Here is a 72089-nt window from a genome sequence, read left to right on the forward strand (position 1 = left end):
GATCTAACTTAGCTGTAACATCAGTGCGATTAAAAACATCCATTATGAACTATAAAACTTTCTTTCAAAAAGAAGAAAAATAATTTGGTTCAAGAGACATCAATTATATATGCTACATTTATTCTCTCGGTGAGATGTTAGTATATGTTATTTTCATTTAAGGTATACTAACTACAATGAAAATATGAAGAGAATTAATGACTTTTCTTAATATAATTAAATCCTTTTGCTTTCCAAAAACTTATGTGATGAGGAAATGACATTTCTTCCTTTTGTTAGTTTATAAGTGGCACATTATTTTATAAAATGTACATTCTAATAATTTTTTAAACAAAAATAAAGCTTCAACGTATCATGCTTAATTTAATAATATGTCCCTATGCTTTTTTAACACCCACCCTCCCCCACCCCCCAACAAAAAAAATAAAAAAATAAAATCGATATTCAAAAACTTTAAATATGATTGCTTCCTTTTGTTACAATTGTTTGATACTACCTCCGTCCCAATTTAAGTGTCTTATTTTTCTTTTTTATTTGTCCCAGAAAAGATGTCTCTTTCTATGTTTAGTAAGTTTTGTCAAATTTTAGACCACAAAATTTAAAGGACTACACACATCTTTAATTTAAGACCATAAAATTCAAAAGTCTCCCTTTATCTCTTAAACTTCATGTCCAGTTAAACTAAAACACTTAAATTGGGAGGAGGGAGCATTAGTATTGCTTGAAAAACTAAAAATTATGTAATATTTAGGTGCATAATCATAAAATATGTCATTTTCTTTAATTATAATGTCAGTTATAGTTGGAACGATTCCAAGGATTTACAGATTATTGAGGCTAATGTGTATATTAAGGGAGGTGACATATTTCAAGTAGTTAATTATCGATGTAATAAACACTTGAGAATACACGCAAAAGTATTTTTAAAATTTAAATAGAAAATGTCTAATAGAAACATATTATCATGTGTTCAGATGCTTAATTAAAATAAATCATAATGTATGTGTTCATTTAAAATTTACCGACAAATTTTAAAAAATATTAAACCAATAAAGTAATATATAGTGGGAGAAAAAAGAGGCATATAAAAAAAGCTATGTAACTAAAAGGTTCAATTTGGAAGAGAAGTCTTTTGGTTAGTAAGCATTTAGTTAGAATTTAACTAAGTGACTACAAAATCTTTAGATTCTCCCTTATTAGTAGTAATAATATAAGTACATATAGTATATATATTAAGTTATACATATATATAAGTATATGTAAGTTATACATATATATGTGTACGAAAAACACTATTCTGTATTGCTGACTTGCTGTTAGGCTGTTAGTCAGTAAATATTTAAACTTTAATTATAAAGTTGTATAACATATGTAAATATACCTACAATATACAAATAAATACTATAATATATATATATATATATATATATATATATATATATATATATATATATATATAATACAAAAAATAAAAATAAAAAAATTAAGCAATCCAAACCGGACCGGTTCCGGTTTGGACTTTAAAACCGGTTAACCGGAACCGGTTAGGCGGTTCCGGTTTTGGAACCGGAACCGGCCGGTTTCCTAACCGGTTCCCGGTCCGGTTCCGGCTGGAACCGGTTGACACCCTTAGTTTCCATATTGGGAATTGTGATTCAGATATGAAGCTTTATCAATTACTCTCTCCGTTCAATTTTATTTATCCAATATTTTAAAAATATATTTTTACGTTTACTTATCACTTTTAGCATATCAAGATAAAATAATTTATTTTTTCTTATTTTACCCATAGTATTAATTACTCACTTCAAATCATTTTTTGAACTCCAATAAAAATATGCATAAATTAATATAGGTATATTGGTAAATTATGCACTTCATTTATTATTTCTTAAACAACTTGAAAAGTCCAAAATGGACAAGTAAAAGTGAATAGAGGGAGTACTCCAACTTTTTAGTAAGTAGACGTTTGGACATGCGATTTGAAACCATGAGATGAAATCTGCGTTTGACATGCATTTCATCTCCCGGTTTCAAATCATGGTTTGGCATCCCAAATCATCCAAAAAGGCATGATTTGGGATTTCAAATCATGATTTCAAAATTTTTAAATATAAAACTTGACCCATAAATTTATATTTTGTAAAAAAAACCCATAAGTTGATAGATATTTTGAACAATTACTCTCACCAACTGTTTACCAACCTTTATTTATGTCAACCACGTGGGAGGATTATATTAAAGAGTAGTTACATTACTATTCATGTTAAATTTTCTTTTTTATTGAATTAAAGTTTAAAGACGGTCGTGCTCGCTTTGGGCCCGTCCGTACCCTTCGGGGCCGGTCGGGCTCATGCGACGCCGGCGTCTATGAGGAATGCCCACCATGTGGGAATACACTGGGTATGTTATTGTATTAAATTAAAGTTTGATCAATTGATGTTGTATTTTTTAGAAAGGCCTTCTAGTAGCGTATTAATTTTGTTATGAACTATGACTTGCTTATTTGGTAAGATTGTATAAGAATTGAAAATATTTTGATAGTTTTCACAACTTGTGAGGTTTTTATGTCTATAAAAATAATACAACTTAAGAAATTCAAATTGCATGTCTAAACGTGATTTCAAATCAAGGTTTCAAACCCATGTCCAAATGGCACCTAAGTATCTATTGTATCTAACTTAAGTTAACATATCTTATTTGGCGAAAAGGAAATATTAGTTATCCTAATCCGGAAAATAATATAGTACGAATTATCCCATTCGTCTCAAATTATTTGTTGTGATTACTAAAATTAGTTATCTCAAATTATTTATCGTTTTAAAAGTTCAAGATATAATTAATTATCTTTTTCTCATTTTATCCTTAGTAAAATTTTGTCATTAATGAATATTACACATAAATAGAGTAAACATTGAATGAAGAAAAAATATAACTTAGATATAAATAAGGATAAAGTTAGTCAAATATCCCTCCTAATTAATATCTCTTAAGAGGGAGTGTAAAACAAAAAAATGACAAATAATTCGAGACAGAGGGAGTGTAAAACAAAATAGCGACATATAATTTGAGACAGAGGGAGTAATATATATTTGGTCTTTCCAATAAATAAATAAAATGCTTATTTGGTGAAAAATAAGATTTTTTGATAATACACGGTAATATATAAATACTAAAAAGCAGATTAAACTTATTTCTAAGCATTTTTTTTTTTCAAACACTGAAGATATTTTAAGTTAAAAGATTCTTAAATTCAACCGATTCAAATCAAAACAAGATAAAAGTCATAAACTGGGACTGAAGAATTAGACAGGCCTTCACTTTTATAATTTTTCTTTAAATATTATTGATCTAAATTGGTCACAATTATATTTCTTTTCTATATGGTAGCATTTAATTAGCAACACACACACAAAAAAAAAAACTTGATTACTTAAAATTTTATACGAGTACTTTTCATTATTTATTTAATACAAACACTAGTTTCCGTCTAGTTCATTTTACTTGTCATTCTTACAAAAAATATATGACCCAAAATAGTTGTCAATTTAAAAAATCAAGATATAATTAGTTATTAGTTTTTCACCTTTATCCGTACTCAATAAATGTGGTGAAAAAGAGAGTAATATTAAATTGATATAAAAAATAAAATAAAAATAATTTAGTCAAATTATCCTTTTAGTTAATGTTTTCTTAAGGGGGGCATGAAAATAAATACATGACGAGAAGGAGTAGATTATATACAAATACTTTTAGAGATAATATTTTTTACTTATATACCAAACACAAGAAAATAAATAAGAAACACACTTATATCCTTAAAAAAAAAAAAAAAACATTTTCCTCCATACCAAAACACACCCATCATCTTCTCTTTCTTTTTTCTTAAAAGGAAAAGAAAAAGCATTTCCATAATAATACAGAGTAAAATGTTAATTCCATTAGTCACTCCATTATATTCGGGAAGTTTCACCTAAGCATTCTTCACATTCCCCCAAAAAACACATTCTCTTAGTTTTTGCAGAAAATGGCGGTGAATGGAGTGTGTACATCGACGGATGACTTCCTAAAACGGTGTTCGCAATCAGGTGATGCAGCTTACAGTACTCTCCGATCACTACTTGAACGACTGGAGGATCCGGCTACCCGTAAAGAAGCTCGGATCTTCCTTGCTCTTCTTCAAAAACAATTTGCTACTAAAGAAGCATCCGATCAATGCCTTCAAACGTATCATTTCCAGATTCAGGATATTGTCCTTGAACAATATGAAGGTAAATTCCCTTTTATAATCATCAATTTGCTTGTATAAGTCGATGTCTGGATATGTAGATTTGTTCACTTCTCATCACATATGTGTATTTTGGCAAAAAACGAGGTTCATGAGCTATTATTTACTCTGTTCGGTTTTATTACTATTTGTACAGTTGGAGATTTGTCTCTGACTGCAATTTTACTTGTATAATCTTTTTCATAATATAGCTGTACGTGTATGTCGATGAGTGGATGTGTAGATTTGATCATTTTTTTTTTCTCTTCTCATCATATTTTAGTTTCGTAGTCATTTTTTAATTAAAAAAACAAACTGTATATTCTTCATCAGAATTGTCGCTTGTGTATTTGGTAAACAAAAAAAAAAAATGAGGTTTATGAGCTTTTAGTTTCTCTGTCCAAATTTGTTTGGTGCTATTACTATTTGTACAGCTACAGAATTTCTATTTGACTGCAATTTTTTAAGCAATTTGGAAATTTGATTGTTACGTTTGCTTGTGTAATTTGTTACGCCCTCAGTACATTTTTTACTTGTCCTATATACTAAAAATGGTGACCATATTTACTTGTCCAGTTTGGAAATCCAAGAGATAATTTACCGTTTCATACCTATTTTACCCTTATTATTAATTATTGGGTTTGGCAAGTTCAAAGAATTCTTAATGGTTGCACAACTTTTAAAGTATGTTTTATTGATTTCAATCATTAGGTTATTTAGCAATAACTAGAGGTGATATAGTAAAATTTTTATTCTATTTTTGACTCCTTAATAGGTGTGCCAAGTCAATATATGACAAGTAAAAATGGACGGTGTGAGTATATTATAGATGTACGTGTACGTCAATGCGTGGATGTGTAGATTTGATCAGCTTTTTTGTTCTATTCTCATCATATTTAGTTTCATCGTCTTTTTTTCCTTTTATTTTTATTTAAAAACTGTAGATTCTTCATTGGAATTGTTGTTTGTGTATTTGATGAACAATGAGGTTCATAAGCTTTTACTTCAAATGTCCAAATTTGGTTGGTACTATTACTATTTTTGTACAGTTGCAGAATTTTTCTCATGACTGCAATTTTTTTAAACAATTCAGAAACTTCTTATAGAAAACTGATACTTACAGTGTTTTTATGTAGATTTTGAACATGTATTAAGAACTCAATAGTCGAATAACACAAATCGTACTCCAAATCCTGTTGTTCTTTTAGGGACGGAGGGAGTATTATAGTTTAATTTCACATTATTTGATAGTTGTGCTTCTATGAATGATTTGTAGTTCCTTTAAAGAAGGTAGAAACATTTGGTTATGGTAGTTTTAGGTTCAGCATTTTTTAAAAATATTTATTGGAATAAGAGTTGTTCGAATGGATGGTGAGATTCATAGAGCTGAACCCAACTAGCTTGGGAATGAAGCGAATAGTAGTTGTTGCTGTTTTAAGGAATAAGAGTTAACATGTGAGAGCCCAAAGGGAATGAGAAAGTGTGAGGGATTCACAGTTCCTTGGTTTCATTCATCAGGTACACTAGGAAATGTGAAGGGACATGTTTAGGTGGATCTTGATTTGTCAGTGATACCTCTGTGTACTATCGCTAAAAAGAGGATTGGCTTACTTGTAAACCTTGTTGAAGGAAGCTGTTCCTTCTACAGAGTACACGAATATTAGGAGGATCATCTTCTATAGGTGTTCCATTAGACTTTGGAAACTTAAATTCGGCAAGTTAAGCTTTGTGTCAGAATGTGTGCACTGAGCGTAAAGTAGTTCTGCAGAAGGGGCACCTCAAGTATGGAATAGAACTCTGGATCCTTCATTTCCAACTTCCAAATTCTCTGCATGTTCACTCTTTCTTTCTGGTCCACAGCCTCTAATTCATTTTATTCACCTGGTCCTTCACCATTGACTATCATTCACGCCCATTGGAGTTTTTATTTATCATTCTTTCTCTCTGTACATATCATATTCACTCAAAGCATTGCTCTCTTTGATCATTTTGATACAAAAATTGGGACACTTCTACTCCCTCTATAGCAAGTTGAACATTTTTGTGCAGATGGAGATACTATGACTTCTAATCTAATAGATTCTGTAAAGCCTGTCATAGCCAGAACTTGAGAACATAATAAAAGTTTTAACATCAAACCAGCGACCTTTACCTAATTCTCTGCCATCAGAGCTCAAACAACGTCTTCATTTCTCCCTGAAAATCTCGTTTAAGCTTCAGAAATTGGTTCCGACATTCACACGAAGAATTCTTCACACACCTGCTATTAATCTAGCGGGCGTGTCCTCCTCAACGGTCAAAAGGCAAGCTTATCGTGTACTCAGGTTCAATGATGTAGTTTAAGGCATTGCCAGTTTCCACATTGATGACGTAGAAGTCCAACTTATGTTCTGAACTCCTTTTTACTATTAGTTGTTTTAATGCCATTCAGATATATTGCCCCAGAAAAATGAAAAAGGAATTAATTTTGTTGAGAACAACAACTCCCCACCCCACCCCACTCCTTCCTGGAAGCGAACCACAGCCGGCGGGTATACTTTTCCGGCGTGAACAGTACTTTTTTTTCTCTCTCTCCTTCTCTCCTCTTCTCTTCTCTTTTCTTCTCTTTTCTTTGTTTTTTTTTGCCTCTTGTCTTCTCGTTTCTGCATTTGGAAACCTCCGCCAGTGGGTTTCCGGCGGTGAACAGTACTCCGTCGGTGAACAGTGCTCCGGCGTTAACAGTACTCCGGCGTGGAACATGTTTTTTTTGTTTTGTGTTTTGAAATTGTTTTCACCTGGAGTTGATACCTCTGGTGGCTCATATTAATTCATGTGTCTTTTAACCTTGTTAAATCTTGCCTGCTACACATTCTTGACTCTTGACTTTAAATTCTTGCCTTTATTCCTTTAGCTTATAGTGCTATCTTTCTTGTCATAGTAACCTAACTTGCATATAGTCTCTTGATAATTATGCTTTAGTATTGATTTTGTTTATTTTAGATAAATCTTTGATTTGCTTTTATTCCCCTTAGTGGCTATAGTGAGTGATGGTAGACTAGGGTCATGTTCTCGGTCGGGGACGGGGGCTAAAGTTAGAGGGGGTAAGTGGGGTCAGGAAGCGTCTAGGTTGAGAGTAGGGTCCTGGAACATTGGGACTTTGACGAGGAAGTCCATAGAGCTAGTTAAGATTCTTAAGGAGAGGAAGATTAATATAGCTTGCATCCAGGAGACCAAATGGGTAGGATCTAAAGCTAAGGATGTGGACGGGTATAAGTTTTGGTTCTCGGGTAAGTCAATGTATAGGAATGGGGTAGGTATTTTAGTAGATAGTGAGGTAAGGGACCAGGCTGTAGAGGTTAGGAGGGTAAATGACCGGATGATGGCGGTTAAGTTAGTTGTGGAAGGCTTTACCTTGAACATTATTAGTGCTTACGCGCCACAAGCGGGCTTGGACGAGGAGGAGAAGAGGCGCTTCTGGGAGGATTTGGATGAAGTGGTGGGAGGTATACCGCCCACCGAGAAGTTATTCATAGGGGGAGATTTCAATGGACACATCGGCTCAACCTCGGGGGGTTATGATGATGAGCATGGAGGTTTCGGCCTCGGAGTCAGGAATGGAGGAGGAGTCTCACTTTTAGATTTCGCTAAAGCCTTTGGATTGGTAGTAGCCAACTCGCGTTTCCCGAAGAGGGAGCAGCACTTGGTAACCTTTCGTAGTTCGACGGCTGCGACGCAGATAGACTTTTTGCTCCTTAGAAAAGAGGATAAAGGTCTTTGTAAAGACTGTAAGGTCATTCCGGGTGAGAACCTTGCGACCCAACATAAGCTTTTGGTGATGGATTTAGGGATTACGAGGAAGAAGAGGAAGAGGGTCGCGGATGACCTGCCAAGGATCAGGTGGGGGAGTCTGACTTTGTCGAGTGCCCAGGAGATGGGGGAGAAGTTGATGGCTATAGGGGCTTGGGAGAGTAGGGGGGACGCGAGCAGTATGTGGGATAGGACGGCGAGCTGCATTAGGGAAACAGCTAGAGATGTCCTGGGAGTCTCGAGAGGTCGCCGTGGTAGGCGACGTGGGGACTGGTGGTGGAATGGAGAAGTCCAGGGAAAGGTGGAAGCAAAGAAAGTGGCGTACGCGAGGTTGGTAGACAGCAAAGATGAGGAGGAGAAGCGGACGAATAGGGAATCGTATAAGATTGCGAGAAAGGAAGCAAAGTTGGCAGTTTCGGCGGCAAAAACGGCAGCTTTCGAACGTCTATATGCAGAACTAGAGGACAAAGGCGGGGATAAGAAGTTGTTCAGGCTAGCCAAGGTGAGGGAGAGAAAGGGAGAAAAAGACCAAAATCATCCATAATGTTTGGGTTTGGATCAAAATCATACATATTCTTTCACATGGTGCACTAATAGTACATTATGTTTGCATAAGTGGTGCACTTTTAGTCACAATCCCAAATAAATTTAACGGAAAAGAACAAAAATGCCCCTGAACTTTTAGAAAAGGTATAAAAATACCCTTTATTCATCTATTTTGCTAAAACTACCCCTCAATTCAACTTTTTGAGAATTTATTCCCCTTGACTAACGGACAACACTAATGTTTTTTTAAAAAAAAATAAATAAATTGCACATGACATTTTATTACTGAAAAATTGATTTATTCTTTTAAAAAGAAATCTGAAAAATCGTTATTTGTAGAATAAGGAAATTTTTTTTTTCAACATCCATTTCTTTAAAAAAACAAATGTAGTAAGCCTTTTATATATATATATATATATATATATATATATATATATATATATATATATATATATATATATAAAAAAAAAACAGAATTGGATTTTCATTAAAACATATGGAATTTTTTTAAGTTTGGAAAAAAAAATTTAACGGGTGGAAACCCCATTTTTTTTTTTAGAAAATTCAATTTTTAAATCTGAAAAACTGATTGTTTTTTTAAGTAAAATGTGCAAAACTAATACTCCATAATTTTCTTCTAGATTTAAAAAAAGATAGTTTTCTGGTTTTTTTTTAAACACAGTTTTTCCATAAAAAAAATAATTTTTTCAGATTTTTATAAAAATCCAATTTTTCACATTTTGAAAAGAAAAAAAATTAGTGTTGTCCGTTAGTCAAGGTTTTACTCGTTAAAAAAAAGTTTTTCAAATTTAAAAAAATTCCAAGGTTTCAGATTTCTTTTTAAAAGAATAAATCAATTTTTCAGTAATAAAATGTCATGTGCAATTTATTTATTTTTTTTTTAAAAAAAATTAGTGTTGTCCGTTAGTCAAGGGGAATAAATTCTCAAAAAGTTGAATTGAGGGGTAGTTTTAGCAAAATAGATGAATAAAGGGTATTTTTATACCTTTTCTAAAAGTTCAGGGGCATTTTTGTTCTTTTCCGTTAAATTTATTTGGGATTGTGACTAAAAGTGCACCACTTATGCAAACATAATGGACTATTAGTGCACCATGTGAAAGAATATGTATGATTTTGATCCAAACTCAAACATTATGGATGATTTTGGTCCTTTTCTCGAGAGAAAGGCACGGGACTTGGATCGAGTAAACTGCGTCAAGGACGAGGATGGCAAGTATTGGTAGAGGAAGCTCTCATTAGACGGAGATGGCAGTCATACTTCCATAAACTCTTGAACGAGGAAGGTGAGAGAGACATTGTGTTGGGAGATTTGGAGTACTCTGAGAGGCGCCGCGACTTCGGGTATTGTAGGAGTATAAAGGTGGAGGAGGTTAAGGGTGTTGTTCGCAGGATGCGCAGGGGAAGAGCTACCGGTCCTAACGAGATCCCTGGGGAGTTTTGGAAGAGTGCGGGCAGGGCAGGTTTGGAGTGGTTGACTGGATTGTTTAATGTTATTTTTAAGACGGCGAAGATGCCTGAGGAATGGAGGTGGAGTATGATGGCCCCTTTGTATAAGAACAAAGGTGATATTCAAAGTTGCAACAACTATAGAGGGATCAAGCTGATAAGCCACACTATGAAGGTGTGGGAAAGGGTGGTGGAGATGAGGGTGAGAAGAGGCGTGCCCATTTCAGAGAACCAGTTCGGATTCATGTCAGGGCGCTCGACTACAGAAGCCATCCATCTTGTGAGGAGATTGGTGGAGCAGTATAGGGAGAGGAAGAAGGACCTGCACATGGTTTTCATCGACCTAGAAAAGGCTTACGACAAAGTGCCAAGAGAGGTTTTATGGAGATGCTTGGAGGCCAAAGGTGTGCCTGTAGCGTACACTAGGGCGATCAAGGACATGTATGAGGGAGCCAAGACCAGGGTAAGGACAGTGGGAGGAGACTCGGAGTACTTTACAATGGAGATGGGGTTGCACCAAGGATCAGCTCTTAGCCCATTTTTATTTGCTCTAGTGATGGATTGTCTGACGCGGCGAATTCAAGGTGAGGTGCCATGGTGTATGTTATTTGCGGATGACATAGTCTTGATCGACGAGACACGCAGCGGAGTGAACGCTAAGCTAGAGGTTTGGAGACAAACTCTGGAGTCTAAAGGGTTCAAGTTGAGTAGGATCAAGACAGAGTACATGGAATGCAAGTTCAGTGGCGTGACACATGAGTCTGGCATGGAAGTGAGGCTTGGTACCCAGGTCATCCCAAAGAAAAGAAGTTTCAAATATCTCGGGTCTATTATACAAGAAAATGGGGATATTGATGATGATGTCTCACATCGTATTGGCGCAGGGTGGATGAAATGGAGGCTTGTTTCAAGATTGCTGTGTGATAAGAAGGTGCCACTAAAACTTAAAGGCAGGTTCTACAAAGTGGTTGTGAGACCGACCTTGTTGTACGGGGTAGAGTGTTGGGCAGTCAAGAGCTCTCATGTCCAAAAGATGAAAGTTGCGGAAATGAGAATGCTGCGATGGATGTGTGGGCACACCAGGCGAGATAGGATTAGGAATGAAGATATCCGGGATAAGGTTGGAGTAGCATCAGTGGAGGACAAGATGAGGGAAGCGAGGCTGAGATGGTTTGGGCATGTGAGGAGGAGAGGCACAGACGCTCCAGTGCGGAGGTGTGTGAGGTTAGCTATGGATGGTTTCAGAAGAGGTCGGGGTAGGCCGAAAAAGTATTGGGGAGAGGTGCTGAGACAGGACATGGTGCAGGTTCAGCTTACCGAGGACATGACCCTAGATAGGAGGTTTTGGAGTTTTGGAGGACTCAGATTAGGGTAGAAGGCTAGTAGGTAGTCGTTGTTTCGATTTATAGTTTATTGCCCTTTGTTTCTTGCTACTATATGTGGTTTCTTGTACTTCGATTATCTTATTTATCTGTGGTAGCTACTGTTCCCTTCTTTTCAGACTGCTTTATTTTGACTTATTCGCTTTTTTTAGTTTTATTTGCATTCTGCTTTGAACTGCTTGTGCTTATCTAACCTTTCTCGTTGTGATTTCTCTTGAGTCGAGGGTCTTTCGGAAACAACCTCCCTGTCTTCCGAGATAGGGGTATGGTCTGCGTACACTTTACCCTCCCCAGACCTCACATTGTGGGATTTCACTGGGTATGTTGTTGTTGTTGTAGACTTCTTCTCTTAGTACGCCTGTCTGTTTATTTTTTGTAGGTTTCCAGAAGCGAAAGAAACTGACAATGATTGTCATCCCCAGTATCTTTATCCCAGAGGATTGGTCCTTCACCTTTTATGAGGGACTAAATAGACACCCTGATTCCATCTTCCAGGACAAGACAGTTGCAGAGCTGGGATGTGGAAATGGATGGATATCCATTGCCATTGCCGAGAAATGGTCACCATCAAAGGTTGTGCTTATCAATAACCGTATTTTAGACTTTCTCTTGCAATTTTGAGCTACAGGAAATGATGCTTTGGTTGAGGGAATTGCTTACAGATTCCTTTTTCTTTAATATCGTTTTACAGGTATATGGGCTTGATATAAATCCAAGAGCAGTAAAGATCTCGTGGATAAATTTATACTTGAATGCTCTGGATGACAATGGCGAACCCATATATGATGATGAAAAGAAAACACTACTAGATAGGATAGAGTTTCACGAGTCTGATCTGCTCTCTTACTGCAAAGATAATCATATAGAACTTGAACGAATTGTTGGGTGCATACCGCAGGTATTGCTACAACTTGCATGCCATGTTATGGTTATCTACACAATTGCCTTTTCCCTCTTTAGTCTTAACAGAGCTAGAGATCCTGAGTATGTCGTGGCAGTTGATGGAAGTTTATGGTCACATATTCTGATTTTTATGCATTTTGCTTGTGGATGCAGATTCTTAATCCAAACCCAGATGCAATGTCCAAGTTGATTACTGAAAATGCTAGTGAAGAATTTCTGCATTCATTAAGCAATTATTGTGCGCTTCAGGTTGGGTGATAAACTGATTAACAAGTCATTGATTGGTAGAAAATGCCCTTGCTTCTTTCCACACTGAAACTATGTTTTTTTCTTAATCGTGTCTAGGGCTTTGTTGAAGATCAGTTTGGCTTAGGGCTTATTGCAAGGGCAGTAGAAGAAGGTATTTCTGTCATAAAGCCATCAGGCATTATGATCTTCAACATGGGAGGCCGTCCAGGGCAAGGTGTCTGCAAACGATTATTCGAGCGCCGTGGTGTTCGTGTTAACAAGCTTTGGCAAACTAAAATTCTTCAGGTGGGTGAATTATCTTTAACTGAGATAACAGTTACAACAGACTATGCCTCTAAACAGTAGGTTAATGCAGGCAGCTGACACAGATATATCAGCTCTAGTTGAAATCGAAAAAAGTAGCATGCATCGCTTTGAATTTTTCATGGGACTTGTTGGAGATCAGCCTATCTGTGCTCGAACAGCATGGGCTTATGGCAAGGCTGGTGGCCGTATCTCTCATGCTTTGTCTGTGTACAGCTGTCAAATTCGTCAGCCAAATAAGGTAATTGTAAAGGGCTTACATATGTTCAGATCTGGTAATTGAAATTGAGGATATACAGTTCAAACTTCAAAGCACTGCAAAAGCGTGTAAAACTGATTCAGCTGAACTGACAGGTCAAAAAGATATTTGAGTTCATCAAAAATGGATTCCAGGATATCAGTAATTCTCTGGATTTATCATTTGAAGATGATGCTGTAGCAGATGAGAAGATTCCTTTCTTAGCTTATCTTGCTAACGTGCTTAAGGAGAACTCTGTTTTCTCATATGAATCACCAGCAGGAAGTAGATGGTTCCGCAATCTGATTGCTGGCTTTATGAAAACATACCACCATTTTCCTCTTATGGCTGACGTAAGATTGTTTTAACTTTGTTATTTTTCTTTATGCAAGATTTTTTTGCTGATATATTGGAGACTAAGAAGGGTTGCTGCCAGAGATGGCCTTGTAGAGAGTGCCATGGTGGATATGGAGCTTGTTGTGCGAATGTCTATTTTTTTAGGGGAAAAAGGGGTTTTGCTTGTTGTGTGAATGTTAGCATATAGTTTCTACTTAAACAGTCGTAGGCTTATTGCTTACATCCATAATTGTCATATTTCTCTCTGAAGTAATCTAGAGAAGCCACTTCTTTTAGTTTTCCTGCTCAATGCTTTAACAAACACGAGTTAGCCTTGCAAAGTTGCAATAATCGGTGTGAAATGCAAGTTAGGATGCACTGAACACTGTACCTTCATGGTAAGGCATCAACGGGAACTGTAAGTTCTATAGAAAATGTAATACAACTAATTTTTCGTAGTCAGCTGCTGCAAGCCACATAACTAGGATTATCTGACAAGTCATGCAACAGATACATCTTTAAAAAAGTAGTTAAGATTTCAGCTTTCTAGACTGAGCTGGGGGACTTTAGCGGAAGCATCTTTCGAGGATTTATTTCTGCAAGCATATTGCATTTATTATGTATTCTAATATGGGCGTCTCGATTTTATGTCAGAATGTCGTTGTCTTCCCTTCAAGGGCTGTGGCGATAGAGAATCTGTTGCGGTTATTCTTGCCACATCTAGCAATTGTGGATGAGCAACTGTCACGACACCTGCCTAGGCAATGGCTGACATCATTGAAAATTGAGGTATTTGCTGTCCATCTCGGTTTTGAATGTAATCCTTACCATTCCTCCCAGAAAAAAAATCATGTATTTGTTTCACTAGCCTGATGGAAAAATGTAGTTCTCTATAAATACCAAGTTTACTAATGTTTCAACTTTTAATAGTACACGAAGTGAGCACTTGAAGGGATATGTCCGTTCATCTTTCATGAGCATTCTTATAGGGTTTATTGATCATTTTTAACCATTTTGAAATCTCGTCTTCATGCAGAAAAGTCAAACTGAAAGTAACTCAGAGGATATCACTGTTATTGAAGCTCCACGCCAATCTGATTCGTTGGTTGAACTGATAAAGAAGTTGAAGCCCCAAGTTGTAGTTACTGGGATGGCGCAATTTGAATCAGTTACTAGTTCTTCTTTTGAGTACCTACTTGACACCACTAGGGAAATTGGATGTCGTCTATTTTTAGACATATCTGACCAGTTTGAGCTATCCAGCCTCCCCAAATCTAATGGGCTCCTGAAATACCTTGCTGTAAATCCTCTTCCCTCACATGCTGCTATTGTCTGTGGCTTAGTAAAGAATCAGGTAGGTTTATTTTTTCCCATAACTATATGCTAGTGCATTTCTAAAAGATTTTTAGGTCCTGTTTTGTCATTTGTTTCTATGTTATCTGGCTGGTATATTTAGCTGGCTTTATATTTGTAGCTCTTTTGTTTTTCAGGTATATTCGGATCTGGAAGTTGCTTTTGTCATATCAGAAGACGAAACTATCTATAAAGCATTATCCAAAACCATGGAACTACTACAAGGAAATACTGCTCTTATAAGCCAATATTATTATGGCTGTCTTTTCCACGAGCTTCTAGCTTTTCAGCTTGCAGATCGACATCCACCTGCTCAGGTTAGTAGTTCGGCTCTTTTGTGATTGCCTAATGGAAAAAGTTCTTTAGCCTTGCTGTTCAGATGTGTGAATTTGCTAGTCAATGCTATAGCCATTGGATGTAAGTTGTAAATATAGCACTTTAAGTTTTTCGTCTCTGGTATAAAATCTAATCTGGTTATCTTGCTATTGCTTTTGCTTGCTGCTACTGCCTATTTTTGTCTTGCTATGAGCCCAGGGTCTCCCGGTAACAGTCTCTCTACCTTCCAAGGTAGAGGTAAGGTCTGCGTACACACTAGCCTCCCTAGACCCCACTTGTGGGATTACACTGGGTATGTTGTTATAAAATCTGATCTGGAGTATAAGAAAATGTAAATAAATCAGGACAGTGAAGAAAAGAGAAAAAGAAGAGAAGGCCTGCCTTTTAACTTTGAGTATCTCGATGTTACACTCGTTTTCTGGATTCTATCTGTATATGTGGCTGTCCTAAATAATCATCTTACTTGTCTATAAAGATTTCCAATGTGGGCTGAAAGGAAAAAGTCTGGCAATTTGGCTTTCTTTTTTGGCGCCTTTATTCATATTAAATTCTCTAGAGAGAGAGTTCTGGCGAAGATGGAATTTTCTTGATTTTGAAATGGGCTGCATTATGCTGACTTAAAGCGCTCCAAATTCCATCAAAGCAAGCACCAAATTGGGTTTTAAGAAATATAGAACCTATTTTGAATCACCATTTGGCAGGGGTTCTAGGACATGGGTCTCTCTCTTGGGGGGCCATCGAATCGTAATACTATTATTAAATAGTAATAAAAGGAATGTACCACACAAGATATTTTAAATCTTGGAATGTGTGCACTCTCCTACTTTTTCATTGCACATGTCTCTTTAAACTCTGCCTAAATTAGCTGTTTGAGCACTATGTACTAAAAGTTCCTTCTACACATTCTCCCAGAGAGGAGCCGAGAAGTTGAAAGTATCCAAGATGATTGGCTTTCCTAGCTCGGTATCCTCAGTACTCAATCATGCAGAGTTATCTGTTACTGATACAGATAATGCTCTGATTCACATGGATGTAGATCAAAGTTTTTTACCTATACCAACTCCTGTCAAGGCAGCCATCTTTGAGAGCTTTGTGAGACAGAACATTGCAGAGTCAGAAATTGATGTCACAAGCAACATTAGACAACTAATGGAGAGTAGTTATGGTTTCCCAACGAACAACAAGACAGAATTCATATATGCTGACTGCCCTCTTGCTCTTTTTAGCAAATTGGTACTTTGTTGCGTCAATGAAGGTGGGACTCTATGCTTCCCAGCTGGCTCAAACGGTAGTTATGTGTCTGCTGCAAAATTTGTGAAAGCAAATATAGCATACATACCTACAAATCCAGAGGAAGGGTTTAAATTGACGCAAAAAGCGGTTGAAAGTTTTTTGAAGACTGTCAACAGACCTTGGATTTTTATTGCCGGACCAACTGTCAACCCTACTGGGCAGATTTACAGCAATGAGGAGATAAAGAGTATATTATCTGTGTGTGCCAAGTTTGGGGCAAGGGTCATAATTGATACTTCATTTTCTGGTGTGGAGTTCAACTCCAAGGGCTGGGATGGCTGGAATTTGGAGGACACTCTAGCAAAACTGAGATCTGAGAACCAGTCTTTCTGTGTTTCTTTGCTTGGAGGATTGTTTCTGAACATGCTTACTGCTGGAGTCACATTTGGATTTCTGCTTCTAGACCAGCCTGCTCTAATTGAGGCGTTCCACAGTTTTCCAGGTTTGAGCAAACCTCACAGCACTATCAAATACCAAGTAAAGAAGCTGTTGGATCAAAGAGAACGAACAGCAGAACTTTCCAATGCAATCTCAGAGCAGGAAAATATTCTGGCTAGTCGATATAAGCTCTTGAAAAAGGTATTTGTTTTTGTTGGAAAGGTCAATTCACATTAATTATATGTTTATTATTACTTCATCTTCTGGTCATTTCTGTATCAGCATTCGAACTTTCGTCATGAGTCATCATCTTGACTAAAAGGGAATGCATTAGAGTCACTGCTTAGACCATTTTCTCTACTTTATATATTAGGTATTTCAGTGAAACTCGTCGAAGAATATAATATTCAATTAGCAGTAATCAAAGCACATCTTAGTTATAAAAAGGAGCAAATTGCAGCTATGTTCTGTCAGCTACTATAGCATGGACTTCAAATTGAAGGACCATCGAAGGAACATAGGAATGCTTTAGCACAAATTGCTCATATGCTGTTGTGGCCAAACCATGCGACTGAATTCTAAAATACATGGCATCTGTTTTCTCACCATTTGAAGAAAATTAAAGTCGTGTCCAGCCTCCTAATATATAATTTGTTATAAATAGCTTCCAAGTTGGTAATTCTTGACTGTAATTCTCTGATACAAATTGTCCTGATTTATGTGTAACAGACCCTTGAAAGTTGTGGTTGGGACGTGCTTGAGGCGCATTCTGGTGTTTCAGTGGTGGCAAAGCCATCTGCCTATCTCGGGAAGGCAGTTAAAATCGGCCAAGATTCATCTTCATGGGAAGGTAAACTTGATGACACAAATATCAGAGAAGCCATGCTTAAGACCACTGGTTTGTGCATCAATAGCTCTTCGTGGACTGGAATTCCTGGTTACTGTCGCTTCACCATTGCCTTAGAAGATGGTGATTTCGAGCGTGCGTTAGCTTGCATTGTCAAATTTAGAGATATGGTCAGTAAATGAAAGACAATCCAGCCAAGGCTGGTCTAAGTGTCTCTCTCTCTTTTAAATTTTTTGCTTTTCACAACTTGGTTGTTGTGAAATAAGCCCCAATCCGGTGCGTAAGAACACCTGAATATCTGTTTTTGCGGCAACTTGGTTTTTGTTTAACGCATCTGTATACGAAAATCTTTGATGCTCGATTTGATTCCTTCCATGATATTTGCGGAGGACTATCGGCTATACTTCGTTTATTGGAATTACATTCGCTTAACAACTAAGAAAACTTTATTTTTCTTTTTACCCCTCTACCAATTACCAACCTTATTATTGGGGTGAGGTTGTCTTATAAGTTTTGGTTTATGGTGGATTAAACTTGATATATACTCCCTCTTATCTCAATTTACTAGATATGCTCGTGCTGCGCACGGGCCCAACACTTCGGATTATAATGTATTTATTTATATGTAGTTGTGTTTAAATAATAATAATAATAATAATAATATATATATATTATGTTCAAAATACAATTAATATAACATTGTAGTTTGTGCTCCGTATTTAAAACTTTATTTTATTCGTGTTTGCTATGAAAATTTATTAATGCTTTTTAAAAGAGAAGACTTGTTTAAAAGAAAATTATTTTCCTCCCTTTGAGATAAAATAATAGCAATATTTAAGCATCAGTTGATATTTTCAATTTTAATTCAATTAATTTAAAAGTGTAAAATATTTATTATTTTTTATCAAATTTTGATTTGGATAAATTTAATTCACATTATTAAATTAATTTTACCTGTTTGAAACGAAACAAAATAGAAATTAATTTTCTATTTAAACGAAGAAATGCTATTTTTAAATTTTTAGTAAATATTTTCGGTTTAACTCATTTTACTTGTCATGTTGTCTTTTGCATGGTTTTTTTTAAAGAAACGTGAATTAGAATTATAATTTGACTAATTTATCTTATTCATTATTTGATCTTCATTTGATATTAATCTCTTTTCACATTTATTAGAGTAAGAATAAAAATAAAAAAGTAATTAAATTGTATCTTATTTTTTAAATATATATATTTTAAGTATATTTATTTTAGTAAACATAATAAATAAATGACATGGCGGAATAGTAAATACAACAATTAAATATTTTGAAGAAAAGTAATAATATGAGGTTCATGTTTTTTGCTGTGCAATAATTTCATTTGCTCTCACTAATGGGTTAATATGCATGTGGCAATGAATCCACTATTATTGACTTGATGGGGATACTTTGGGAATTACATGAATATTGTTTGATTTTTTAGTATGTGGGGTGCACGTTTTTTTTTTTTTTTTTTTTTACGTTGTCTTTTTTTTTCTTTTTAATATGGGTCCATTTTTTTTTCATGAGTATTTTAAGTATGTTGTTGTACAATAATTTCATTTGATCCCACTAATGGGTTGATACGCATGTGGCAATGAGTCCATCATTATTGATTTAATTGTTTGATTTTCTAAGCATTTATTTTTTAACACTATTTGTTTTATTAATATGGGATTCACTTTTTTTTTTAATATTGCTTGATTCTGTTAATATGGGGTCCACTTTTTTTTTCCCGTGAGTTTGGATGTGGTGAGTTTCACCTTTTTTTCTTCCTTTTTTTTATTGCTCGGTGTTATTTAGTATGGGGCTCACCTTTTTTTTTAAGGGACAACGGACGATGAAGCATGGGTCTAATTATATAGTTTCTTTTTTTATTTTATTTTTATTTTTTATATTGCTTGGTGTTGTTTAGTATGGGGCTCACCCTTTTGGACATTATTAGTTTGCACTATTTTTATGCATATAATATAATATATATATATATATATATATATATATGTAATATGTTCAAAACACGATTGATATAACATTGTAATTTGTGCTCCGTATCTAAAACTTTATTATATTAGTGTTTGCTAAGAATACAAAGTCTGCACTTTTTTTTTACACTGTTTATTTTTTTAATATGTGATTCACTTTTTTTTTTTATATATATATTGCTTGATTTTGTCAATATGGGAAACTATGCTCAAAACACGATTAATATAACATTGTAGTTTATGTTCTGTATTTAAAACTTTATTATATTAGTGTTTGTTACGAATACACATGGTGTTTAATATGGGGCCCACATTTTTTTTAATATTGTTTATTTTTTTAATATGAGATTCACTTTTTTTTTTTAATATTGCTTAATTTTGTTAATATGGGGTCCACTTTTTTTTTCCCGTGAGTTTGGATGTGGTGGGTTCCAATTTTTATTTTTTATTTTTTAATACTGATTGGTGTTTAATATGGGGCCCAATTTTTTTTTTTTAATATTAGTTGTTGTTTAATATATATGGGGCCCATTTTTTTTTTTTTACAATTTTGTTTTTTTTTATTTTTTATTATGGGCTGTTTAATATGGGGCCCAAAATATTTTTTTTTCATGTGGGGCCCCACAACGGAAGACGAAATAGTGGTAAAACCCGTGCTTCTTAATAGTAGTAATGTAATCTTTTATTTTTGTTCTGTCCCAAAAATATTGTCATTTTGTTTATATTTAGAGACAATTTAACTTTATGAGATAATCTATATTTAACTTGTTTTGAACCACAAAGTTCAAAAATCTTACTTGTTTCTTAAACTCCGTGCATAGCTAAGAGCCTGTTTGGATGGGCTTATGTCTATAAGCTGCAAACAGCTTATAAGTTAAAAAAAATAAGTTGGGGGTAGTTTAACTTATTTTTTTTGGCTTATAAGTTGTTTTCAGCTTATAAGCTGCTTTAGATAAGCTAAGTCAAATGGGTCCAATTATTTTTTTGAGCTTATTTTAAGCACAAAATGACTTTAAACTGGTCAGTCAAACACTCAAAAAAGCAGAAAACAGCTTATAAGCAACTTATAAGTCAATCCAAACGGGCTGTAAATGGTGCCAGACAAAAAGGGATGATACAGTTTAAATTATAGTTTCCAACTTCAATCCCCGAGTTAGATGTCATTTTGGATTTATCTGACAATTATTGACGAGGAGCTCACTTTGGTGAGAATACAGATCAAACAAAATACAATGCTGAATTTAACACAACATGTACTTAAGAAAGAAATAAAATCAATTAAAATCACTGAGCTTTCGTGGGAAAATTATGATTCAAAATTCCGTACATCAACCAATAAGAAATTTTGTATCTCAAACTGCCACAAAATTATTTGCGCGTCGTCCAACTCATGATACATATACAGAAATTACAAATACCACTTTTGCCTCTTCAACAACAATCTGTATTAATAATGGTAGGAAAAAATGACTACAACCAATATCCAATGATGTATAGATACATTATACAAATTAACAACAAATAAAAAATTCACTAAAAGCATAAAAAGTATCCATTCCTTGTAAGACCAAAAAGTGGAACAAATTCTAATTTGATAAAACCACGCATGGGTGACAGTGAAAAGTAAAAGTTACGAGATTTATGGATGGTCAAGATTACAAGTCTAACGTGTCTAACGCTTGTTCTCATGTTATTTCCACTATTCTTTCAGAGAAGTAGTTGGTTTACTACTCTAAAGCATGATAACCTGAGAGAAAGAAATCAAGAATCCATTTCTTTTGAATCTTGAATTTCTCATAATGGCGCTTCAGCTGCAGCTGCTGCCAAGTATGATGAAAAATGGAGTATTTCAGTACCCTTGTGCAATTAGACCTTTTGGGAATAGAAAAAAAGTTTCTTTTCAAGCACAAGCCACTCCTACAAGAACCCAGGTAACACTCTCTTTACTCAATCTCATTCTTGAAATATTTTTGGTGCATCGTCAAAGAACGTGTAGTATATCAAAATACACCATGAATGAGTTTGTTCAAGCTGATGGATACTGAATAAATATGAAAATTGAATCTCGTTGCAGAGGATAATGGAGGGAATGGCAGTAAGTGGGGAAGTTGGTGGCGCTGGTGGTTCATACTCATATAGTGCATTAAAAAGATTGGACCAGCTGTGGTCTAAAATTTGCTCTGCTTCAGCAGGTAGATAAATATACTTCTGAAAAAAACTACATTTGTTCTACTATTAAATAGGTCCTCAACAACTGTATTTATTCGATATTCTACTTGTTACTGTTGAATTCTTGCACCATAAATGGATATCATTAATATTTAATTTCCTGTTTGTAGTTGTAGAAGAACCCCAGAAAGTAGTTTCCTCTGCCCCTGGATCATTCAAAGATTCTGATCAAGATGGAAATTGGGAGGAAATGTTCGATGTCATTGTTTGTGGAGGTACCTTGGGAATCTTCATTGCCACAGCATTAAGTTCCAAAGGTCTTCGAGTTGGAGTTGTGGAAAGGAATGTTTTAAAAGGGGTATTGCATTATACTCCCCTGCCTTAGTGGGATTCAAATATGCTATTTAGAATTAGTAATTCTGCTTAGGAGTCCGATAATGTTTTGACTTTTTGGGAAATTGATGAACAGAGGGAGCAAGAATGGAACATATCAAGGAAAGAGCTACTGGAACTTGTTGAAGTTGGCATTTTAACTGAAGACGACATTGAAGAGGCTACCGCTGCCAGTTTCAACCCTGTATGTTCTCTATCCTAGAATTTGTTTGATCTGTCAATGAAGAATCTTTTATCATTGTCCTGAACCTGAGAGCAATGATAGCCTTAATTTGTCTTCACAGATAAAAAGATTGTTGTTTAGGTATTTGAACTGCTCTTGCTTTGTGAATAACACTATGTACCTTGATATTGTCTTAAAGTATAATTTAAGTCTCATGCATAGAGTAACCTGAATTCTGGTAATAATGATTTATCCTTTACCAGTGCGGACCTGCCATTTCTTGTTTGGAAGGCCTATAAGGAACAAATTTTCTTTCATTTTGCAAATGGTCTTGGGCGTGAGGATAGATATAGCAAAAAGGGGCAAAGTTGAACATCTTACCGATACTGTTGCTCAAGTGTTTAATTTTGCATAATGTTGAAATGACATATTGGATCTGTTTCCTACTAAGGGTCCCCTACTATTTTCTAGGCATCGTTACTTATTCTCTTTTGGCTTCTGTGTCACTTTGCAGAATAGATGTGGATTTGAAGGGAAGGGGGACATTTGGGTCCAGGGCATTCTCAATCTTGGAGTTTCGTAAGTCTATTTTGCATACCTTGTCTGCATCCAAAGTTCATAACTGTAAAGTTTTATTGTGTTTGCTACTATAAGAACATCAAGCCCCTCTTCTTTTTTTCTGTTTGCATGTAAGTTAATACACGAGACTCATCCGTCACACTATGAGAACTCCAGCATCTGGTGGAGATTTATGTAACAAAATGGATGGTGAGGATTTATGTAACCGACCACAACTAGCTCGCGATTGAAGAATAGTTAGCATTGTTAGTGTTGTTTCCCATACTCTCAATGATATGGGAAACTTAGTAATTAGAAGTTGGAAAAATCAGTATCTTCTACTTTCAATGATGTGAAGTGCTTCTATGCCGCATCTGAACATCATACAAGTTTTAATTATTATTGTTTGGATGGTTTTTTGCTTGCACATAATTTCTTTTTAAGTTTTTTAAAGAACATGGTTCAAGAACTTATTGGTTGCTTATAATTTCTTTATTTTATGTAAAACCTAGCTCAACGTCTTAATGTTCTTTTATATTTATATGTTCGCAGGCCAGTAAAGCTTGTGGAGATTGTGAAAGAGCGTTTCGATTCCCTTGGAGGTGTCACGTTTGAAGGTTACAGCGTCTCTAACATATCCGTGTATCAGGATGCAGCAGTATGCTTCCTTACTCATAAATGTGGCTATTTAAGCATGCACTTTATCACTCAGGCTGCATCCTAGGTTAGGCTAAAAAGCAACCTTTTCATTATCTGTGTTTTAATTTAGCATTGGGTTTTGCCTTGATTGAATTTGTGCTTAACCTCAAATGATATTTGTTCAATTTGGCCAACCTAACAATGGCCAGAATGAAGAGGCTGAGATAAAAGACCACAATTCTAAACAGAAGTACATAATCTCTCAAATATAAAATCACAAAATTCTAGAATTCTTTCGAAGAGAAAAACTTGGAAGTTTAGTACTTTAATCTCACAAAGTTATGAAGATGAGCTGAGGGATGGTATGGTCTCAGGGTTTCGCATTACCATCAAAGAATGCTGTCAATTATCTTTTTGCTACTATTGAATTCATAGTAGATGAGTAAAGTTCATCCAGATATTGCTCGTACTTTTCTTCTTACAGGTGTTGCAACTAAAGGAGGGAAAGACTTTATTCTCACGTCTCATCATTGATGCAATGGGCAATTTTTCTCCTATTGTAAAGCAGGTGCATAATCTTTTTCTTAAAGCATTCAACTATAACTATTTCTTTCAAAATATATCATGTATTCAAGGATTACTTGGACCTAATAATCCTTACTCTGATGCTTTTGATAAAAGTCTTCTATATCTCACTAACATCCTCTTTAGATTCTTTTATTAGTTCATTTCTTAATGTCTTGAGCTGGCTCTTATGATTGACAATTGCTTTAGATTAGATGTGGAAGGAAACCAGATGGTATGTGCCTTGTCGTTGGTACTTGCTGCCGTGGTTTTAAGGAGAACTCTACAAGTGATGTCATTTTTAGCAGTGCCTCCACTAAAGAAGTTGGCCAGTCACCAGTCCAATATTTCTGGGAGGTAAAACAATTCAATGTACTTGGAAAGCATGCAATGTGATTTTTTTTGTGCTTAGCGAATAACAACGTTCCCATGATCTTCAGGCATTTCCTGCTGGCTCGGGTCCCATAGACCGAACCACTTATATGTTCACTTATGTTGATCCTCAACTGGGAGCTCCGCAGCTGGAAGAGTTACTAGAAGATTACTGGGATTTGATGCCAAAGTACCAGGTAACTTTTGGAGTATGCTATTTTGGCATACTTCTGTTTTCTCTTTTTCGTATTCTGGAAGCTGTAGCTTGTCTTTGTCCCTTGGAATTGATGTTATTTAGATGAAAGTTAACCCCTGAAAGATCTGAAGCCAGTTAAAAACATCTGCCAAGGGACTCATGTTATTGCTTTTGTTGTTCGCGTTAGCTTCCGGTGCTTTGGATATTAACAGGAACTGCTATCTTGTTGTATAAATTTGTCAGGTCTCCTTAATGATCTAATCAACCTCTAATTTCTTCCATTGTGAATTTGTAGGGCGTGTCTTTCGACGATCTGGAAATCTTGAGGATAATATATGGCATTTTCCCAACATATAGAGACAGGTAGCCATTAACTTTAAGGTCTTGCTTAGGCCATGATTTATATCCATAAGATGCTATTGTTATTTCACTTGCCACCTAACTTAATTTGCTTTTCCATCGATAATTGAATAATTGAAGCATCCTTAAATATATACAAGTACAACACCTTGCATTTTGATACATAACATTTTGGTATATTATAAGTCAAGAGTTATTATCAAAAATTTCTTTGTCACTTTTCTTCGTACTATTTCTGATAATTCTGTCCCCTTTCATTTTGATGGCAGTCCATTGCCAGCAGCTTTTGATCGTATTTTACAGGTGCTTCATCAAACCCTTTAAAGACATGATAAATTGCAGTTACATGTCAATAGAATACTTGAGTTTGAATATCTACAGTTTGGGGATGCAAGCGGCATACAGTCACCAGTTTCTTTTGGTGGTTTTGGGAGCTTGACTAGGCACCTAGGGAGATTGACTACTGGTAAAAGTTTATCTTATCTTATTTCAATCTATAACATCTTCCTAATACATGAAACCTTCTTTCAAGAATTAAAGACTGATGACGCATATGTCAACCAGCTTTCCTCTCTTAGATATTTGACTAGTTTAATTAAAATGTGTTAAATTTTTTAAATGGACGTGATATTTTATGCTCTGGCTGAAAGAAAATAGATTTCCTGACCATCCTTTCCTTATCTTTTGACCCGCAAAGGAGCTTGTGCATAGGTATTTTCCCGCTTGGGAAAAAAATATAGCTTCTAGTGACTGATTATTTTTGGTCTTTTTCTTTGTGGACAAGGTATATATGAAGCACTTGAAGGCAATTTTCTAGACTCTAAAAGCTTGTCAATGTTGAATCCTTACATGGTGAGTTTCCAGCCGATACATAAACACTTGAATAACTCTACCACTATACTTATGTATTATGTTCTGCAGCCAAACTTGAGTTCTTCCTGGTTATTTCAAAGGGCAATGTCAGCAAAGAAGCAGTCCAATATTCCACCAGATTTCATCAATGAACTTCTTTTTGTCAATTTCATGAGTATGCAGGTACGCCATTATAATTCGATAAGGTGTTCAATTGCTTTGATATTCTTATTACTCCATAGGATTTTGAGTTCTTTAAGCTTTTCTTGTTGTCATCTGCTTGCAGAAACTAGGGGATCCTGTCTTGAGACCTTTTCTTCAGGTGAACTATCTTATTGTGGTTTACGGTTTCTGTATCTAGAACTAATATCCTTTCATCTTAATCGATATAGGATGTTATACAGTTTGGGCCTCTTGTGAAAACATTAGGCCTCGTAATGTTAACGAGACCTCAGATTCTTCCATCAATATTCAAGCAGGTAAATATATGGCTGCCTTTTCTTTATTACTCATCTTTGCATCCCGCACTAAGGAACAAGGAATTGCTCATTTTCTTCTATTATATATATCATATCCTTCAAAATACGAATTACTAAGGGGCATATGCACAAATAGCTTTTTTGAGGGCACTATTTAAGTTTTGTCTCCGTTAGTCCAATGGACTAAATTTGTCTGCAAAAAGAAAGATTCATCCAGCTACTTTTAAAAGGCAAAATTTAGCCCACTGTGCTAACAAGGACAGAATTTAAAGAGTGGCCTCGAAAAAGGCCATAAGGCGCAAATAGTCCAACTTCTAATGGCTTGACTGGCGGTGCTTGCTTTTAAGTCCAATGGAACAGCCACCATCTTATGGCTAACAGAGGCAAAGCCAGGATATGAAGCTTATGGGCCCAGGATTCTAGTTCTTTTATGTTACTGGGTTCTACATTGCTAGTATATACATATTTAATTAATTTCTTAAGGCAAATACAGAATTTGGACCAAAGTTACTGGAGTTCAGCTAGTTCACACTAGCTTTGCCCATGCAACCTCACAGTCTGAAAGACATAGAGTTCTGTCATCTATAAAATCAATACGAGTCACTTCACTCTGAAATTTGGTACTATTCTAATATTTCTAGATGTGAGGAAAACTAAAACCCGGATGATTTTTCAGGTTGGAATTCCTGTGCTTCTTGACTGGTCGGGACATTTTGTCATGTTGGGATACTATACATTTCTCTCTACCTTCCTTGACCCTGCAATTAGGTAATGACCTTTTGTAATACTTTGATTTCCTATTGCATTGTAACTAGGTGTCATAGCCACCTGACAATTATCATTCTGTGTTAGGCCATTGATAGGGTCATTTCCAGCCAAGATGAGATACGAATGGAAGCGCGGACTTGAAGCTTGGCATTATGGAGCTGGTTTAGACTACAAACTGAGTCCCTCTGAAACTCATGAGACTGCTAAAAAATCAGATCCTAGTAAAGAAACTTTTAGTACCAATAGCCTTCCATAATTCCTAGCACAGTATTAGCAGAAATATAGAGTATGAAATGTATATGCTATAACCAGCTGCAGTAGCCAATGATTCGGTTCTCAAACTACATTTATTACTGTAAATACCATATTGCCTACTTGTTTAGTGAGTGTGTTTTTTTTTTTTTTTTTGAGATATTAATTCTTAAACATTTAGGAATGCCTCATTCTTTTCAGATTTAAATGATTAATGAAGTTTGACCACAAGCCCCCCGAGTGAATGGGTGAGTGAGTGAGGTATACGAATAACTACTTAGAGATTTAGGTTCAAATCCTAGTTAAGTGCCTTTGACACTAATGTTGTTGGACAGGTTCATGGGTCACTTGTGCTTGTGGTGTAGTAGTATGTTGCCCCGGAGATCAGTCGAGGTGCATTCAAGTTAATTCAGACAATACTGGCATTAAATAAATTTTATTGTTTGGGCATTTCTAGTGTCTTGTCATGGATATATATGCTTGGATGCATTTTGGTTTAAGTATAGTTGCTAAAAATCATGCAATGAATGTAAACGCTCGGTAGGGATAATTTTTTACTTTTATTTTGACGCAAATTGGTAAAAAAAAATCATTATAATATAAATACAGGATTTCGAATATAATAAATCAAAAAATATGATATTGATAAAATTTTGCATAAATTTTAAATTTTGAATTCGTCTTTAAACCGATGCATTATTATTATATTATTATTTTTTGGTAACTAAAATATTTTATTTATCAAAGTGGTAAATGTACAGCACAAAAAAAGTTATTATTATTATATTATATTATTATTTTGTGAGGTGACATGGAAAGGAGGATGTAATTCATACACGTGACACAGTATTATTGGTCAGGGGTAACCACAACTCTTCTTTTCTTACTTCTCACAACTGTCTCCTCTTGAACGTTCCAGAAAAGTCTGTCTATACTACTCCACATCAATATACCAATACCAATAAATTAAAGACTCCATGCAAGTTCCTTCTCCAGAAACTTGTAGACCCTTCACTGCCCTCTACCTCTGCTTCAACATATATATAAACTCCCAACATTGCAATCCCCTTAACCAACAACACAACAATAATATCACACAAAATATTGTTGATACTTTCACATTCCTAGTTAGCTATACTTAGGCATATACAAAACATCAAATTAAAAATGGAGAAGGCAAAAGTTTGTGTTAGTATGAGTTTTCTTGTCTTAGCATTGGTGATAGCCATTCTTCCATTAAAAACCCAAGCTTTAATACCATACACCCATCCATTCTTTGACTTAATGTTACCACAAGAAGATCCTTTTAAGATTCTTGAACAAACCCCATTTACAATCCCTAAAGGTGTTGATCAATCAATCGCCTTAGCTCGTGCAGATTGGAAAGAAACATCAAAAGAACACATCATTTCACTTGACATTCCAGGGATGAAAAGGGAAGATATCAAGATTGAAGTTGAAGAAAACAAAGTGTTGAGAATCAGTGGAGAAAGGAAAACAGAGGAAGAAAATGTTGAAGGTGAGAAATGGCACAGAGCTGAGAGGACTTATGGGAAATTTTGGAGACAATTTAGGCTTCCAAGGAATGTTGATTTGGAACACATTAAAGCTAATTTGGAAAATGGGGTGTTGAAGATTACTGTGCCAAAATTGGCTGAGGAGAAGAAACAGAATAAGGTGATTAGTATTTCTGAAGAAGAGAATGTTGTTGGTGGTGAGGATATTAAAGCTACTAAAGCTGCAATGTGAAGGAAGAGTACAATGTTCTTTTTGTCCAGATGAAGAATATGATCATGTAACAGTCTAATTTGTATTGTGTGATAAAAAAATAAAATGTCTTGCAATTTGTTTCTTTCTCAATGTAACGAGCTACTTGGTCATGATTTGAAATATCTCGTGATTTGAAATTAAAATTTTGTTTAGATATATAAATTTGTATTTTCTAAGTTCTATTTTTATTTAGACATAAAATAATATTTTTTAATTTTTATACAATTTATTAAATGAACAAGTCGTAGTTCATAATAAAATTAATACGTTATTAGAAGATTTTAAAAAATATATATAATATCAATTTATCAAAATTTTAGTTTAATAAAATGGAAAGGGCCAAATATATCCCTGCCCTCTTGGAAAATGGTCAAATACACCTTTCGTTATATTTTGAATTCAAATATACTCTTATCGTTATATTAGATGATGAAAGCTCGTGCTAGTATGGGTTTAACACAAAAAATAATATATTTTTATATTTAAAAATTATTTAACTTGAAATTTTTCCTTTTACCTTTAATGAAATGATTTAAATTCATATAAATATCTATAATTTGTTTTAAATCACAAGTTTTAAAGAGTTTTTCTATTTTTATAAAATTTTATGTCTAGTTAAATTTTGTCATGATAGAACGTATACCTTTTAGTAATATAATTATAGAATTTTTATTATAAAAAATATTATAATTTAATTAATTAAAAATATCAATAAATATTTATTTTACTTAATCTGTTTTTTTTCATATATGATTTTTCTGATTTAGTTCTTCAATTGAAAGATTTGAAATACACTTTCTCCTATCGAGTTTCATGCCATCATCTTTTTCTACTCAACAGCATTGAAAAACACTTTTGTGTATTAGCATGTATTATAGTCTTAAATTTTTAAGTATATGTATATACGTTTCTTGACCGTTTATATTTCGTCTTCTTGATGTTATTTCTCATTATTTGTGTGAGACATATGTGTCTAAAATTAATGTATCTTTATCCTTACCTAAAGGTATAAGTTTTAAATCTTTTGGTCTCATGACTTCTTTAGCAATTTTTGTGTTCAATTTAAATCGTTATTTCTTTTTTCTTGAATTTCTCTTCTTTAAATTTTCTCTAGGCGTATCTTTACCATTTTCTGAACTCATTATCATTATTTAAATGTTCTATTTTTTTTTTTTTTGTGCAATTGTCTCCTATTTTTCACATGAATCCCACTTTTTTTTTTTATTGCAATTGTCTCTTACTTATTCACATGGACTCTGCCTTAATTTTATTTTATTTTAACTATTAACTATTATAGAAGAGTGGGTTGACGATCAAACCCACTCTTCGATAATAGTAGAAATTTTGAGTTTAAATATATCCTTTTTTCATTAAAATTGTTTTAAGTAGACACTAAGAGCCCGTTTGGATTGACTTATAAGTTGCTTATAAGCTGTTTTCAGCTTTTTTGAGTGTTGACTGGCCAGCTTAAAGTCATTTTGTGCTTAAAATAAGCTCAAAAAAATAATTGGGTCCATTTGACTTAGCTTATCTAAAGCAGCTTATAAGCTGAAAACAGCTTATAAGTCAAAAAAATAAGCTACACTACCCCAACTTTTTTTTTTAGCTTATAAGCTGCAAACAATTTATAGACATGAGTTCATCCAAATAGGCTCTAAATGTGATGTGGCACTGACAACTAAACGAAGTAAACAACACGTAACATGTCACCTCACCACCCAATTCATTTACCTCTGCTTTTCTTCTTCATTCACCACTATCATTCTCATCTTCTTTCACAACCACTGCCTCATCAGCACCATCACACCACCATTTTAATTACTCTTTAAATACATGTATGTAGCGATCAGGTCAGTGACTGAATGATGAACAAGTTCAGTTACTTTAGCTTCTCTCCTTTTCCTTTCCCGAATGGAGGAATAAGATTAGCTAGAATAGCACAGCCTAAACAATTTCAACGTAAGTTAAAAAACCAAATACAAATGCAACCTTATCCTCACTTGGATAAAACTGAAGAAGCGTATGCTTCCAACAAAATAACAATTTAACTTGATAATTGCATTTATATGCCTTTTTTGAAAATTTCAAAATGAGAAAACAGCATTAATTGCATACAATCAGTTAAATAGAATTTAACTCAATACATGAATTTTTAACAGTTGTATTTCTTGAAATGGCTAATTGGGTCGGTGTGGTGTTGCTAATTGTGGCAATGGTTGTGAAGGGAGAGAAGATAATAGTGATGGGTGAAGAAGGGGAAGACAGGGATGAGTGAGTTGGATGGTGGGGTGGCATGACACGTGTTATCCATCTCGCGGAGTTATCAGTGTCACGTCACATCTGATGTCCACCTTGGACAATTTTAACGGAGGATGGATATATTGGGACCCAAAGTATAATGAAGGACATATTTGGTCCTTTTCCAATAGTACAGGGGTATATTTGGCCATTTTCGTTAATAAAATGAAAAATTGAACATGAGTTGCAGTATAACTACTATTTAATATAATTTTCTCTCATAGTTGGTGGGTAAATTTGTTATAAATATATTATCAACTTGTAATTTTTTTAATTTTTGATATAAATGATTGGTAAACATGATTAGTAAATATATCTATTAATTTATGGATTTATTTTTACAAAATGTAAACTTATGGGTTTAATTTTAAATTTTAAATTTTAAATTTGAAATATCAAATCATGCTTTTTTGGATGATTTGAGATTTTATCTCATGAGATGAAAATCGGATGTCCAAACGCCTACTGAGGGTTAGCTGTGTGTATGAGATTGTACTGGATACGTTGCTGATGAAGTCACATGTCCAAATGCCTACTGAGGATCAGTTGTGCGTATGAGATTATACTGGATACGTTGCTGATGAAGTCATATGACCAAATGCCTACTGAGGATCAGCTGTGTGTATGAGATTATACTGGATACGTTGCTGATGAAGTCACATGTCCAAATGGCTACTGAGGATCAGCTGTGCGCATGGGATTATACTGGACATGTTGCTGTTGTAATTTGTTTCTTTCTTGAAAAGCATGTGCTTTATTATGTTTCTTCCTGAAAAATTTACATAAAGTACTCCTTTTGTTGCACTTTTTATTTGACATAATATTTTCTTATTAATTTGTTAAAAATAAATATATTTCAAATTTTTAATGAGAAACTTATTTGATATTGATTCATTCATAACACTATCATAGTTTTTTTAATTTTGAGTATAAAATATTCTTAACTGGGAGCGTTTTCTCCCAAGCGTGGACTATGAGACACGAATTTAGAATAATGGAGAGCTTCAATGAGAGTACCGACACTAAGTGAGAAATTAAAAAAAAAAAATAGTTTAAAGGCAAAATTAACCAATTTTTATTCAAAACGACAATTAGAAAAAAGAGGTACTAGTATTTTTCAATTATTTAACTAGTTAAAGGATAATTTTGAGCTATTTGAAAGTATTCAGAATATTTTTGGACCTTTTAAGAAAAAAAAAAACAGTTGTCCAAGTTGTGAGAGTGAAAATTAAGAAGACAGGTAGTGTTTCCAACGGCGTCGCATAGCTTTGACACACAAACTTGTTATTCCATTTCATTATTATAGCGATTAGCGGCCATCAACAGCTATCTTCAGGAAGCTGAAACTCAAAAATTGAAACATGGCGGAAAGTGAAACCCTAGATTCCTCTGCACATCCACCTCAAGACAATCCTACCGTAAACGAGGACCAAGACATGGTTGACGCCCATAAATCCACTGACCTTTCGGATTCGGGTTCCGACTCCGAATCCGATTCAGAAGACGAGGCACAGCAGAATGCACAAATTCAAGCCCTAGAAACTGACCTCTTAAATAACCCTTCCAATTACGACTCTCATGTTCAAGTAATTTCTCTTCCTACATACACTCAAATCACAAAGTTATTCTTTGGTAGTAATACAAGTGTTTTGGATGCATTGTGTGTCACAAAAGTGTTACTAATACATTGAGTTTACAAGATTGTCAATTATGTGATTGAAGAGTTCATGGTTAAAAACACACTCAACTATCATTTTTTTTTTTTCGCGAGTTTCACACCTCAACTATCATCAGTTGTTCCCTTTTCCTGCCGAAATTATCACCATCTATGTAAAAACACACTTCAACTATCTGATAGGATTTAGGGTTTTTAGGTAGGAAAAGGGAACCAAAAAAATGATAGTCTAGGTGTGTTAGGGGTATGGAGAGGGTAGAGTGTACGCAGACCATACCCCTACCTTGAGAGGTAGGAAGGCTATTTCCGATATAGCCTCGGCTCAATAAAAGGTGCCAAGATAACAATAATAATAGGCAGTAATAGCAACATAGAATAAGATAAATGACGTTAAAGAAAGAAAGAAACAAGCAAGCTATATGAGAGATCTAGTAAAAATAAGTGAGTGAACAAAGATAATAATACTTCTAATACGGAAATGATAGAAATTTTTTAAGGGAAAAATAGAAACATTCTTAGCCTTAAACATATATGTATCTCTTTGTTAGCTTTTTGGTGCAACCTTACCATTGTACATGATGTAGATGCAATGATTGATCTAATAGGGCAGTTGTACTTTCTGTAATAGTCTTTTGTAGCACTGGCTCAGTGCATGTTTTTCATTTATGAAAATTATTTTATCACTCATACCAAAAAAAAAAAAAAAAAGAAGGGTAAAGAAAAGTGAACTCCAGTCCATACAACACATTTTGGTGGAATCAGTTTCTTTTCATAATGTAAGGTAACCTTCCTTGGAGGACATTTCCATCTATAACAAACACATCTCAAAATGTTCAGTAAAACTTTGGGTTGACCTGTCGCAGTGATGATAAATGATTTTTCATTTTCGGAAGCAATTATCAGTTGGAGCTGTTTTCTTTTCCTCGGATGGTGGTATGTGTGTTTGCTTGTTAAGAGATTGCTGATACGATGTTTTGTTGTGGCTGTGTAGTACATAAAAGCTTTAAGGAAACAAGGAGATATCGAGAAGCTTAGACAAGCAAGGGAAGCCATGAGTGCTATTTTTCCTTTGAGTTCAGAGATGTGGCAGGAGTGGATAAAAGACGAGACCTCTCTTTGTTCAGGGTATGCGTTTCTTCTTTCTACTGTATTTATTTCTTATTTTTTGTTGTTGATAAAATACGGGTTTTATTTCTTATTTATGCTTTTTCTTTGCTGTTTCATACACTGGGTTTGTTGTTTTTTTATTGTTGAAGCTTATTTAGTGTGTAGGTTCTTCATAATAGGACAGTTGATATGCATGAGGGATCATATAGGTTAGGGCCATATGAAGGCCAGAGAAGGACAATGCAGAAGATGATTTATGTGGAATTTATTCTGGACGTCTTACATTGTATTGGTCTACTATAGAGAATTCTGCTCCTGTATTTTCAGTGGGATCTCTAATTAGTGACGGGAGCAGAAGAAATAAAAAGCAGGATGTATATTCTGTAAATTTCGTATAATCCTTTCCCAATAATACTTAATTCAGTGGACGCATTTTCTTGTTCTCTCATTTCCACTTTATTGAGAACAAGATTGAAGTGGTCGGCAGCATCCGAAGTGGTCTATGTCCCCAAGCTAAAATAGAGGACACATTGTCTACCTTGAACAAGGTTTTCCTTTTTCCGGTTAGCAATTTGACTTGTGTTCCTACTCACTATTCTCCATTTTGGCGATGCATGCTTGTTGAGGTGATTTCCTCTATAACACGCTTGACCTGTGAGGACAGACTTGTAACTTTTCTTACATGTTATCTGTATAATGTCTATGTACCAGTCTGCACTTTAAGATAAGGTAAGAGAAAAAGTAAAAAACCAGACATAAATGAAGAGGACGTCTCATTTCTTCTTGTATGTATGTTCACTCACCTTTACTTTATTATCATTGTTGTTGTTGATTTTTGGATAGCTTAATATTGAAATTCAAGGGAGAAAAATCATTGATGGCATCAACTTTAACATTCCTACTGAAGAAACTTAATGAGCGGAGAAGTCAAATAATCAAAAACAAAGGGAGTGCAGAGTGGATAAGGAGCTAGGGAAAAAGATTTATGATTTCCAAATCTACAACAGATACGGATCTTTATTTATTAGAGAAATTTCGTATGGAGTTAGCTTTAGTATATGAGCCATAGTAGAAAAAGGATGGGGAGGAGGTTTGGATATGGAACGAAAAAGCTCCATGGTAGAGAGAAGCAAATGGGGTGGAGTTTTAGATGGAGTAATGCTCAAATCCTACTTTTCCTCTTAACAAATTTAGAGGTTAGATAAAATGATGGGTATGTTTGCACATGCTGACGTAAGAGATTTGAGTTTACTCTTCCACTACTCTTGTAACATGAGTATCTTTGAGACACAAAGAGATTTTCTTGATTTATTTATTCTTGTGAATAAATTTTCTCAAAAAATAAAATTAGTTATTCTTGTATATATATATTTCCCCTGTTTAACTCTGTGACACTGACACATAATGAGACAAGAAAAGAAGCCACTTTTGCTGTCTTCTGATTTCTTTATTTGCATGTCTTTTTTGCAGACCTGATGCCCTCCCTGCAATTGAGAAGCTATTTGAACGTGGGGTGTCTGACTATCTGGTAGGTAGTGTGTTAATGTGAGCGTGTGTCCTGTTGCTTATTTCTCTACAAAAGCTTGAAGAGGATTTACGGTCGAGGCAGGCTCTGGTTCTAGATTGAAAACGCTAATGCTTTCTTTTTGTCCATGCTATACCCAAGCTGGCTCACTCGGGAGATTCAAAATATATTTGTTTTGTCCCTGTGCCTACTAACTTTAAGATAAGCTAAACTGTTATTGAACATGCCCGGTTTATTGTTTAAGGGTTGCCTTGCCTTTATTGAAATGACTTTGACGGAATATCTTAAGGATATAGTTATCAAATATATCTTTGTATTGCAAAAGATGCGAAAGATACAAGCCTGCCTTTGGTAAAGTAGAATTGTATAAGAGTGTGTGTGAGAAACCTTCCTGTGGTACTTTAATAATCCTTTTCATTGTGCTGCTGCTTAGTAGGATGTTTACATGAAGAACTTAACCATCTTACTATGTGGAGAACTCCCAATATTTTCTTCATTGTTTACGGGAACCAAATCAAAGAAGTAATAACTCAAAGTTGTATTCTGTTTTGAAGAATTTTTTCTTGACGAAGTAAGGCGTTCCGTTAAAAGACATCAAGAAGATGCACGGTTACAAGAGAACAGAAGTCCAAATTTGTTAGCCCCTTTACAATGTATCAATCTAAACCTTTACAACGTATCAATCTAAAACTAGGGAACTGACAAAGTAAAAGATAACATTCAGTGCTAATTACAGGGGTAATTTTAGTCCCACTCCCTCCAAAAAGGTAAACAAACATCTAGCTTCAAGAGAATGAATGGGATTCCTTCCAAACATTTTTGATTCCTTTCAATCCACAAACACCAAAAAATAACACCAGGGATCTGCTTAAGAAGAACTTTTGGAGAAGAAATTATCTTTGGGCTTTTCGCAATATCTGCATAACAAGAGTTGTCCTAATATTGGCCAACAGTGCGTGATGTGTGGGTTTGGCACACGGCGTGGGCTGGACCTCTGCCACAAGCAGAAGTTTGGCATTTAAGTGGAGAAGGGTAGAGGGTGTGCCCATTATCCTCAAGAGTGTCAAACCGTGCGGCACTGGCCCTCGGGGATAACTCGGTTATCAATAAGAGAGGAAATAAAAGATAGTCCTAAATACTTTTTCCATGTGAACAATCATCTCTGTTACTGTTTTATGAGGATAATGAAATAGGTTTGCCAGAATCAAAACAAAAGTACTGATAGTTTTTTACTTGCTGCAGTCTGTTGCTTTGTGGTGCGACTACTTAAGTTTTGTTCAAGAGCATGACCAATCAGTCAGTACACTTTCTGCAGCTGGAATTTCGAAGGCAAGAAATCTCTTTGAGCGTGCCCTTGTTGCTGCTGGTCTGCATGTTGCTGAAGGCAGCAAGATATGGGAATTATATAGGGAATTTGAACAAGCTATTTTCCTCACTATTGATGAAACTGATGCAGACGTAAGAGCTTGGCACTTCTCTTTCTTTCCTTTTATGCGTGTCGTCGTCTCTTTAGCCTTTTTTAAGATATAGTAAAAGCTAGCCCTCTCTAGTTTGAGATTGAGACGTTGTTGTTGGTGTCATCAAAGAGCTAGGTGCTGTTCTTCTTTAGTTTAGCCCTTGGTCTTTTAAAGGTTGTGTAAATCCTCCTCCAGGATGAGGGAAAGGGAATGCTTCTTTTTCCTTAAGGTCCTATATCACCTACTGCCCCTTTGTTTTTCCCAGCAAGCATGAGAGAATTTAGAGGCATAATATGACTCTGTCTTTGTTCATAAATATCTTTTCCTTGCAAAGGTGGTACTCTATATCATGAGTGGTGTTCTTGAGAGCTTGCTGCCATTCATCTAATAGAGCTTTTCCAAATCACTGTTCTAAGAGTTTACTGGCTTTTAGCTTCTCCCCTCTGGATTAAGCATGGGGTAGTAAAAATGTTGCTGCATCTTGTTGTTGTTCGTCTGAAGCAACTTTCAGTCCCACCCCCTCCGGAAAGAAATTAAATGGGTTAAACTTACGTCATGGTTTGACTCGCAAGAAATTTTGAACAGATAAAAAGAAGAGGTGTATGTCAAATGCTTCGGTAGCTTTTACTGTCGTGAGACTGATACGGCTTAGTATTGGATTTCCCTTTAGATAAGCATACTTCAACAACTTGTAGCAGATTTAAATGTTATGATACTTAAAAACTGTGAAAGCCTACTGTCATTATTGAATGAAGGCCGTGAAAAGGAAAGCACTTATTGAGTTGTTCTCTCTTGTGTTATGAGCTTGCATAATATTACATGCAGTCTAGTTATTTGGTTGAGCCAATGTCAAGAAACTGTATATCCATTTTAGTAACTTCAGTTAAGTTAAGCTTTGACTTGAATTTTAGGTCAGAGGTTTGGTTTCACAAAAATGTCTATACCTCTAGTATTTGTGCTGAAGATCAAAGAATGTTAGATCTAGAACCTCTCTCAAGTGATAGCCTGTTCTTTATTTTTGTGTAAAGAAGATTTCCGTATGGTATTCGTGTTAATATATTGGACAATGTCCAATGATAACTTGATCTGTATTTATTTGCCTCATTTTATAGTGATATTTACTGTTGATATTTGCTTGTTGTAATGCAGTCAAGAGAGAAGCAGGTCCAGCGAATTAGGAATTTATTCCATCGCCAGTTGTCTGTCCCTCTTGCTGATCTAAGTTCAACTCTCATCACATACAAGGCTTGGGAAGCAGAACAGGGAGCGCATCTTGATGTAGACTCCAGTAACTTGGATGGGCTTTCGCCACATGTTGCCTCCTCATATCAAAAGGCCCTCGACATGATGAATGCTAGGACTCATCTTGAGAATCAAATATCTCATAAAGTTGCACCTGAATCAGAAAGGCTTCAACACTATATGGTATATCCTGATACTCTCTTCTATATTATACCAAGTTGAAACAGGACTCAATTGATTATTTAACAATGGTTGTGATGTGTCTGGGAGATCTGGATAACATGAAAATGGAGTGTATATACAGGCAATGGAGTGATTAAGATCATTAAGGTGCAAAGAGTTATTATAAAAATGCAAATGTTAGTACTTCTATGAAAGAAGAATTGGTTGCATGTGTTTGATGATATATGTCTGCATTCCTGTTTACATATTACACGGGAATAAGGAGAAGAAAGAAAATCCATATTTTTGCTTTTCACTGGAAATAGTACTCTTTTTTTAAAAAAAAAAAAATAAGCATTGGAAATAGTACCTTAAGTTTGTTAATTGCTCGTTTGTTTTGAGAGTGTGAGTAAGATTTGCTGTTTATGTGTAATTTGTTAGCTGTTACGGTCTAAAATCATGAACAAGCTTTCTGTTTGGTTGGATTTTGGCAACAAGGATAACTGTTGAAATTAGGCAATCCTGTTTGTGATGAACCCAAACTTTAACTACTATAACTTCACCATAGCTTCTTTTGTGGTGTTATGGACTTAATCATAGTACCAGATATTTTAGACTCAATTATCTGATAGAATACTGATGCTTGGTGTGTTATCTTGCAGGCTTACTTAAAATTTGAGCAGTCGTTGGGGGATCCTGCGAGGATACAGATCTTATATGAGCGTGCTGTAGCTGAGTTTCCTATATCTAGTGAACTCTGGCTTGATTATACTCACTACATGGATAAAACCTTGAAGGTTTGTTCTTCGGCCTTCGTCCTTTTAATTAAATTTTTCATTTCTTGATTGTGGTGAAAACTGATCCAGCTTTAAGTTATATACATATATTTCTTTGCAGACCTCCAGTCTTGTTCGGGACATTTACAAAAGGGCGGCGAGGAACTGTCCCTGGGTTGGAGAAATGTGGGTGCGATACTTGCTGTGTCTTGAACGCGGTCGTGCTTCTGAGGACGAACTATCTGCAGTATGTCTTCATTTTATTTTGCTTCATATTGATTTCTAAGACTAGTGCTGGTAATTTCAGCCCCATTTAGAAAATTAGCCCATTTAACCCACATTTTAGTGAGTGGATCACTCATATTTCAGTTGGTATATATGGGCTTCAAGTCTCTTTTTAACCCATAAAAGTACGGGCAAATATGGGTATCCACATATGAATTCACTAGACCCAGTAACTCATTTTCCTCAAAATAGGAGAAAATGTTTTCCTTAAAAATTTGAGGGAAAAAACGTTTTCTGGATTGATAAAAAACACACCAACGCACCCCCAACCCAGCACCCCGCTACCTACACCTGCTTCCCCACCCATACAAATTTTCTATTTCATACTACATTTTATCTTTTATAAAAAGTTGGAAATTCCCCCCTCCCCCCTCCCCTCGCCCCGCCCCCATCCCCCCCAACCCACCAATTTTCTATTCCATACTATATTTTATCTTTTATAAAGAAATAATAAATGTGGGAAGTTTTTTCTTAACCCCCTCACACACACACTCTTCCTATTTCATCTTACTTTTATAAAAAAATTATTTTCTTACTCCCCAACATCAACCCCCCTCCACATTTTCGATTTCATATATTTTACTTTTATAATATCTTTATAAAAGATGGAACGCCCCCCCCCCCCCCCCCCCACCCCACACACACACACACACACAAAAACTCCACCTCGAATTTTCTATTTCATAATATTTTGTTATGAATATTAATATGAAAAAATTATAAACATTACACTAGAAATAATATTACACTTATATAATATGGGCTAACCCATAACAAATCCAGCCATTTATCACCCAACCCATAGTTTACCCACATGAAATGTGGGCGGGTTGAAACTTGTTGGGTTTTTAAAAGATGGTGCAGCAAAAAGATTGAAAGTGTATTGAAAATGTCTCTCAAGAAAATTGCTCTAGATAACAATTGTTGGTTTTTCGAAAGAAAAAAATACAGGGAAATAATAGAGGAAGAAAAAATTGAAGCGTAAGACTTTAATGTTAGCTGGTTTACATTTAAATAGCTGAGAAAGTACATAATTGAATAGTTACCAGTTTCAAAAAAAAAAAAGTACATAATTGAAGTAGAAAAATATGCTATAGTGTAGTTGTCATCACAATCCTAATACCTAAAAGATCTAAAACTAACTAACAAATTCATTATGAATAGGAAAGATTATTGACTTGGACATATTCAAAATAACTAAAGGCAGTAATAAAAATGCACTAAAGCATAGTTCTAACACTCCTTCTCAACTGATTGTTTTTAAACTTGCACACTTTTGTAACATGGCCTGTTTGTTTGCAATTTCCACATATTGCATCAGGTCTCCACAAAAAAAAATAAAAAATTTCAAAGTGTTCTTTTTGCAATATTTGCAAACAGGATAGTAAACTTTTTCTTCTCTGTTTTGAGAAAAAAAAAAGCACCCTCAGTAACATTATTGTCTTGTCTGAAGGCTCTTCTTTGCTCTTGTGCTTGAAGAACACTTATTGGTACTAGACTCAAATCTCTCTGGAATTGTCACAAGAATTTTTTCTACTATTTTGTCATTTTTGAAATCCTCGCCAAGCAACCTGATTCTATTAACAATCGAAGAGATATTTCAAAATACTTAATAATAGTCTCATCCTCTTGCATCCTAAGAGATTCAAAATTCCTTTTCAAATTCAAAATTTGCATTTGCCCGACACGATCACTTTCTTAGTACTCTTTTTTTAGTTTTTTCCAATACATGTTTTGCTGTCTCACAAGCAATTATTTTAGAAAAAATCAAATCTGCCACTGAATTTTGAATTACAACTTTGACTTTGAATTTTTTGGTTCTCTCTTCTAAATGAGATTTAATTTGGGCAAGGGCAGGAATTTCAGGCAGTGGTTGTAAGGGTCTATCATCCATTACAACTTCCTACATATTATAGGCTTCAAGATATGATGTCATTTTCACTGACCAAATTTGATAGTTTTCGCCATTATAATTTTTGGGGCGTTCAAAGAGACCGCTGCTTTCCATGTTTGAAAATAGGGTGAAAATTGATATTGGTTAAAATGGTTTTTGAAGACGGGTCATTAGGATGAACTCACAGATCCCGTAAGAAAATTTTGCTTTAGATACCAATTGTTGGTTTTTGAAAGAAAAAAATACAGGGAAACTATAGAGGAAGACAAATTGAAGCGTAAGACTTTTAATGCAGTAGAGAATGTTATTTATTGATCTACTGGTTTACATTTAAATAGCTGAGGAAGTAAAGTAAATAACTGAAGTAGAAAAATTTGCTAAAATATAACAATCATCACAATCCTAATCCCTAAAAGATGTAAAACTAACTAAGAAATTCATTATGAATAGGAAAGATTATTGACTTACTCAGAAGAGAAAATCAAAAAATTCAAAGCCAAAACTGTAATTCAAAATTCAGTAGCAGATTTGATTTTTCTAAAATAATTGCTTGTGACAATTTAAGAAGCGTTGGAAAAACTAAAAAAGTAGTACCAAGGAAGTGACTGAGTCAGGCAAATGGAAATTTTGAATTTGAAAAGGGATTTTGAATCTTTTAGGATACAAAAGGATGAGACTCTTATTTAGTATTTTGTAAATATCTCTTTGATGGTTAATTGAATTAGGTTGCTTGGCAAGGATTTCTTGTAACAAATCCAGAAAGACTCGAGTCTAAAATTTCATCTATGAAAGAGTGTAAAGATCTCTTTGCCATCTCTGTTGAAGAACTAATAAGCGTTCTTCAAGCACGAAAGTAAAGAAAAGTCTTCAGACAAGACAATATTACTGAGGGTGCTTTTTATTCCCAAAACGGAAAAGAAAAAGTTAACTATCCTGTTTGCGAATGCTGCAAAAAGAAAACACACTTGAATTTTTTTTGTTAGTGCAGACCTGATGTAATATGTGGAAATTGCAAACAAACAGGCCATGATACGAAAGTTTGCAAATTTTAAAACAATCCTCAAGCAGCAGAAATTAGGGAGGAGCAACTTTTTTAAATGACAGTTCCTAAAGCTGGGAGTAGTGCTAGAAATATGCTATAGTAGTGTAGTAATTTTTATTTTGTTGCCTGTAGTTATTTTGAACAAGTCTTAGTCAATAATCTCTGCTATTCATAAGGAATTTCTTAGTTAGTTTTAGATCTTTTAGGGATTAGGATTGTGATGACTGCTATATTTTAGCAGATTTTTTTACTTTAGTTACTTACTTTCACAACTATTTAAAGATAATCTGTAGATCAATAAAAAATATTCTCTACTGCATTAAAGTCTTACGCTTCGATTTTTCTTCCTCTATTATTTTGGGAGGATTTGGATGAGTTAGTGGGAGGCATACCGCTTACTGAGAAGCTATTCGTGGGAGGTGATTTCAATGGGCACATCAGGTCTATTTCGGGAGGTTATGATGATGTGCATGGAGGCTTTGGCTTCGGGGACAGGAATGGAGGAGGAGTCTCACTTTTGGATTTTGCAAGAGCTTTTGGGTTGGTGATAGCCAATTCGAGTTTCCCAAAGAAGGAGGAGCACTTGGTGACCTTCCGTAGTTCGGTGACTAAGACTCAGATAGACTTTTTACTCCTTAGGAAGGATGATAAAGGTCCGTGCAAAGACTGTAAGGTCATTCCGAGCGACAACCTTACAACCCGACATAAGCTCTTGGTGATGAATTTTGGGATCAAGATGACGAGGAAGAAGAGGGTCGTGGATGACCGACCTAGGATCAGATGGGGGAGTTTGACCACGACTAGTGCCCTAGAGATGGGAGAGAAATTGAAGGATATGGGGGCCTGGGATAGTAGTGGGGATGCGACCAGTATGTGGGATAGGACGGCTAGTTGCATTAGGGTGGTAGCAAGGGAAGTGTTGGGGGTCTCGACAGGTAGTCGTGGTCAGCATCGAGGGGACTGGTGGTGGAATGGAGAAGTTCAAAGGAAGGTTGAAGCAAAGAAGGTGGCATATGCGAAGTTGATAGAAAGTAAGGATAAGGTGGAGAAGTGGACGAATAGGGAACTTTACAAGATGGCGAGGAAGGAGGCGAAGTTGGCGGTTTCGACGGCAAAAACGACAGCTTTTGAACGCTTTTATGCTGAACTAGAGGAGAAAAGAGGGGATCAGAAATTGTTCAGGCTAGCCAAGGCGAGGGAGAGAAAGGCACGTGATGTGGATCAAGTGAAGTGCATCAAGGACGAGCATGGCATATTGGTAGAGGAGACTCTCATTAGACGGAGATGGCAGTCATACTTCCACAAACTCTTGAAGGAAGAAGGGGACAGAGACATTGTGTTGGGAGATTTAGAACATTCAGGAAGGCGTTACGATTTTGGGTATTGCAGGAGTATTAAGGTTGAGGAGGTTAAGGGTGCTGTTCGTAGGATGCGTAGGGGAAGAGCGATCAGACCTGACGAGATTCCTGGGGAGTTTTGGAAGAGCGCGGGCTCGGCAGGTTTGGAGTGGCTGACTAGGTTGTTTAATGTCATCTTTAAGACGACAATGATGCCCGAAGAATGGAGGTCGAGTGTAATGATCCCTCTGTACAAGAACAAGGGAGATATCCAGAGTTGCAACAACTATAGAGGTATCAAGCTGCTAAGCCATACTATGAAAGTGTGGGAAAGGGTGGTGGAGATGAGGGTGAGGAGAGGCGTGTCTATTTCAGAGAACTAGTTCGGATTCATGCCGGGATGCTCAACTACAGAAGCCATCCATCTTGTGAGGAGACTGGTGGAGCAGTATAGGGAGAGGAAGAAGGACTTACACATGTATTCATCGACCTAGAAAAGGCTTACGACAAAGTTCCAAGAGAGATCCTATGGAGATGCTTGGAGGCTAAAGGTGTACCTATGGCGTACATTAGGGTAATTAAGGACATGTATGAGGGAGTCAAAACCAGGGTAAGGTCAGTAGGAGGAGACTCAGAGCATTTTTCAGTTGTGATGGGGTTGCATCAAGGATAAGCTCTTAGTCCGTTTTTATTTGCCTTGGTGATGGATGGATTGACGCGATAAATTCAAGGTGAGGTGCCATGGTGTATGCTTTTCGCGGATGACATAGTCGTGATCGACGAGACTCGTAGCGGAGTTAACGCTAAGCTGGAGGGTTGGAGACATACTCTGGAGTCTAAAGGGTTTAAGCTGAGTAGGACCAAGATAGAGTACTTCGAGTGCAAGTTCAGTGAAGCACCTCAACAGGCTGGCTTGGAAGTGAGGCTTGGTACCTAGGCCATCCAGAAGAAAAGTAGTTTCAAGTATCTTGGGTCTATTATGCAAGGTAGCGGGGAGATTGACGATGATGTCACACATCGTATTGGGGCAGGGTGGATGAAATGGAGGCTCGCTTCCGGAGTGCTATGTGACAAGAAGGTGCCACCACAACTTAAGGGAAAGTTCTACAAAGTGGTGGTTAGACCGACTATGTTGGTGTTGGCCAATTAAGATCTCTCACGTTCAAAAGATGAAAGTTGCCGAGATGAGAATGTTGAGATGGATGTGTGGTCACACCAGGAGTGACAGGATTAGGAATGAGGATATTCGGGACAAGGTGGGAGTGGCCTCGGTGGAAGACAAGATGCGAGAAGCGAGATTGAGGTGGTTTGGGCATGTGAAGAGGAGAGACACAGATGTCCCAGTGCGGAGGTGTGAGAAGTTGGCCATGGATGGTTTCAGACGAGGTAGGGGTAGGCCGAAGAAGTATTGGGGAGAGGTAATTAGACACGACATGGCGCAGTTACAGCTTACCGAGGACATGACCTTAGATAGGAGAGTTTGGAGGACCCAGATTCGGGTAGAAGGCTAGTAGATAGCCTCCTTATCCTTCCTTATTAGTAGTCGCATTATTGTTGTATAATTTCTTGTGCTCTGATTTCTGCTATTATATGTTATTTCCGGTGCTTTGATTATTCTATTTTATCTGTGTTGCTTTCGTTATTTGCATTTCCATATCGCTTTGAATCTCTTAGCCTTATCTGACCTCTTTTTATGTTTTTTATTGAGCTGAGGGTCTTTCGGAAACAACCGTCCTATCTTGGTAGGAGTAAGGTCTGCGTACACCCTACCCTCCCCAGACCTCACGTTGTGGGATTTTACTGGGTTGTTGTTGTTTGTTTGTTTGTTTGTATTATTTCTTTTCTTTCAAAAATCAACAATGGTTATCTAGAGCAATTTTCTTGAGAGACTTTTTCAATCAACACTTGTTGCCCCATCTTTTAAAAACCCAACTATGGTATTAGAGCTGGCCAAAGGTCCTAGGATCGAATCTCACTGCTACGCAATATCAAAAAGAATTTCCATGTGCTTGGTCCATGAAAAAAAAAACCAGGTCTACTGCACGTGAGGGAGCGTGTTAAGAATATAATTAAATTTTGAAAGTGCGATGGTCACACACTTCAATATGCAACCTGTTTTTGTTCAAACCATTTTCAACCTGACGAAACCCCACCCATTTACCATCCCTGTCTAAGACTATAACCGTTCTTATGGGATATCCATCTTTTGTTATTGTGCTTTTACATTTATCTGCCCATTTATGATTGAGAAATTAGTGGAACACTCATTTGTGTTTCGAGACACCGTCTGCATCATTTTACTTTCATCTACTTTCTGTTTTTTCCTTTTGGGGGGAGGGTGTTGGATTTGACAGCCATGAATTTCTTTTTGATAAGGTAAATTTTTTGCTGTAAATCGGCAAACAGCAGGTGCAAGCTACGTATACGAACATAAGCTAAGTCCCTTTGTTGCTGTAGGGACCTGAGAAAAGCAGTCCAACATATCCAAATCACATACATTTACCAACTTAGACCAAAAGGCAAAAAACCTACCAGCCTAATAAGAAATGGTCCTTGGGCCTAACTCAAAACTCAAAAGCTTGCTCATGCCGTGAGGATCGCCCGAGATCATATAAAGGGTCATTTGCCCATCCTACAAATACTACTAACACCGCCCGCGGTTGCCAACTGTATCATGCGAAACATAATATTTGTGGGGGTTTTGGGGTGGGGTGAGGGTGAGCGTTGGATAAAACAAGAAGTGGGATTGGCTTGAACAAGAAGTGGGGTTGGCTTGACTCAGATACCATGATAAGAAATAGACTTTGGATCTAATTTCTTTTTCTTTTTTGATAGGTAATTATTCTTGGGCCTAATTTAACCCTGAAATTTAACTTAACTCATCAGGGGAGAATTGCCCAAGACCATATAAAGAGTTCAATTGCTCATCCCACAAATGATGTGGTACTACTGATACAACCATTTCTAATTCAGCTTGTGAACAAGTTGCGCCATTCCTTCAAAGTACTTGGTTCCTTTCTAGCCAGGTTACATAAAATGGTCTCATTTATGGTGGTCCACATTGACTTAACGGCTTAACCTCACTTAACATCGTCCTGCCAGACCAGCAAGCTGAAGTTTCTTCTTATTTTAAGTGTTATCTGTTACCAGAATTACAAGGTGGATACGTTCCTTTATGCTCTTGACTTATCTGCTGGAGATCCTGGATTGATTTGTCCGTTATTTAAGAATTGCTCATCCCACAAATTATGTGGTACTACTGATACAACCATTTCTATTTCTGCTTGTGAACAAGTTGCGCCATTCCTTCAAAGTAATTGGTTCCTTTCTAGCCAGGTTACATAAAATGGTCTCATTTATGGTGGTCCACATTGACTTAACGGCTTAACCTCACTTAACATCGTCCTGCCAGACCAGCAAGCTGAAGTTTCTTCTTATTTTAAGTGTTATCTGTTACCAGAATTACAAGGTGGATACGTTCCTTTATGCTCTTGACTTATCTGCTGGAGATCCTGGATTGATTTGTCCCTTATTTAAAGCATGTTTTTAAGTACTTTCTGACAAAGTCCCTCATTGTCAAAAGAATTGGATATCTGACTCCTGATTGTTTGCCATATGATTTGCCTAACTTGCTTGGAATTGAGGCGTAATATTAGTAACTGTGTATCCTATATTTTCTGTATAACTGTCTTCTTGCTATTTTGATTTTGTCCAATTGTTCTTTCCTTTACTATTCTCTTTTGGTGCTATTGTATTTAGATCTGACTGAGCTTGAGAGAGTAGACAATAATATCTATCTTGTGTGAAACTCAATGAGAAGAATTTAGCGCATTAGTTTCCATTCTGCTATTTGTTGTAGCACACGTGTCGGTAATTGTGCCTACTGGTGGTATTCTTATTCATTTTTCTAATCAATGTTCCAGGTTTTCGAGAAGTCCTTACAGTGCACTTTCTCAAGCTTTGAAGAGGTTGGAGCATATCTGTCGTATATTGTTATTAGTAGTCAAGCTTTCCCCCGCCCATTCATGCACAGTAGGTTTACTATGTTATGGGGAAAACTACGTAGTTTTGTCATGGATCCTTTGCACAGTTCCTTTACTTCTCTATTACCTATTAATGAGGCGATGCGATATTAGATTTAACTACTGTTAACAATTTGCTAAATTGCAGCTTAGTAATAAAATATAATTCAAATTGAAAAAAGATTCGTTGTATGCCAAAAGATGCAAATTTCAATTTGGAATTGTCAATTTATCCATAGCTATTTACAACAACAACAACATACCTAGTGATCGAACCGTCGAGTTTGCTTTGTTTATTGTTGGGCTTATCTCACTGCAAAATTCAGTGAGATGAAGCCAAATCTATCTTTTGGTAAATGCAATTGCAGCAAAGAAGTCTAATGCTCATGGAAGTTTGTCAGTGACTTATTTGTCCAAAATAAACGTCAGAGAATTAGCAGAAGTTAACTTATCTTGAGGTTAACTTATCAGTGCCTAGTGGTCGATGTAGTGGGAGGAGCACCATGAGGTCTTAGGTTTAAATCCCAGCAGAGACAAAAACACCAGGTGATTCTTCCCATCTGCCCAAGCCTTTTTGGGAAGAGTTACCCGGTACTTGTGTTGGTGGGAGGTCGCAGGTACAGGTGCGTGCAATTTGGCCCAGACACCACCTGCCATAAAGAAATCATTGAAACTTTAATTTGTTAGGGAGCGCATTGATGTGAATACTTGCTGCATCAGTCGTCTCCTTTTTAGATTTAAGAGAGAATGCCCACTGCTGAAAACAAGGAAAATTCCTGAAGAGATTTTGGAATCGATTTTTTTTTGGGTTAGTTCTAACCATTAGCTGCATTGAGTGTGTTTTAAGGGCTAAAAGTACAGTTTACCAGATTATAACCTTATTCATGTTTGTTCACTTTGTTGCAGTATCTTGATGTATTTCTCACGAGAGTTGATGGGTTAAGGCGGAGGTTGTCTTCATTGGCGTCTGGAGCTGACAGCAGAGATTATATAATTATACGGGAAACTTTTCAGGTATGCTTGCTAATTGCTTAAAAAAAAAAAAAAATGACCTCCTGTTGGTGCTTACCCTTGCCCTGGGAATTCAGGTTTAGCTTTTGTTTACGTTGCTGTTGGTTCTTGCTTTGCAGAGGACTTCACTCGACATCTAAATCTGAATTATTTAATTCTTTATTTTTTTGTGAATAAGTTTATTAATATGGTAAAATATGCCGAAGGTCTAATGGAAACAGCCTCTCTACCTTCAAAAGGTAGGGGTAAGGCTGCATTCACACCACCCTCCCCAGATCCCACTTGTGGGATGACACTGGGTATGTTGTTATTGAATGATGGCAAAATATTAAATGCATACCCTGAAGATACAGAGACAATCCTAGATGTTCTTGATTCATTTTAGGATTGCAGCTATGCTTCAGTGACTTGTTTAAATCTCTTTTTTTTTCCCCCTTTTTCTCTTGTAAAGGGGTTCAGTACTTCCCAAGTACTGGTCTGTAATACAAAATTTTACCTGTTTCAAAAATCAAATGATAGTAAAATATTTGGAGTATGCCAAAAGGCTAAATTGGTTAGTGAAAGCATGATGGTTAAACAGGCTCTTTGTACAGCAAGAACAGCCAGTTATGCTTGGTTGAACTCCAGTGGTGGTACGTTTGTGTCCCCATATGGAAGCTTTATATAGATCCAAGGCTTACTTTATTCAGTAAAAAGAAGGGTTGGCTCAGCTTGATAGTTTTGCAAATTACATTTAGTTATGTCCACTATCATAGTTGACTGCCTAATTAACAGTTTTGTGTTTCCAAGAATAACATTCGACCCGGTCCTTTGTGTTAATACTTTTAATTTGTCTTTCAATCCTTCTTCTATTGTCTCCTATCTTCTTTCTTTGTTTTTTTTTTTTTTTTTTTTTTTTGAGATAATCTATGGTCTCCTATTTTTTCCTTTGATCTTCTTCAATTTCTGATATTTGGGGGTTGGATATGACTTGGTATACTTCCACATCTGAACTTGAATATTGCGTTTCTGTGTTATCCATCTTAATGGATTCTCAATTTCTTAATTAAACTAGTACAATACAAATCAAATAGTTAAAGTGACATGCTTCTGGTTCTTTACCAGTTTCAAAAAAAAAACGTGACATGCTTCTGGCTGTGTTATCACTAAAATATTACCATTTCATTTTGGTCTCACCTGTCCCCTGATGAAATTAAGAATTTCGCATCAACTCTATCTTAATAGTCACGTTAGGCCAAATGCTGTTTGCTTTGTAATTGGAACTTCTTATACCCTTCACCATCTTAATTGTGCAATTTATCCTTGAAATTCTCTCTAGTCTGTCTGATCTGTTGCCAGAAATAATTTCCTTTTTTACATAACCCACAACGTAATTAAAGGTATTCTCCTTCCTTTTCTTCCAGCGTGCATCAGATTATTTGTCTCCACATCTGAAGAATACAGAGAGTTTTTTGCGGATGTATAGATATTGGGCCCGCTTAGAATCAACTCTGGGGAAAGATCTAGTTGCAGCTCGTGGTGTCTGGGAGAGCCTGCTTAAAATCAGGTTTTCATGCACATCTCTGTTATTTCAGTTAGAAATATCGACGTGCAAATTTAATGTATGATCCAAAAGTGTCTTCGTTGTATTTTCATTGTTGTAATATGGGTTTTTTTTGCAGTGGATCTGTGCTAGAGATGTGGCTAGGGTACATAACCATGGAAACTGAGATGGGTAATATTAATGAAGCCCGATCCCTCTTTAAGAGATGCTACAGTAAACGGTTCCCTGGGACTGGCTCGGAGGTATGTTCTTGTAATAAATTGCTTATATCATGCAGTCAAATTCAGCCTCCTATTTGGACCCCTAGAGCTTGTTGGTTGTGAAACAGTTGAACCATTGAACTATTAACAGTACCTATAACATGTTCACTTAATTTTCGTCGGACTACCTCATGCATAATCTCCTTGGTTCAGTTGCATCTAATCCTTCTGTACTTTAGTCAAGAGTTCCTTTAAGGCAAGGTAAATGTTTGGTTGTGATCTTAATAACTATATATTTCTGGAGCTTTCAATTTGGAAATGATTTTTGGGGCAATGAAAACTAAACTTTTTATTTGCAGTACTGTGTATATGAGGTAGATAAGTCTGTATTGTGCTTTGAAGCATGGTATTGTCAGACCGGTCCAATCTAATGAATAGGCATCTTGTAAGAAAAGAAATTGCGCCTTATACCCGAAAATACCTCTTAACTAATTAAATACCATCGATTTTGCTATTTTTTGTGGAAACATACTTTATAAATTTACATGTTCCAGATATCTTCTTGTTTCCAAGTAGTTTTCTAATTATTTTGTTAATAAAATGGGGGCAAAAACAAGAATTCATGCACTGTAGTTCTTGATTCTCGCTGGTGCTTTATTTGGCTCCTTTTGTGCTATCCTTTACGTGTATCTGTTATAGTTTATCTTTTTCTGGTGTTCTTTGCAGCCTAAGTTGCTACTCATTTTGAATTAGATGATACCCCTTGCTTCTTCTAAAAAACAGAATAATTCAGGACATATGCAATTCGTGGATTCGTTTCGAGAGAGAGTATGGTGCACTTGACGACTTTGATCTTGCCGTTAAAAAGGTAATGCAGGTTAATGTCATTGCATCTAGAGTTCGCTCATTAATTCGTGCTTCACTTGAAAGTTAGATGTGATGATGCAGGGAGTAATCCTTGATGTGCCATAAGGAACATTACTAATCTCTCTGATGCATTTCAGAAATCTAATTACTCAAGACTAGTAATTATGTTAACTCTATCTACCATAAGCAATAAAGAAAATTAGAAATTTAGCAATCTGGCTGACGTTGCTCCCGTAGCTTGCGTCGTGATGTAATTATGATTCTTACTCTTTGGCGTGCACCAGTCACATTCTAGTAAAACTTACATTCCTGGTGGAGCTACCTTTTTTTTTGTGGGTGCATCACTTCTTTTCTGATGTGAGAATATCTATTCTCTGAGTATCTTATTGGTGAATGTTCAGTTGGAGTTTTATTTCTGATGGATCTGCTTCGCCCTTCTCTAATTGTCTCAGGTCACTCCTCGCCTTGAAGAGCTGCAGTTATTCAAGCTACAAGAAGCTAAGAACGTCAGTGTGTCAGCAGATGATAGAGACAATTCTTCGAGGAAAAATGTGCGTGAAAAGAGGAAGCCAGCATCAAATTTAAGTGAAGAACAATCTCCTGCTAAACGTCAGAAAGATAAAGCTAAGAATGTCAAAATCATTTCTGAAGATAGTAAAGACCAAGCAAAAGGCACAGGCAAGGTAAAAAATACAAAACCAGATGTGGCTGCGAGCAAACCAGCGAGTGGAATCAAAAATGAAAACAAAGTTGTCTCTTCTGGCAAACCTCAGCAGTACAATGACCAGTGTACTGCATTTGTATCTAACCTTAACCTCAAGGTAGTTGTCTGTTGGTGTTTCTTGAAGCCTAAGTTCTCCTGAATGACATTGCAGACCTTAGCCACTATCTGTTAATTGGTTATTTATTACTGAGACAGGCAAACTATGATGACTTACGTAGATTCTTCAGCGATGTTGGAGGAGTGGTTGCTATACGAATATTAAATGACAAGTTCACTGGAAAGTCAAGGGTATCTCTCTTTCTCTCTATTCACACAGACAGCAAGAGATTTAGTTTAATGCTTACCTGCTTAGTCTCAACATTGCAGTGTGAAGTACCTTCTCTTTTGCTACATAATTATAAAGATTTACCCTCTAATTTTTAATCTGAGACACCCACAAGTTTTGATGATCACTGAAAGTTCCCCCAGTATTTTTATTTTTATTTTTCCGCTACTCCTCAGATCCTATTTCATGAGATGCTCCACTATTTGGTAAGACCAATAGTTTTCCTTCTGATTTTGCCTACAGATTTTCTGTTTCTTTTTAATTTCTAAACATTGTGCATTCTAGAATTTTTTATTAAACTCTTAATATGTTAATATCTTTTGCAAAAATTCAAGGAGTCAATGTATAAAATAAATTTTGAAAATTATATATCTGACCTACTTTGAGCAGTCATTTAATTTGGGAGGGAGGAATACAATTTTTTTATTGTATATAAGGATAAGAAGGAAAAAAAAAAGGAAGAAAAAGAACAGAACTGTCATTTAACACTCATATTAGTCGCCGGTATTGGGTGGGAATGCACAAAAGTCTAGCAAGTTAACAGCTTGTATCCAGCAATTTTGAAATTTTATCATCCACTGAGAATGCAATCATCAGAATCAATGGGTCTGACTAGATCCTCGACCTGCATTGCGCAACTGGCTGTTAGAATTAGATTTTTTTGAAGTTCTCGAAAATCATGGGACCTGTGCATGATACAATTAAACATGTCTGACCTATATTATATGTGTAATAACATTATTGGTTTCTTCCTTGAACGCGTTAAGGGATTGGCTTATGTGGATTTCTCGGATGACGAACACCTGGCGGCAGCTGTGGCAAAAAACAAGCAGACATTGCTTGGGAAGAGAGTGAGCATTGCTAAGTCAGATCCCAAGGGCAGAAAGAAAGGAAGTGCTGCTCAGGGTGCGTCTTCAAGACAAAGTACGGTTTGCTTCAATTGTTTTCACAGGTTTTGCACATTCTAATTAGTTCCATACTCTACCTTAATGTAATTGCTTCATAGTTACTTATTCATTATTTGCCGACATTTGGAGATGACAACTCATGTGTAACAAGATGTTGAAATGCTTAGTGATGCAAATGTTGTTCCTTTTTGACGCATACTTGCCTGTGTAAGTTCAATTTTCAAGGACATAGAACTCTTGGTCTTGTTTGCTGTGTGTGTTCTATATCTAGTTCTGAGCTCCTGAATAGTCACTTCTATGTTTTGGCTTGTGGGAAGGTTCACTGTTTTATTGGTATTGAGCACCCAGTGTAGCTTACTGCAGAATGGACAACTATAACAATGTTTCATGATCTGCATGTTGTCTTGCTTTCTTTTGAAAATTGTCTTCATCTGTTACTAATCTTGGTGAAAGCTATAATCAGCATTTCTATTCATTGCATACTTATGTCTGTTGTCTCACTGTGATACAAGCTGAAGGGATTAAAATGTCAGGTGATGGTGCTAATCAAACTACTGAGAATTCGGAAGCAGGTGCCAAGGATTCTGCTGAAGGTTCTGAGGGAAAGGGCCTTCAACCTCCTAGCTATCGGCGGGCATCTAATATCCAGCTCAAAGGTAAGAATACATTCGCAATGCCTAGAGCTGTCAGGCCGCTTGGTGGGGTTGACAAAGATAAAACCAAAACAAAAGAAACTGATGCTGTTGAAGACGAAAATCCTAAATCCAATGATGAATTTCGGAAAATGTTCATCAAATCTTGACATAACTGGAACACTTAATATAGTTGTGTATGTCGTCATTAGAATGTTAACCCTAGTAAGCTCTTTATAGAGTTGTGTAGCACCGGTGTTTTTAACTTTTTATGGGTATATTATGGGATCTAAGTTTTGTGGTCTGCCAACTAGTTCTAAGTTCAACATTTTTGAAGGTTCACGATTAACGGTTGGATCTGAACTCTGAAATGCATTAAATTAAATGATTGCTTTTAATAGTAAATTTATGTTTGTAATTGCTCATAAAAATGTCTAAGCCATAATTCTGGAAGTTCCATAACTGAAGGACGACATGCTTAAAAGCAGTTCGTCAACACTCGGTATTTACACTAAATTAATTAGCAATTACCAAGCTATTGTTAGTCAATGTAAACATTTATGTGCATAGATTTCTTAATCATGATCAACTGATGTTTGGTCTATGCATTGAATTCCTGCTGCTTATTCAAACTGGCATTGTTTTGCTAAGTTGCTAAATATATGTGGAAAAATAGGGCATTTATTCAAAAAAGTTTTTTATTAAAATTAAGAAATCGTAACACTTGTGATTCCCGCCCTTTACGTTTCAAACACCTTTCACTTTAGACTGTTGAGAGACAGGTGAAGAAAATACTGTATTATTGAGTGGGCCAAATTTTGATCATCAAAACAGAAAACTATGTGAAAAAATATGACAAGTCTACGGAAGTTGCAGGGAACCATTGTCTAATCTGAAACTGTGGTGGTTTTCTTACACGACAAAACAAATCTGACATTTGAGTAATCAATGCACCAACTTAACCTTAGAATGACAGCTTCTCTGACCAAGTTAATTTTTGAAGGACAACGCACACTATTTTACCCTTAAAAAAAATCAGAAGTAGATAGTAGTAGGAGTTTTTGAAAAGTTTAAGGACCCGTTTGGCCATGATAATTTTTCGCTTTTTACTAGAAAATTATTTAATTTTATTTGAAAATCAATGTTTGGTCATGAAAATTCTAAATACAATTTAAAGTTGTATTTGAAATTTGAAAAACACCTAAAATATTTTTTCACCTTTTTCATTTTCAATACATTCAAACAACTAAATATTTTTTGTAAAAATTATAATCAAACACAACTTCATCTTCAACTCCAACTTAAAAATTCCAAATAAAGTGAAAAGTATTTGATTTTCATGACCAAACGCCTATTAATTTTTGTACACGGATACTGATACTTTACGAATTGGGTGATTGGTAAGATCGGCTTTGAAGGTAGCTGGTTTAAAGTTTTGACCTCGCTTGTTTCCATCAAAATTTCAAGTTCAATGAGTTTTGACTTTTAAGTTTGAAAGTTTGTCGATAGGGCGAGCCGAACGTTAAAAGTTCAACCCATCCATTTTCAAGGTGATTTGATGTAATTTTCATTTGGACGTTGTCTGAGCACCAAAGGTAGATTCACAATTATAAGGCAACGAGTTGGGAATATCACTGTACTTGATGATCTTCTATGCTAATCGGTGCGCACTTACATAAATACATATTCCTATATTTGAAACAGTCATCGATCTATATATAAAACGCTCCTATGACACAAGTTAATTGCACATATGTTTCATATATTTCAAAATCAAACACTTATGTACATTCTTTAACACATATAGAGTTTTTTCCTTTAAACACAAAAGACAGCCGATTGAACATACGATGGGATTTGAATACTCTCAAAAGTGTTAACAGATCATACAAATAATCCTTCTCGGTCTCAGCTACATAATTCTTTAAGGGCCTGTTTGGAAAGTCACCCAGGCAATAGGAATTGGGTGTAATTATACAATTTGACTTGTTTGTTTGACCAGGTAATTACACAGTTAGGTGGAATTGGGTGTAATTGAGAAGGTATAATTACACTCCCCAATTCTCAAAGGGGGGCTGAGAATTGGGTGTAATTACACTCTATAATTATAGGATTACCTTTTAGTTTATTTCTTTTTAATTTATTTTAATTTCTTTTCTTTTTTAATTTATTTTTTATTTATATTATTTAATTTGTTTTTTATTTTATTTTAATTTCTTCTCTTTCCTGATTTATTTTTCATTTCTATTATTTAATTTCTTTTTTATTTTTACTTTTTAATTATTTTATTTTTTAAATATATTTTTATTTTTATAGGATTTATATTTCATTTCCTTTTTCCTCATTCCTAACCTTTACTTCTTGTGATTTCATATAATTGCTCGTATTTTTTTTTAGTTTTTTATTTTATTCATTTAGCATAACCGTATTAATATTCTAATTTTTGAAACTACATCTTTTAATATTAGAAAGAATATTGAGTCATTAACAAACTATAATAAGTGACGTTATTAAAGTAGAATTTCGTTGTGAATGAGGTTATAGACTTATATTTTCCCTTTCTTTTGAATTATAGGATTATTTAGTTATGTTATGTTGAAACTTACTTATGTAACATTGGAATTTGACATAAGAGTATTATGTTAAAAAAAAAATCTTTTGGATTTTGAATTTGGGTTATATTTTCGATTTTAAAATTATTTTCTTTAGTATTATTGACTTATTATTTCACATTGCATGTTGTTTATTTTTCACTTACAGTTGATAGAATTTTGTCAAACATTTGAATAATGTTATGACCTTATATTTATAAATATTCTTTTTTTGTCAAACATCCAATCCCATGATGTTCTCACAAAAAAGGTATGCTTTTAAGTTTTATAATCAATTAAAATCAAAATATTATTAATTTGAAATTATATATCAATTATTTTTTACAATATATGTTACAAATATATGATTATTAATTGACATATTTTCAAGAAACAATGTATTATTAAATAACTAATTTAATATCATTTATAAAGGCACATATTTTTTACATATTAATTTTAAATTTTTTATAATCAAATGTTATTTTTAAATTAAACTAACTGTATAATTACACTTGTGCAATCAAATAACACGTTTGTAATTACACTGTAATTACATTATGACAAACAAATAAGTCATTATAATTACAATATTGTGTAATTACTAGCTAGGCTCTAAGCAATAGTAAGAAGGAAGAAATTAAAAGCTATAGTAGAAAAGTTTGTTTTCTCAGTTCCCATGCGGGCAAAAGCATGTTTATAAGCAAGAATAAATTTTACTGTAGCGTGCATTTACTTACTTTTAAGAAAAGAAAACACTCTGCATGTTTCTAACTTTTTTTTTTTTTTTTTACTTTATGGGATCACTCAATTCTCTCACTGTATTTCAGCTTTCTAAATCAAACTCATTTCTTTTTTCTCTTTAGTTAATTGCATTATGCATTTTGTACCCCCCACCCCCGCGATCCACATATAGACACACCAAAATAAATTGAGCAAAGGAATTTGTTAATGTTAGTAATGCGGGAAATATAATGTAAAAATCATATGGTGATTATAATGAGACAATTACTTGGTCTAAAAAGACATTTTTGTCTCTAATTAAATAGGTTAATTGATATATATATATATATATATATATATATATATATATATATATATATTATGATACGTATTCTTATTTTATATTTTATTCCTATTATGATAATACTCTTCCCGCGAAATATAATGTCGGCATTATTTAATATTGTCAACCTAACAATACATTAGTTATTACTTATTCGGCGAGTATTTTTTCTTATGCATCAAACCAAACACGACATCTTATGTGTGATTTTTTGCCGGAATTAATAACTATCTTATACTGTCAATCGATGAAGGTTGTAGCCTTAGTGCTGTGGGTTCAGCAACCTAGAATTTTTAACACAAAACTTAGATATAATTCTGAGAAAAAAAAAATTAAAAATATTAGATTTTGAAGTACGTACGCATCATTTTAAAAGTATACTGAATCCAGTCCTAAGAATTGTAAATATTGAAATTTTTTAAGTTTAAATCTTGGATCGGTATCTGCCATCAACAAAACGACCCCTTAGCATGGGCGGAGCTAGGGTATCGGAAGGGGTTCATCCGAACTCCCCTCATCGAAAAATTACACTATATATATATATATATATATGTATGGTTAATTAATTTCTTTTATATATGAATCCTGTACACTTATTTGTATATTTACTTCTTTAAATATTGAATTCCCAGTGCAAATACCCTTACTGTGGTCAAAATATTCAAAAAGAAGTATAGAATTTTGTAGGTGAAGTAGCTTCGTGTGGGAATCCATGATGATCGCTATGCTCAGACCGCATCCGTCAAAATAGGAAAATATATGAGCACAACTCAAACTCAGTCTTAGCTTCCTAATTCGTTAGCTATATAGGTTACATCATTCAGGATTTGAAATAAAAAGTTCACAACTCACAACAGCTTTTTGCAGGATTAAACATTTAAGAATCAGAATCTTTTCAAAGAAGTGTTAGCTGATGTAATATATATTTACACTATAAGTGCAATTAATTTAACGGGTTTCAAGGTTTTTACTATATATCTATAGAGAGACAAAGTCAGAATTATTACTTTTAGAAGTTTTGGACTATAATTATTTTTAGTTGTTAGGCTTTGATAGATTGTATGTACATATTAAATAATGTTTGTGGTATAAATATAAAGCTTGAGTGGGTATGTCGCATGGGGGGATCATGGTGACTCCGCCCGTATATCTAGGTTATAGGAATTATCTGTTATTATAGGTTAACTTTAATTGATAGTATAAATAACATATACATTTTTTTAGTGAATAAACATTTAAATTGTTTACTCAAAATATACCTTAGCGGCCGGACCAATCATCTGAAAGTGGTTCTCTCAAGAATTGTTGAGAATTAGAATCTCCAAAGTCTTTTTTTTTTCTCAATAACTGCAAATTATAAAAGCTGGTTCAGAATATTTACTTTTTGATCCAGCTTCATCTTTTTAATTCAACATGGCCCATGGAGCATGTACTATGGAGAATAAAGGATTTGATGAAGAAAAGCAAAAAGCATGCAAATATTCTGTTTTTTTTTTTTTTTATCTATAATGAAAATTTGTCGTATTTTAACTTCATTGAGGTTCTTCATAGCAATCTAGTATTGAAATGTGTGCACATTGTTCTATGTAAAGGGGTAAAGTTTCTTATTCTTAAAGTGACGTACTAATAAGTGGTATTCCACTTTATAATGTACTCCTTCCATTCACTGGTATTTCTTCATTATGCGAAAAATAGATATCGATTTTTAATTATTTGGTTTAGAAAATTAAGAGATAACTTATCTTTTAAACTTATTCTACCCTTGTTATTAATACTTTAATTCTTTCCAATTCATTTCATACCATTAGATGACTTATAATAATTAGGGGTGATATAGTAAAATCACCATTTTATTTAATTTTTATGGAGTGTACCAAGTCAAACATGAATAAGTAAACATGAACGATAAATAATATGACATAGTGCTAGTTACTGTATATTTATCTCGAGTCCTTCCTCAAAACCGCATAGATAGCGAGAGTTTAATACATCGAAGATCGAATCGGAGTCCGGAGCCAAAATGACTTATTTTTGGAGCTAATAGCCCAAAATAGATTGCCTTTTTTTTATATACCACAATGGGTATTTCGTTGGATAACCAACGAAATACTCACAATTACCACTGTTCATGGCCGGAATATTTAGTTACATTTCGCTACAAGTGTAGCGAAATGTAACAAAAAAAATTTTTTTAGCATTTCGTAGGTACATCAACGAAATAGTTTTTTATTTTTATTTTTATTTCTTTTATTTTATTTGAAATATGAATTTTTTTTATTTCATTCATATCAAAACGACATTGGAAAAAAAATATATATATATATATATATATTGCATTTCGTTGGTATATCAACGAAATAGTATATTTTTTCTTTTTTTCTTTTTTGTATTTCGTTTATTAAAAATGAAATATGAAAAAAAAAATTATTTCGTTCATATCAAAACGAAATTGGAAAATATATATATATATATATATATATATAAAACCTTTTTTTTTTTTTGGTATTTCGTTTATTAAAAAACGAAATGTGATTTTTTTTTTATTTCGTTCATATCAAAACGAAATTGGAATATATATATATATATATATATATATATATTTTTTTTTTTTCTATAACGCAGTAAAATACTGCGTTATAGAAACAGTACCAAAAACAAAAATGGCCAACTTTATTTTTTGCAACACTTAGTGTTTTTTTCCATACTTTGACCAATCATTAGTCGTGTGTCAAGACTCCGTAACGTCAATATTTTATATAGAACCTGATATGGAAAAACATCAAGGATACGTAGACGTTCGGATCGTCATTTTAGGTGTTGAAAAGGTGCCCGAAGTAAGTTTTGTTTGAAAAAACTTAGTGTTTGACTGTAAAGTTATTTTAGTCAACTTTATATGTCGAGAAAATTAGTCAGCTTTATTTTCAAAAATTGAAACCGCAGAAGTGAAATTAACATTCACAGCTACATTACCCCGAGATTTTTACGTTGAAATCAATTGCGTACATCATCTTATAAGTAAATAAAATTGAAAATTTCACGCCAATTTGGGGAAAAATTGAAATTGAATGGGATAAAAGATGTTTTTTTAAAAATCGGCTCGGCTAAGGCAGTTTGTCCCCATAGATCTCGAAAAAATACACAGGTTCAAAAAACAAAACGCGTAAAACGGACGTCGGAGCGCAAAGTTATGACCATCTAAAGTTTGACGACTTTACAACTAATTTTTCTCCCTATATTTTTTAGAATTATATTTATATTCAAAATAAAGTTATGTCTTGACTTTACAACTAGTTTTTTTTTTCGTTTATTAAAAAACGAAATAAGATTTTTTTTTTATTTCGTTCATCTAAAAACGAAATTGAAAAATATGTATATATATATATATTTTATGCATTTCGTTTGTAGATCAACGAAATAGGATAAAATAATTTTTTTTTTGTATTTCGTTGATATTCCAACGAAATAGGAAATTATCTTCTTTTTTTTTTTGCATTTCGTGTATTAAAAAACGAAATAGGATAATGTTTTTTTTTTATTTTTGTATTTCGTTTATATAAAAAAATAGGAAAATAATTTTATTTTCATTTCGTTTATATAAAAACGAAATAGAAATACATATATAGAAATAAATCATTTTCGTTAATATTCACGAAATACAAAAAAAAAATTAGGTTTTACCTATTTCGTTGATTAATTCACGAAATGCAAAAAAAAAAAAAAAAAAAAAAACCTATTTCGTGATTTAATTCACGAAACAAAAAAGAAATATCAGTTTCGTTCATATTAATTCACGAAATACAAAAAAATAAAAATAAACCTATTTCGTGAATTAATGAACGAAATGCAAAAAAAAAAAATCAGTTTCGTTCATATTAATTCACGAAATACAAAAAAAAAAACCTATTTCGTGAATTAATGAACGAAATGCCAAAAAAAAAATGTTGCATTTCGCTACAAGTGTAGCGAAATGCAACAATATTCCGCTATGAACAATGCTAATTGTGGGTATTTCGTTGGATAACCAACGAAATACCCATTGTGGTATAAAAAAAAAAGAAGCCTATTTTAGGCTAATGGCTGCAAAAATAAGTCATTTTGGCTCCGGACTCGATCGAATCGAACTATTTTTATGGGTTATATGACCGCTTGCAAATCGAACGATATATAGAACATTGCTTATTAAAGAGAAATAATAACAACAATCAGACAATTAGTTCCATAACAAAACCACATAGATAGCGAGAGTTTAATACATCGAAGATTATGACCGCTTGCAAATCGAACGATATATAGAACATTGCTTGTTAAAGAGAAATAATAACAATCAGACAATTAGTTCCATAAAACATTATATTCAAAGTATTTGAGGCCGTAATATCATGTAATTAATTAAGCAAGGCCTCATCCGCAATTGACATGTTAGTCTCTCGATGCTATGTGTGTTTCTTAGTTCTTACTATATTGATGAGACAATTAATTTTGAGGACCTATAGTTTTGAGTTTTATATTGTCGTCTCCTCTTTTTTTCCTTTATGGAAGAAAAGTAAAACTTTGCGGGTTTAGATAAATGTTACTGGAAAAGTTCTTTAATTTTTACGTTTTCTGTGAAGTTAATTAATTACTCGTTATATCAGAAAACCCCTCAAATTTTGATTTATACACTTCAGCCCTGACATATATTGAACCTAGTTTAGAAGTTCAAATTTTTAATCAGGATGAATTCAAATTTTTAGTCCTGCATTTATAATTCACGTGGGCAATCATACATATATATTCAATCATACATATTAAACCTAGTTTAGAAGTTCAGCAAATTTTATAAAGTTGTAAATCGAAGGGAATTTTTTTCTCCTTAATTATCTTCAGATGATACTTTTTTTCTTGTCGAATTCTCAAACTTTAAGAACAAGGGGGTGGTGGGGGTAGTGGGTACGTAAGAGAATTAGAAGAAGATACCAATGGATATGTTGTGTAAAAGAAAAGTATAGTCTTTTAAAAAAATTGTAACTTTGAATCTCATGCCTTGCCTTGAAGGAGAATATAACATAAATGTCTGGTCTGGTGTGTGCATGTGGCTTTTTCTGAATCTAAATCAAGACAAAAATTTAAAGCCACAAGAATGTTCTCAACGGCTACTCCTCATCTCCCTTTAATTTGCTTTTTGTTTTCTTGTTTTGTTTTCAACCTTTTCAAATTTTCAGAAAGAAGAAAAAAGGAAACATTGCTTATGACTTGTCCATATCATTGCACAATCCTCTCTCATTTAATAACATCTATAAATTGACATATGATTCTCCTACATATGCATTTTCCCAACATATATAGGCGCTACCTGTTATTTCTTTATTATATATATATATGAATACCAAGTTAGACATTTTGGGTCTGGTTGTAAACGTGGAAAGTTGCCTTGCTAAAAGAATATTAGTTCATTGACTTTTGTACAAAAATCATAAGCTGAATATAATCATTTGAGAAATTTAACTCTTGAAATTAATGCCTTAACCGATATAATTGTGACTATAAGCTAACAGTGATTTTTAACATTTTCCCTCGACGGTTAGTCAAATATTTACATATCCTTGAGTTTCAGGTTCATGATTTAACGTTTAATGTAATTCGTATTCCAAAGAGAAGGTCTAGTGTGTATGTTATAATGAGTTTGGTCGAACTCAATAATTTTTTAAATTCTGTATTTATCTTAGAAAAAATATTGAATATGTAGAAGTAGTTAAAATCTAGTAACGTACAAGAACTAGAATCCCAAACCCTTAAAACTTTAAAGTTTGGTTCTGTCTTTCCCAATTGATCTATATCAATTGTAAATACTAGTCAAAAGACTTATGAATTTCTCGTTACGGAAGCGTATTGATAGCAATCACGACTTGAGTCACTAGTAATCTCAGGAGCTCCCTTTGTCCACAACTTAGACATCCTATTGTAATGCATGAAGTAGGAACCTTAGCCATCATTTGTTCCCACAAGATACATTAAGAAAAAACATATTTTTACACACCATAATTATATATTTATAGTTCACATACTTGGGTTTTAAGAGGAGGATTCATAGGCTAATTAGCACCTCTTATGAATTAACCCGTCCAATAATATTTTCCAACACCAACAATCTTGAAAACGTAGTCCTCGTCTGAAAACCAAGTAAATCTTGAATAATGTATATGATCATAATGATACATGAAGTTGGAGAAAGTCAGGTATTGCATGAGTGCAAAATGTGGCAAAATGATACTAGTGTGTCAGCTTTAATTTCCAAAACCCCTATACTATGACTTGAAGCAAAGCAATGCTACATATTGCATGACTATTCAATCCTAAGGAATCCCTAGGTTCAAGAAATAGAACTTCTATATCTCTATATTTCTAATCATATATAGAGCTTCTATATCTGTGGAGGTACATAAATTTGAGCCCACTTTTCTCCAATATATTCATTTTACAAACATACAGAGAAACTAATAATGAGTATGAAGTTAGCAAACAGGACTGATACTTCAAATTTCCCAAACAAAGCTGCTTATTTTTCTTAATACGTAACTTCCTCGACATGTTATTTCCTAATTATGTTACGCAATAACAGAAGGAGCAGAATGAAGAGGCAACAAAAGATTATATCCTTCTATATATTGAAGCAAAATCATTATAAACAACTTGTCCTTCCTACTAACACAAACAAATAATAGATAAATATCAGATTAAAAAGGGAGTCGGGGGTTTGGTGGGGCGGGTTAAAAAAGATTTGAGGTCATTAGTAATCTTGTAAATAAGGCAAATTACCAGTACGACATGTAAAATCGACTTGTAGTAATCTTGTCTATCCATTCCTTTTCCCCTTATACTTGGGAAAAAATAGTATCAGAAAAAATTGATATTTCAAGCAAAATAATCTGTTGACAATTTGAACAACCAACTAATATTAAATATCTAGTTACTTATTGGATTATTACTTACAGAATTGCATGAGTAGTTATAAGCGCGCAGGTTAAGCAGGCAGAAAGTATTATACTATCGATCTGCTGCCTGACAATTGCAATTATTTGCGTTATAATTTTGGTCAAACACACTTTTAAAAACAAAAGGGAGCATGCAATAAATTTCCTTTTGAAGTAAAAAAAAAAAAAGGGGGTAAACAGATAGAATTTGTGTAAGTATAATGATTGGCTAGCTTGTTAAAAGCAGCTTTATATATATACCAAGATCTATATATTAACAAACGTGTGTAGAAAGGTTCTGAGATTATTATAGCTAAAAGCATATGATAAGTAAAACGAATTTGGTTTCGAAATTTAAAATAAAAAAAGTTGATCTTCTTTAAAAGTGATAATCGATGGCTAAATTTATGTAGGTTATAGCCTTACCTAAACCTGTATAATCAAATGATCATTTTGCTTTGACTAAAGCACATAGAAAAGATCAAATTCTGTGGTTTTGAGACATCGAGAAAAATTAAAATAATTTCAACGTTGAAAAAGCGTTAAATTCTTTTGTATTATCCGAATTGAGCAATTTTGTTATAACTTTTTTTTTTATCTAATATTACCCCTCCCTAATTCACACACAGTGACACAAGTTAAATCCATATATGAAGTCCAATATAAAACATGTGATTTTATAAGAATACGTACTTATAATTTCAAATGCGATGGATATCTTGCCTTCTTGTTCGTAATTTTATGCAAAGTTGTAATAATCAATATTAGAAATTAACTCATAATTTAAAAAATGTGTAATTTTAATACTAAGAACCTTAAAAATTGAACTCGCAAAATTTAAAATCTTGAATTTGTCTCCATGTACTTCCACACAAAACTAATAGTATGATACTATGTAATTATGTACTTCTATAATATTGATATGTAGATAGAATATATAAAAAGTCTCATCAATAGCTCAAGAAGCAACGCCTATCGGTATGCCACATTGCTAACTTGCTCAAGTATCTAATACATTCCAACACTTGAGCAAAAAAAATTACATTCCAATAACTTTCTGGCTTAACTCTCCTTTCTCTCAAATCTAATGACATTCTTTAAAGGCAATACTAGCTCGTAATATACATAATTTCCCTCCACAAACTATAGGTCTGGCGCAATTGAATAACATATTTTTGCTAAACTCAAGTGTGTCCTGGGCGAAATTTCCTACAGTTTGGTTTCATCAAAATTGTGAGTTCTGACTGAATTTAATAACTTTCACAATCGGAGGACAAAATCTGCAATTTTCCTAAACATTAAGTTTTCACATATATCAATATCTATTCCAATTCGACGAAATTATGAGAACATCTATAGATTCACAAGATGCTACCATTAGTAATAACTATATGTAGCATCTGTCAATTGCACAAAGATGATTCTGCTGCAATTTTGGAAGAAAAGTGTAATAATAAATGGTACAATTATAAAAACACAAGGAAATTGTGAGATCACAATGACCTTAATAAATACACTAGATAATTAGGGGCTGGCAGTGATTGAGATAGATGGACAATATTTTCAGAATCTTGAAAATTGTGATCAAAGTTGTGTGTGTACTGTTTATGTATTCTATCTACCACCATTTATTATTCATGATGGGCCTGCTTTCTTACAGTACCCTAATAATTAACCCAACCTCCTTTTCTACTCAATACCACTCAAACCACACTTTACATTTGGAATGCTAAACAAATCCTTTTTTGGCATCAGAGTTGAAATACTAGAAATAGTCATCTATTTTACATTTATATTTCATGAAATTTGAAGGAAAAAAAATCAACTGTTACATCTCATCTGTCAGAAACAGTAATGGTTCCTGTTTATGAAGTAAAATAAAAAATATATGGGAAAAAATGAGGTATCTTTTGCTTTTTGGGTTGACTAATTCATAGGGTAAAATAATTACGAAAAAGAGGATGGAATCATGTAGATTAGAAGTACAATGGACAAGAGAAGTGAGGACAAAAAAATTAAAGAGTCTTTAAATCAGTGGTGGATTTTGGAATAAAGAGAGGATAATGAAGAATATTTTAAAGTCCTTTTTGGATAACTAAGTAAAAGGGTTAGGGTGCAGAGAATTTCCTAATTTTGATTTATATTTGAAGAAAATCCAAACCAAAAAATTATTATATAGAATATTCTAGTACTTTAATTTAAAGCTTATGATTTTGAAAAATATTGTCAAAGGGGTATCTTAAGTTGTTTTATCTACCTTTCCCATCAAAATAAATCCACTACATTTTTATCTATTATGGGGTCGTTTGGTGCATGGTATAAGCTGCGATATCTTAGCACTAATTTTTTGTACCATGTTTGGTAGAAGGTATATAAATTTATACCTTGTACCAAACAAGGTATAAAATGCATCCCATCTCAAGAGATGGGATATCTCTTCTTATCCCACTTATACTGGGATTATTTTATACTATCTTTTAGATGGTATAAAATAATCTCAATAGATAGGATACATTAGTTTCGGGATTATAATCCCGGAATAATTTTGACTACCTACCAAACGACCCCTAAGTATGTGGTTAATACGGGCTAAGGCTCTGATAAAGTGACCTGCATAAACTTGACGCTTAAACCTCATATAAAATTAAACAAAGATTACTTGTGTCCCTCGTGTTTTCTCGATCTGTAAAAGGTGGTACACAGAATATAAATTATGCATGCATTTTTTACTTTCCTATCTGTTTTTTTTTTTTATTTCATCTAGTCTTATTTATGTATCTAGAAATTATTTCTTTCTTTCCATGGTATGGTAGAATTTTTCTTTTTGACTTGGATAACAGCAGTGGACGGGTCAATTTGTAGACACATTGATTAATCTAGTATGTCTATTTTATCTTCTATGCGTATGACTACAAGTAATCACGTTCATCAAAACATAGCTATATGTAAAAAAATTATCTAATATTTTTTTGTCTGTCAGTATCTCTTGATTCACTTCAGCTTCATTGGTCGCTGAACCATACGCTAGCGATTAATCTAAATCATTTTTCCAGATGAGCTCATAAAACTTAACTCCTAAAAAAAGGAGAGCAAGAAGTAAGGGCACAGCTACTACACGAAAATCATTGCTTTTTTAAGGAACATATTATTTTAATTCGCTACCGCTTGACTAATAAGAGAGTCTTTCTTGTTTCTTCAATAAAGTCAAGCAGAGCCAATCTAATATTTGCAGTGTTTTGTAATCAACTTTGCAAATACCCTCTCCTCCCCCTTATAATTGAATGGGAAATTGCACATTTAGGCATATTATAACATTCGAGTTGCTAATCTTTCTGAAGTTGACAATTACTATTTTTTTAGCAAATTACTTGGGTTGTTACTAAAATAGAAGTAAAGAACTTGTGAAGTTAAGAAGATATTCAAGCTAACTCCTACTCAAAAGCTGAAAGAAATAAAAGGATTTTTTTTTTCTTTGTTGGTTTTCGAGTGTTATTGGAATTTAGATCCTTTCTAGGAAAAAATTAGACCTAGTAGTATAAATACATGCTAATTAGGATTTATTAAGTAGCACAGAACATAGAACCTAAGAGTATTCAATCTTGTAACTTACTTTCTCCCTTGATATTAATAAAAGTGCCGGATGTTTCCGTGGACTAGGATCACATCGATTCGAACCACGTTAATTATCGTGTTTTTTGTCGTTTCCGCGCTAACAATTGGTATCAGAGCCTACAGGTCGTAAGCTCTAGGAGACGAGGAGACTATGGCACCTATGAAGTTTGAGGTAGCGAATTTTGATGGGGAAATAATAACGTTAAAATCTGGAAGATCAAAATCATGTCGTTGTTACGAAGAAAAGGATCAATCTATGCTTTGGACGACTCGTATCCCGAAAATACGAAAGAGGCCAAAAAGCAAAAGATTGAGATGGATGCGTTTAGCGCAATTCAATTATCCTTATCAGACAACGTGTTATGTGAAGTTAGTACCGAGTAAACAGCTGCGAGTTTGTGGAAGAAACTTGAAGATCTCTACCAGATGAAATCAGTAACAACTAGAATGTTGTTAAGGCAGCTTTTACACACCTTTAAGATGAAGAGAGGTACAACTTTACAGGATCATCTTTATGTTTTTAATAAATTGGCTATGGATCTTACTCATGCTGATCTTACTGTTTTCATTATCACGGTGTACAAAGACGTAGTTAATTCAATGATGTACAATAAGGAAGTGGTCACGTTACAGATAGAAGACGTGCATTGAATTCGAATGAATTAAGAAACCATATTAACAATAATGACAAAGAGGACCATGGTGAGGTTTGGCGGTCAGAAGCCGCTCGAGCCAAAGAGGGAGAGGCAAATCAGTAGCTAGGTCAAAGTCTAGGAAAAGGATGAGCAGGAAGAATGCTGAATGTTGGGGTTGTCATCAAAAGGGTCACTTTGAGAGGGATTGCCTGAATAAGAAGATTGATAAAACAATAGTCAGTGCATCTATGGTTCAGGTAGCTCAGACATCTGAAAAAGATTATGTGTTAGCTGCTTCAATAGATGACATTCAGACACATAAGTGAATTTTAGATTCAGCTTGTATCTTTCACATGTGCTTCAGAAAAGATTGGTTTACTAGCTACAAGCAGACGAGTGGGACTATACTTATGGATAACGATGCAGTATGTGAAATAGCAGGCATTGGTTCAGCCTGTATACGGTGTCATGACGGCATCATAAGAACATTGTCTAATGTTCGACATATTCCTAATATGAAAAAGAATCTAATCTCTCTTGGTACTCTTGATAAGCTTGGATACAAGCATGCAGGTGAAGGTGGAATCTGCAAGGTGACCAAAGGTTCTCTGGTCATGTTAAAGGCCAAACTAGAGGGTGGTTTTTATGTACTTATGGGAAGCACCATTCTAAGTACTGCGAATGATACAACCTCACAGTTATCAGATCATAACAAGGCTAAGATGTGGCATATGAGATTAGGTCACATGAGCGGGAGGGGGTTGGCAATTTTGAGCAATCAAAACTTTTTTTAAGGTGAGAAGATTAGTACACTTGATTTTTGTGAGCATTGTGTCCTTGGAAAGCAGAAACGGGTGAGCTTTAGCACAGGCAAGCACAAAACCGAAGGGGTGCTTGACTACATTCATTCAGATTTATGGGGTCCATCTCAGGTTCCATCCTAGGGTGGAAAGAGTTATCTTCTTACTTTTATTGATGATTTTTTCATGCAAGGTTTAGGTATACTTCTTATAGGCTAAAAGTGATGTCTTTGAGAATTTCAAAAACTAGAAGACATTAATTGAAAATCAGTGTGGCAGAAAGGTTAAGTGTCTTCGAACAGATAATGGCTTGGAGTTTTGAAATGAAGAGTTTGACAATTTCTGCAAGATTCATGGTGTATTGAGACATAGAACTTTTAGACATACACAATAACAAAATGGAGTAGCTAGAAGGATGAACCGCGCTTTTCTTGAGAAAGCACGATGTATGCTCTCTAATGCCAAGGTGCCTAAGGAGTTCTGGGTGGAAACAGTAAATACTGGTTGTTATGATGTTAGTCGTTCTCTAGCGTCAGCGATTGACTTCAAAACTCCTAATGAGGTATGGTCAGGTAAACCGTCTGATTACTTGTACTTAAGAATCTTTGGATGTCCCGCATATTATCATATAAGTGATGCAAAACTAGAACCTAGAGCTCGAAAAGGTTTATTTATGGGATATGCTGAAGGGGTAAAAGGATATATAATATGGCCAAAGTCATAGATGGACCCCTGAACTTGTCCTGATTTTTCATTTAGACCCCTTAACTGAAACGTTGACCATCTGGACCCTCGAACATAAGGTAAAATGTGACATTTGAACCCCTCGTGCCAGCTGGGCACACGCATGAACTGCACTGCTTTAAACAGAGTGTGAGTTACCAATTTTTTTATTTTTTAAAAAATTTTAATCATTAAAACTTAATTTTAACAAAAACTCTATTTTAAACTCTATTTGAATAATTAAAAACCCAACCCATCCTCTCCGATAGACCACTTCACCGTCGCCACTGCCGCTGCTGCCTCCGCCGCCCCCACCACCACCGCCGTCGCCGCTTCAAAATCTATTTAAATAAATCTCCGACAAAAAACGACACCATTTTTTTTATTATTTAAATGGATTTTGAAGCAGCGGCGGTGGGGGCGGTGGTGGTGGGGGCGGCAGAGGCAGCAGCGGCAGTGGTGGCGGTGAAGTGGGCTATCGGAGAGGATGGGTTGGGTTTTTTAGATATTTTAAAATTATTTAAATAGATTTTAAAATTAATTTTTCTTAAATTAATTTTTTTTGTTGGCATGGCTTATTTTTATTGGTCAGATATTCCATGTCACTGGTCTATTTTTCCATGTCACTGCAAGTGGACTGCACGCGTGTGCCCAGCTAGTACAAGGTTCAAATGACACATTTTATCTTATGTTCGAGGGTCCAGATGGTCAACGTTTCAGTTAAGGGGTCTAAATGAAAATCAGGACAAGTTCAGGGATCCATCTATGACTTTGGCCTATATAATATGGAGTTTAGATCCTCTTATGTTTGTAATCAGTAGAGATGACCGAAGAGATGGAGTCTTTGCCCAAGAACCAGACATGAAATTTGGTGAGTCTACCAAAGGGGAAGAGAACTGTTGGTTGCAAATGGGTCTTCAGAAAAAAGGATGGCATTCGGGGGTGTAGAAGATGCTAGAAACAAAGCGAGATTGGTTGCTAAGGGCCTTTGTTAGAAGAATCGATTACAATGAGATTTTCTCACCAATCGTGAAGCATAGCTCAATTCGTTTGTCACTATCTTTGGTTGCCCATTATGACTTGAAGGTTCATCAGCTTGACGTCAAGACTGAATTCTTACATGGTGAACTTGAAGAGGTAATCTTCATGAATCAGCCCGAGGGTTTTCTTATTGAAGGAAAAAAAGACCAGTTTGTCAATTGAAGAAATCTTTATATGGTTTGAAACAGTCACCACGACAGTGGTACAGGAGATTTGATGCGTTCATGATTAGTAAAGGTTTCTCGAGAAGTGCATTTGATAGCTGCGTGTATCACATGATGGTATCTGGTAATTCAAATATTTATTTACTGTTATATGTTAATTATATGTTTATTGCTGCTAATAGTATGACAGAGATAAATGATTTGAAGAAACTGCTAAGTAAGGAGTTTGACATGAAAGATTTAAATGAAGCTAA

The 72089-nt window shown here is 34.7% G+C and overlaps 4 protein-coding genes across 6 annotated transcripts; all 4 read left to right on the plus strand.

The window, feature by feature from the left end:
* Nucleotides 1-3904: 3904 nt before the first annotated feature.
* LOC132598588 (methionine S-methyltransferase) lies at nucleotides 3905-18145 on the plus strand. The gene is made up of 12 exons (XM_060311549.1): nucleotides 3905-4271; nucleotides 11828-12021; nucleotides 12140-12346; nucleotides 12505-12600; nucleotides 12697-12885; nucleotides 12956-13144; nucleotides 13258-13494; nucleotides 14132-14266; nucleotides 14514-14831; nucleotides 14968-15147; nucleotides 16079-17038; nucleotides 17567-18145. The coding sequence occupies exons 1-12, from the start codon at nucleotides 4028-4030 to the stop codon at nucleotides 17864-17866; spliced, it is 3249 nt and encodes a 1082-aa protein (XP_060167532.1). The 5' UTR covers nucleotides 3905-4027; the 3' UTR covers nucleotides 17867-18145.
* A 3171-nt stretch (nucleotides 18146-21316) lies between these two features.
* Nucleotides 21317-27581, plus strand: LOC132598589 (uncharacterized). The gene is made up of 18 exons (XM_060311551.1): nucleotides 21317-21617; nucleotides 21761-21878; nucleotides 22026-22213; nucleotides 22325-22432; nucleotides 22926-22990; nucleotides 23522-23627; nucleotides 24093-24176; nucleotides 24383-24529; nucleotides 24613-24741; nucleotides 25036-25103; nucleotides 25370-25403; nucleotides 25482-25566; nucleotides 25885-25952; nucleotides 26022-26135; nucleotides 26239-26274; nucleotides 26345-26431; nucleotides 27108-27199; nucleotides 27284-27581. Exons 1-18 carry the CDS (start codon nucleotides 21486-21488, stop codon nucleotides 27453-27455), a joined length of 1833 nt encoding a protein of 610 aa, XP_060167534.1. The 5' UTR covers nucleotides 21317-21485; the 3' UTR covers nucleotides 27456-27581.
* An 863-nt stretch (nucleotides 27582-28444) lies between these two features.
* Nucleotides 28445-29311, plus strand: LOC132600125 (22.0 kDa class IV heat shock protein-like). Its single transcript, XM_060313235.1, has one exon. It carries the CDS (start codon nucleotides 28619-28621, stop codon nucleotides 29198-29200), a length of 582 nt encoding a protein of 193 aa, XP_060169218.1. The 5' UTR covers nucleotides 28445-28618; the 3' UTR covers nucleotides 29201-29311.
* Nucleotides 29312-32725: 3414 nt separating this feature from the next.
* Nucleotides 32726-54684, plus strand: LOC132598590 (uncharacterized). 3 transcript variants are annotated; one of them, XM_060311554.1, is made up of 16 exons: nucleotides 32726-33105; nucleotides 34186-34319; nucleotides 35772-35829; nucleotides 37069-37284; nucleotides 38433-38708; nucleotides 39350-39484; nucleotides 39585-39710; nucleotides 47945-47989; nucleotides 48950-49057; nucleotides 50458-50600; nucleotides 50716-50839; nucleotides 51591-51665; nucleotides 52117-52485; nucleotides 52584-52676; nucleotides 53481-53665; nucleotides 54155-54292. In XM_060311554.1, the coding sequence occupies exons 1-16, from the start codon at nucleotides 32881-32883 to the stop codon at nucleotides 54156-54158; spliced, it is 2316 nt and encodes a 771-aa protein (XP_060167537.1). In that variant the 5' UTR covers nucleotides 32726-32880; the 3' UTR covers nucleotides 54159-54292. The 3 variants fall into 3 exon arrangements, with proteins under 3 accessions (XP_060167537.1, XP_060167536.1, XP_060167535.1); XM_060311552.1 differs by having other exon boundaries at nucleotides 32728-33105; nucleotides 53481-53637; nucleotides 54155-54684; XM_060311553.1 differs by lacking the exon at nucleotides 47945-47989 and having other exon boundaries at nucleotides 32727-33105; nucleotides 53481-53637; nucleotides 54155-54684.
* Nucleotides 54685-72089: the final 17405 nt, after the last annotated feature.

This window comes from Lycium barbarum, chromosome 6 (assembly GCF_019175385.1).
Source record: "Lycium barbarum isolate Lr01 chromosome 6, ASM1917538v2, whole genome shotgun sequence".
NCBI lineage: Eukaryota > Viridiplantae > Streptophyta > Magnoliopsida > Solanales > Solanaceae > Lycium > Lycium barbarum.

What these genes read in the sequence shown, in the direction of transcription:
- LOC132598588 (XM_060311549.1), top strand. Translation starts at nt 4,028, where the DNA reads ATGGCGGTGAATGGAGTGTGTACATCGACGGATGACTTCCTAAAACGG. An exon ending in GTGGCTTAGTAAAGAATCAG is followed by an intron (nt 14,832 to 14,967) that starts GTAGGTTTATTT and finishes TTTGTTTTTCAG; the next exon opens with GTATATTCGGATCTGGAAGT. An exon ending in GATATAAGCTCTTGAAAAAG is followed by an intron (nt 17,039 to 17,566) that starts GTATTTGTTTTT and finishes TATGTGTAACAG; the next exon opens with ACCCTTGAAAGTTGTGGTTG.
- LOC132598589 (XM_060311551.1), top strand. Translation starts at nt 21,486, where the DNA reads ATGGCGCTTCAGCTGCAGCTGCTGCCAAGTATGATGAAAAATGGAGTA. An exon ending in CTTTTGATCGTATTTTACAG is followed by an intron (nt 25,404 to 25,481) that starts GTGCTTCATCAA and finishes GAATATCTACAG; the next exon opens with TTTGGGGATGCAAGCGGCAT. An exon ending in CAATGTTGAATCCTTACATG is followed by an intron (nt 25,953 to 26,021) that starts GTGAGTTTCCAG and finishes TATGTTCTGCAG; the next exon opens with CCAAACTTGAGTTCTTCCTG.
- LOC132600125 (XM_060313235.1), top strand. Translation starts at nt 28,619, where the DNA reads ATGGAGAAGGCAAAAGTTTGTGTTAGTATGAGTTTTCTTGTCTTAGCA.
- LOC132598590 (XM_060311552.1), top strand. Translation starts at nt 32,881, where the DNA reads ATGGCGGAAAGTGAAACCCTAGATTCCTCTGCACATCCACCTCAAGAC. An exon ending in GAGACCTCTCTTTGTTCAGG is followed by an intron (nt 34,320 to 35,771) that starts GTATGCGTTTCT and finishes TCTTTTTTGCAG; the next exon opens with ACCTGATGCCCTCCCTGCAA. An exon ending in ACATGGATAAAACCTTGAAG is followed by an intron (nt 39,485 to 39,584) that starts GTTTGTTCTTCG and finishes ATTTCTTTGCAG; the next exon opens with ACCTCCAGTCTTGTTCGGGA.